Genomic DNA, 72,089 nt, shown 5'->3' with positions numbered 1-72,089 from the left:
GAAATTTTCCATAAGCATGTCCATTTTTTGTTCCATGTGCTGCAAAGTATTTTCTAATGTCTCTTTTGGTGTATTATTTTCAATGTTTGTATGGTCTGTTAAACAAAATATATATATATATATATATATATATATATATATATATATATATATATATATATATATGTTAAGTACACATAAAATAATGGTTATTAATTTGCTTACATAGAGAAGAGAGAAGTGTAAACCATTATTATCACTGTCTTCAGACATTTCCTCACGTGGGAAATTTTCCTCAACCATTCTAAAGTACTCGACATTTCTGTGTAAAAAAAAAATATAATACTTTTACTGTACCAAATACAGAAAGTTTAGAAATATATAAGAACAATGAAGTTTACTTACTAGTTTCTGGGAAGTTGTGTTCTTACTGTTGTGTAGGTCTGCTGTTGCTCTTAGCTGTGCAGTTTCTGTCACGTAAATGTTGGAGGCATATCTTTTTTGTTGTGGTATATTCCATTTTAGTACATATGGTATTGAAATGGATGGTTGATGTGCTACATATATAGGTTACATTTCTTATTTATTATTACATATAATGTGTTTATGTGCTGCTTTTTGAACTTGTTCAGTGTTTATATAGCATGATAGAACAATCTAAGATACCCCTGAGTTTTTGGGTAGTGTTGATGTTGTTCGCGTCCGTCCGTGGACATTCGCACAGTCCGCGGACATCAAAATCACTAGCAGGGGGTTCAGCATGTTATATGTATATAAAGTAAGGGAATCCTAGTAAACATCTATCAAATTCACACTATGTATATGTGTATTCAGGAAAAAAAAACTTTGATAAAGGGACGTTATGGTTAAGTTGCGTTACTAAAAACCTATGAAATTCTGTAAAAACACGTTGTTAAAAGGACTTTATGGTCAAGTTGCGCTACTAAAAACCTATGAAATTCAGTAAAAGAACTTTGTTAAAGGGATGTTATGATTCCAAATCAAACAGAAAAACCCCTGAAATTCGCCAGCTATGGTAAGCTATGTACCCATAACTCGCGCCACCGTCTATTGCTAAGACTAACAGCCAGGACATCACTGATGACATCACATGTATATTTACTTTTTATAAAAACTCTGTACAAGGGATTTTTATTATAATGTTGACAGAAAAAGTGTTAACGATCATTGAAATAGACATCTTGAGCTATGTAGTGCATTAGACAATGCATTGATATAAATAGGATTCTATTATGAAGTTCTTAAGAATATACTAAGCTACTCATGTATAAATATGAGGATTGTGTGCAGCATACATGATGGAAGTGCAATATTCATAATGTTCCCGTGTTGAATAGTGAAATAATAAATGCTTTCTTATTAGAGTTTTCTGTACTGTGCAACATGTAATAAGTAGCTAATAAAACCCCTGACTACATAATTTCATTACTACATCCAAAACAGAATGACACAACAACACATACAAATACAAATATGTATAGAGAAAGTAAAGTGCGGAAAAAAGCAGCAGTCGAAGCAGAAAGTGTTCACAACCTAACTGATTATCTTTATGCACAGAAAAGATTGCTCTGCTTCAAACCTAGTACTTCCCTATGTACAAATATCACATGATGTGACTGCACCCTAAAAAAGTAGTACAAATATGAATATGAACACACCCAGAGAAAGTACAGTAATAAAAAACAACAGAACAATAAGAAAGTGTTGATAACCTTACTGATTATCTTCATACACAGAAAACATTGCTATCTTTTAAGTGTGTATTTTTCTTATATATATATTTCACATGTTGTGAGTGGACCCTAAGTGAATTATTGTAAGGAAACATTTGAAATATAAGTCTACAAATATAGTACTTTTTGATTTATTTGTTCCTAACTATTACTGTCTAAGATATATCACTGAAAGAAATAACAGCGAGTTAGACATGTGATGCCATCAGTGATGTCATCAATGAAATTTGTGATGTCATCTTTGATGTCCTGGGTGTTAGTCTTAGCAATACATGGTGGCATCGCGAGTTATGGTTGCATAGCTTACCATAACTGGCGAATTTCAGGGGGTTTTCGGTTTTACTTGCAACCAGCTCCAAGCTGTTTTGGTAAGCAGCACTCCCAGTTCGTGGATTTTACAAAAAAGCATTCTGTTGAAAAACAGCCAAAAACTTGCCAAGGTTGAATTTTTCATCATGGAAAGTTTAAAAGAAGAAAAAATCCCAGTTTCACAGAAGTCTATGTGCGGTAGCAGCCCTGTAGTTATGGTTAAGTTGCTCAAATCATAGAAAGAGCACTGTTTGTGCAGTTTATAACTTTGCCACCCTCGAGGAATCCTCACCAAGCTTTGCAAAACAAATATATGCCCCCCTCGTAATGGTGCTGGTAGGTTTTGTGCAGTTTTTTCAAGGGGGGAGTAAAGTTATAGGGGGATCCCAAACTTTTTAAAATCCTCATAGACACAATGAAAAATAAATTTTGCTCACGCATACAGACTAAACAGCTGGATGGATTTTCACCAAACTTGCACCAGGAGTGGTGGCATGATCCCGAAAGCGTGGTTTTGTAAATTTAGTGTAAATCTCTCCAGTAGTAAAAATGTATGCAGACACCAAAAATGCACGCTGATTGGATGTTGAAAAATGTGTTGAAAAATTTGAGGTACATCAGAATTTTTGAAACGGTTGCTGTGTTGGATCCACAGACATCACCGCTGACCGCGAACAGTGGAGTGAGAAAAAAATTGGGAAAATGCATTTGGAGTTTTTTCTGGCAAAAGGTGACCTGGAAATTGTGGGGAAGTGGTAAAAAGTTACAGGGAGCTGTTTTTATAGGTGAAAAAAGGAGTGTAGGTGCTGCCAAATCTGTGTTAATTTTTACTGTCCATGGACGTCATTGGAGGTTCAGGGTGAATGTTGTTATCTGTAGGTGTATTGTACATACTTGTTATATGGCTTGGTGCTATTGTGGTGGTTGTGGCCAGTGCCAGATTCTTGGGGGCATGGCCATAGGCAATGCGCCCAAGAATCTGGGCACTGGCCACAGCTATAGTTATATGTGTACAGTAATTATAGGTACTTTAGGGGGAGTGTATAGTATTTGTAGTGTGATAGACTGATATAATGAAGTATATATTGTGTTTATGATCATAGCACATTTGAGGATAGTGGTTATAGAATCTGTAATTGTTTCTTTGTGAAGAACAAAATAGGATAATAGTGTGTATGGTTATTAAGTTGCATATGGTAATAAAGCTGGAATCTGTGGTTCTTTTTCTATGAAAATAATACAGTACAATTTGTTAAACAAGATAGTTGAAAACCTTTAATTGTTTACAATTGTACATATAGATTTACTTTTTGACCCTCAAAAGTAGTGCATTCTATATACTGTGTTTGTTACAATGTTAATGGCTGATACACTGTTGTTGTATTGACGTGAAATAATCATTCAGTCATTGGGAATATAAATCCATAGTGGATTTAAAAAAGCCTAGTGTAAATATATACAGTTTTTTGCATTTATATAGTTTTAAAGAATGTACATGTTACAGAATACTTGTGTGTGGTAGCATGGATATATTATTTGAGTGTAATTGTTATAGGATGCTTGTTTGAAGTGAGTTGTAATCAAGGGTATGGTTAAAGTAGTTGGATACCAATTGATGTATTCTAACTATATTGGAGTTAAGAAGAAGTTGTGTAGTAACAATAACTGTGATGGCATATTTGAAGTATATTATAATGAAAGGTATTATTGATGTAGTTAGATGCCCATTGGTATATTCTAACTGTCTTGGATTTTAAAATTACTATTGTAGTATTATGGATGTAGTTAGATGCCCGTTGGCATATTCTAACTGTCTTGGATTTTAAAATTATTATTGTAGTATTGTGGATGTAGTTAGATACCCATTGGTGTCTTCTTACTGTCTTGGATTTTAAAATGACTATTGTAGTACTATGGATGTAGTTTGATACACGTTGGCATATTCTAATTTTGTATTGTACTATACGTTAGTGAGTACATTTGGGTTGAAGGAATATTAAGTAGGCAATTCTTAGATTTGCTGGTAACCTATGTTTTGGAGTAACGGAAGTGTTGTTACATTCAAACTAACCACCTATTTTCTTGATATACGCAGTATAGTGGCCTAAAGTGGTTGTGGCACCAGTGCAGTATTATGCCTGCTGTTGTGAAGGTTTTCTTGCCAATAGATACTTGCCTGTGTGTAAAGCTAGTGAGCTTACAGTAATTCATGGTACCATCTGCATTGTACCTTAGAAGGATTAATATCACCTATTGGCTATGTGAGTTTATTTGTATGCATTAACAATGGTCTGAATTGCAAAAAGGGCATAATATGCTATGATTTGCATTCTGCACAAGCTGTTGAAATTGAATGCATTCACAATTTGGTATGGATACATACACAAATCATTCTTTAGGGATGTGCACTTCTGAAACATGGTTGCAGAGAGTGCACATGTATGAAATCTGGAAGATTTAATTAATAGGGATGTTTTTGTTTCCAAGTACTTGTAGTAAGTACACTAGACATTCTTGTGGATCTCCCTGTATGTTTATTGTGAATTGTACCATTCCTGTACAGTATTCCAATTCTTGCCTTATACCTGAGACACTGTAAGTGCTGTCAGGATTATTTGTGGCATTTCTAGGAAGGACAAGCATTTGCAAACACAACTCCTCTGAGCCGCTTAAGTAAATGCTGTGAACAATTGATAGTATTTGGAAGAGAATATTGATTGCTACATTTGCACAGCAATTTACTCCAGTTGTGTTGCTGAATATAAATGGACCCGACAGTTGTGCCTCTGCATGCTTTGATGGGCCTGCAGCAGTTTTTTTATAAGAGCCATTTGTCTCTCTGTCTTCTGATGCATGTGCAGTTGTTTTTGGACTAGAGAGTTTGGTGGGTGCATTATTTGATGGAGTAGCAGTTGTTCTTTGTTTTTGTTTTTTTGCCGGTATTGCTAGGAGATCTGCTATAGGTTGTGTTTGTATTATTTTTCTTTTTATGTTCTCTTTGTGAGGTACAGGGTACATATCTAGATGAAGGTGTACAGTACATGTAGCCTGTTGTATTCTAGGATGCAACGATTGTCAGCATTGACTTTGTTTGCATCAAAGTAACTAGGAAGAGATTATTGAGTGTACGGAGACCTGATAATGCTACATTACTCATAGCTTCTTTGAAGACTATGCTGCCAATGTCAATCAATGCATGATCTAGGGTCAGACCTTGCGATTTGTGAATAGTGACAGAATATGAAAGAGATAGAGAGAATTGTTCTCTGTGCACGTACATGTCTTTGAAAAGAAGGAAAGTTGCTATTTTAAGGCATATTTCTTTAACTTCTGAAAGTTTGTCAAAGTAGACGTTGACAAACTGAATGTTGTTGTCATGTGGATATGTTTTGAAGCCAACAACTGTACCAATTGCTCCATTGACTAAACCTTGATCTAGGTCAAGGTTACTTTTTAGGATTAATCTGCAGTTTAGACACCGAGTTAATATGTTTTCTAATCCAGCTGTGTTGGAGGTACATTTTTCTCTGCTATTTATTCGTGCTGTTACTTGTTGACACAAAGAAAGTGTCATGCTGTGTACTTCTAGTTTGTCTGTGGAGCTGAAATGCACAATGGGTTGCATTTATTTTTTCAACATTGTATCATTGAATTGAGTACAGCTTGAAAGGGTTGGCATTAAGGACATGCATTTTATATTTTGTTGAGTTCATGTTTCCATGACATCAGGGGCAGATGTGTTTTGCCCATATAGCTAATGAATTAGTCTAGTTTTTAAGATGGATTTTGCATGTTTAGTAAGCCAACTAGTTCTAAATGTATTTTTATATTTTTAGCATAGGTGAGATCTGCAGACTGATTCGTTTTTTGAGTAGTTATCTGTAACAAAAATGTTGCCTGCGATTTAGATTTCCAATGCTGCTGAATGTTTTACTGCATTGTTCGTGTCCTAATGTTAACTGTAGGAGGTCTTCAATAACAATAACATTGTTTTCCTCCAAACAGTTCTTCGTAGTCGGTTTTTAAGACTTCTTGCAATCTCCCATGAATTAAAGCCAACATGAGGTTGGGAATCATGCTTACTTCATCTATGAGGAGCACTTTAATTTGATTCAGCATACTGAGTACTTCAGTAGCAGCTTCTGCTGATAATTTGTAGTTTTCTAATCTGTTTTGGTGTTCTACTCTAAAGTTACACCTACTATGTTGTAGGCAGCTAAACCTGTGGGGGCTGTTTCAACAGGTGAAATGTTGATGTTTGTTAAGTCTTATAGAAATGTGATTATTCTAATTGTGAAGGTTTTGTCAGAAACAGCTTCACCACTTACACAGAGGAGCAGAGGTTTATAATTTTTATGGCTACAAGTTTTTGTTTCATGTTTAAAACCATGTTCAATTTCTTCAGTGACGTCTAGATAAATGGTGAGTTGTTCATCATTTAGCTGTGATTTGAGCATTTACAAGTCTTCTTTAGATTGTTTACATTGATACATGGTATGTTCTACCTCAGTCATTGTTATTTCTGCTTCTTTTAGAATGAGTGGTTCTCCAAGTGGTTCTTGGCTTCCTGTAAGAGAAGGGTGACTGCCTTCAGGAGTGTCTTTATTTATTGGAGCTCCAATTTTGGTCTCTTGTTGGCATTCATTGTCCAACATTTGCTTGTATTGTTTAAAATTACCATTTGTTATACTGCTTCCATTTGCATTAAATGCAGCTTCAAATGAGTCATGGTCACCTAATAATTCTCCTTCTTTTCTCCAAGGTTTAAAAAGTTGCATTAGGGCCATGCAGTAAAGTTCTCTATGTTGTGGAGATTTAAACAATAACTCTATATGATTAAATAGACTGGGCTTGTTAATTTTCACTGGGCTTCCTTCACAAGTTCAGACTGAATATTTGCCAGTAGTATCATCTGGTGTGACATTGTTTTTGTAGGAGTAGTTTTGGGATATGTTGTACAGGCATATGTTTTACTTCTATTTGAGTAGTAGGTGTCAATTAAATGTTTTTTCTTTAATGGCCTGGCTGCTGAGATCATTGGTGGCTATTGTTTCTATCTCTTGGTAGGATTTTAACACTCTTTTACGTGATGAAGCTGGACTGAGGTCTAGCCAGACAGTGTTTTCAGCTTTCCCATATAAGGGTACACCTGTTAAACGGTGTGCAGCTTTGTAACATCTGCATTCTCTATGAAAGAGAGCATTTTTATAGCAAAGCAGTACAATGTTTGTGACAGTCTTTTTTCAGCTGATATGTCATCCCAGAGATCATTTAGCTCTGTTTTCGCAGTGTAAGTGAGATAAGCTGTGACATATCTTGCTACTACATTGGAATTGTCTGCAATGTATTGTTTGTCTATATTTGCATTCTACAAGAGGGCAATGATTGATATACTTGGATTTGTCGTCCCTTTTAATGTTGTATGTGTTTCTAGGGGATTTCTATTGTACACTGTGTCTAACAGGAGACATCAAGCTATTTACTTGTCCTTTTATGAAAACTGGTCTAGGGAAGAAAAGGCGACATTTGGTATAGTAGTAGTCTTTGTTTTTATATCAACGTTGGCAGTATTTACCACACTTATGTTTTTGGAAACAAGTGATTTGTGTACATAGGTCACTATGTGTGGTTTCTGAAGGGATGTCACAGGCAATGTACTTTTGAATACATTGTAAAACAGTTTCATGGCCAAATGTGAGAACATCTTTTATCCACAAGAGCAGGTGGATGTGTGGTGCTCCTCTCTATTGATATTCTTTTCCCCAAAAGAAGTGTTCCACTTCTCCAAATTGAGGGGTATTTTTCATGGCAATGCTGCAATGGTGAAAATACCTTAATATATAAACAGGGTCAAGTAAACAGAAATCTCCTAGTGTTTTATATCTATTCCCTCTTTATTTTGGTTTGCAGTGTGAAAGGGGTCATGCAAGTCATCACATGCATATTCTGCACAAATTAAAGTAACAAAGCATGTGGGTGGGTTAGGTTCCTTAGCATACAGCATACAACAGCATGACGTCGGAACCAGTATTCTTTTGTACCACGCATGTTTGCCAAGAGATTTGTGATACTTGACTGCAAAACACTTCACCTTTGTCTTTCATCTTATAAAGCATTTGGGTAGCGGATATGTTTGAAAAATTAGAGCCTGTTTGTAATGTGTGTGCACAAAAAACAATCAGGGAATTTCTTTTTGTTAAATACACCTTCAAAGAGTATACGCCCTACTGTTAAGTATTCAGGATATCATATCACACTAACAGGTATAGAGCATGCATCAAAAAAAGACAATAAATGACTCCACTAGCACTATCCCTAGTCAGAAGCACACCCTATCCCTGTATGGCAATGCTGTCCGTAGGTTAAAGCTGGTGCGCTACCTATTTAATAGAAAAGACAAGAGGGAAACTGTCCCTATTTCAACAATATGTCTATCATAGAGCATTTAAAAAGAGTAAAATCTAATCCCAACCTAATCACAGTCCGGACATTTCACAGAGGACTATTTCCTTTTTGGCTATGAGCCATTTCTTTATTCACCCCTAATGAAGTGTATGCACAGAGTGCCAGGAAAGGGACATAGTGTAACTCAATAAGTTAAAAATATTTTTATCATCAGAATTTAAATTAATGAGATAGATTAGCTGCTTCACTGGCTGCTCATAACTTAGGCTCCAGTCTACTTTCAATATGACAAAATTGATAGTTAGTTCACATATACCGTACCCCAAGATCCATTTAGAACCATTTAGGGATATCGTACAAAAACAGGGTCCACCGGTTTCGATGACACATCAGTGCGCTCATCTTCTTCAGGACCAGTATTTGCAAAGGTGCGATCGGTCACAGCATCCATGAAACAGGAAGGGGCATCCAGATCCGAACTAATGAAAAAATTCAACAGATATTCACCTAGGTGCAGTGTGCTGGGTATTATTTATTAGGCAATGCATGCCTAGGCCAATGTTGAAGGACAGGAGTCTAAATTTGTGATGGGGCATGTTCCCCGTGTTGGGCACCCCCGAGGGGATATACCCCATGTGGTGGCCTCCCATGTGACTCCCAGAGGACATATCTATATTTGTTTTAACATTGGTCAATAGTTGATAGATTGAAGCCATTTGGCTTGATCGACATCAGTGATTACTTTGAGCCACAGCTGCACGGCTTGTGTGTGCAGGTATTGCTCTCATTTGTAAAGAGTGATATTCTGATGCACTAATTTGTGTGGATCTTTCATCATATCTTCCTCCTTTTCCTGTAGGAAAGAGTAAAGGAAAATAACATGCTTCTACACTTTTCTACCATATGTTCATTGGGGAGCTTTTGGCTTGACGCATTTGATAAGTTTCTAATGCATCTTTTATAGTGTTTTTAGAGTGTAGTGGGTGAATTGTATACTGGTCTAAAATGTTGGCTGCAGTAACAGGATCTACACGCTCAATTGCGTGGCACACGTATTCATGGATGCTCCGAGGCATCAGTAGCCGTGGTGCAATGAACATAAAGCATTGCAGTAATGCCCTCAACATGCCCCGTGCACAGGACAAAGCCAGTGAAATGCCTACTACGAAGCAAGGTCCCGCGCCATCTGTGGGACAGCACACAGTCCCCCATTGTAATTGCATGAAAAATCAAAGCTTTGCCACGTCGCACCAGCCAAATCGCATGGAAAGGGCAGTGCATACCCCGTCCGCACCCCAGCATAATCGCGTACCCCACTCACATCAGCCAATTCGCATGGGAAGACCCACGCATACCCCGTACACATCTCATCATAATCGCGTACTTCGCTCGCACCAGCTAAATCACGTAGGAAGGCCTGCGCATACCCCGTCTGCACCCGAGCATAATCGCGTACCCCGCTCACACCAACCAAATCACGTGGGAAGGCCCACGCGTACCCTGTCCACACCCCCGCATAATCGCGTACCCCACTCGCACCAGCCAAATCATGTGGGAAGGCCCACACATACCCCTGTCCACACCCCAGAGAAATCGCGTACCCCGGTCGCACCAGCCAAATCGCGTGGAAAGGGAAGAGCGTACCCTGTCTGCACCCCAGCGAAATACTGTACCCCAGTAGCCCCAGCCAAATCGTGAGGGAAGACCCGCGTGTACCACGTCCGCACCCCAGCGTAATCGCATACCCCTATCTCACCAGCCAAATCTCATGGGAAGGCCTGCGCGTACCCCATCCGCACCCAAGCAAAATAGCTTAACCGGGTCGCACCAGCCAAATCGCGTGGAAAGGACCGTGCGTACCCCGTCTACACCCCAAAATAATTGCGTACCCCGCCCGCACCAGCCAAATCGCGTGGGATGGCCCGCGAATACCCCATCCGCACCCAAGCATAATCGCCTTCCCCCGCTCGCACCAGCCAAATCGCGTGGAAAGGACCGCATGTACCCTGCAATACACCCACATCTCCCCTGGAAGCAGATGCCTCCTTATGGGACAGCCAGGCCCCAGCAATGGACCATACCCACAGGCAGCCCACAGCACACGGGACCCCCACCATCACCTCTGAACATACCCCACAGGCAGCCCACACCACATGGGACCCACACCATCACCTGTGAACATACCCTGCTGGCAGCCCACACCACATGCCCCCCATCAACCATGACCATACCCCGCAGGCAGCACACACCACATGAGACCCCCACCATCACCTGTGAACATACCCTGCAGGCAGCCCACACCACATGGCCCCCCCATCAACCATGACCATAGCCTGCAGGCAGCCCACACCACATGGGACCAACACCATCACCTGTGAACATACCCCGCAGGCAGCCCACACCACATGGCCCCATCACCTCTGAACATACCCCGCAAACAGCCCACACCAAATGGCCCCCCATCACCCGTGACCATACCCCACAGGAAGCCCACACCACATGGGACCCACACCATCACCTGTGAACATACCCCGCAGGCAGCCCACACCACATGGTCCCCATCAACCGTGACCATACCCTGCAGGCAGCCCACACAACATGGCCCCCCATCACCTGTGACCATACCCCACAGGCTGCCCACACCACATGGGACCCACATCATCACCTGTGAACATACCCCACAGGCAGCCCACACCACATGGTCCCCCATCAACTGTGACCATACCTTGCAGGCAGCCCACACCACATGCCCCTCCATCACCCGTGAAATACCCTGCAGGCAGTGCACATCACATGGGACCCACACAATCACCTGTGAACATACCCCGCAGGCAGCCCACACCACATGGCCCTCCCATCACCTGTGAACATACCCCGCAGGCAGCCCACACCACATGCCCCCCCCATCAACCGTAACCATACCTTGCAGGCATCCCACACCACATGGCTCCCCATCACACGTGACCATACTCCGCAGGCAGCCCACACCACATGGCCGCCCATCACCCATGATGGCAACCCACACCACATGGTACCCACACCATCACCTGTGAACATACGCCTGAGGCAGCGCAAACCACATGGCCACCCCATCACCTGTATCACACCCCACAGGCAGGTCCCGCCTCATGTCCCCACCCTCCCACCTGAGATGGCAACCTGCAGGCAGGCCCCGCCACATGTCCCACCCCCACCTGTGACGGCAACCTGCAGGCAGGTCGCGCCTCATATCCCCACCCCCCACCTGTGACAGCAACCTGCAGGTTGGCCCCACCACATGTCCCCACAACCCACCTGTGATGCATCCTGCAGGCAGGCCCCGCCTCATGTCCCCACCCCCACCCCAAAACACACTGGACCAACATACAAACATACAATCATGCAGCACATGCCAACTAATATGCCACCACATACTGCACCCCCCTGGTGTGCCTCAACACCCATCCATTGGTCATGCTCCATAGTACATGCCCTATGGCATGTGAATCCTAATATCATACATGCATGCATGTGTGCACACACATGAACAACATTGGTGAAGAGCAGGGACACGCAAATGAGTCATGGAGGAGTGAAACATGCACTAAACCATTGAGACCAGACACCACTTAGATTTCAATGTCAAAAAATATATTGAAAAACATATATCTAAGTCACACAAAATAAAAACATCAAATTAAACCTGCATGAACCAAATCAAAAACCAAAAGAAAGTGAAAACCAAAATCAATGTGATGTAAATAATGAAAGACTCAAAAATGTGGTCCATGTCCATTAACGTATGTACAAATGAAATCACATATCATAAGAAAACCATTCCTTCATGGTGAAAAAAACTGTTCAAATTAAAATACAAATATTTACAAAGGTCCAGGTTCCATGGTACCAAAACATGTAGAAACATCCTAAAAATACAATCCAAAAATAATGATATACAAGATGCGGAGCAAAGTCCAGGAACTCCAAAGAAAATGAAAAAAACGAATGAAACCTCCTAAAGAACTATATACAAAGGCAGCGGGCTAGTCCATCTCCTCACCATGCTCTCTCATAGTCCCTGCCAGTCCACTAGGTGGGTCTCGCTTCCCCCTCGAGGGCTTGCAGGGACTCCTCCATGCTCCTCTCGAACTCCCTGCAAGTCTCCTCGAGGACCTCTGCCCGCCTCTCTGCCCGATGCAGTGAATTCTCCACACTGGCCATGGTGAGTAGCACCTCCTGTCCCCGCTGCTGCTCTGCCCCAATTTGCTGGCCCAAAGGCTCCAACACAGAAGACATCCTTGTTGTAAGGTCCACGTTTGCCTCCTGCCTGATGGCCGACACCTGCCCCTCTGATGATGAACGCCCTGAGTCCTGTTGCCTCCTACCCAGAGCCTGCTGCTGCAAAAATGCCTGGTGCCTGCGCCACAAGGACAGCCTCCGGGATGATGACAAGACCCTGGGCCGTCATGAACGTGCCCTGCTGCTTGGTGCCTGCACTTCCTCCATTGCCATAGCTCCTGTTGCTGCAGTGACCACCTCTGCTGATCCTCCTTCAACTCACGACTGTGGCAGGGATGTGATCTCCCCAGACTGGCCGCCGGGGTTGGGACAGGTACACAGGGGGCCCTGGTGGTATCTGGGCCAGAAGACAGCAGGGAGGACAACTGGCGCACAGAGGAGGAAGAGGAGGAGGGGGTTGCAGCAGTGGCCAGCACACATTACCACATTTGTGACCAGGAACTGAGGTAGCCAGTTCATGAAGCGACAGACCTCAATGTGATGATGTGCAACCCCCCGATTGGAAGCCTGCACATCATCATGAATGGTGCATATGCCCCTCCACGGTGATCTGCACTGCCTTCCGGACACTGACCCTGAACTGCACCAGTCACACCTACCTCATCACCCCCGCCGGGCCCCATGTGCTGGGCTGATGTGGCCTCCTCCACCAACCTGGATGCCTCCCCACTGTCTTCCGCATCGGATTGCTGCTGTGTGGGCTCACCTGTCGATGAGCCCGCAACCAACTTTACTCTCTTGGGCCTCCCCTCAGCAGCTGTGGCCATTGTCGTGGATGTGGCACCAGTGTTCTCGCTCCCAGAAGATGACGGTACCTGGGAGGATGACTGGGCCCTGCGTCTGTGCCTGGTGGAGGCATACCTGCTGCTGTGCTCCACAGCGCCTTCTCCGCCCTCTTCTTCCATCGTCCCTGTGTATAGGGAAACATAGAATACAATCATCTGGCTACTGAACATATGTGTGTATGTGTGTTTGTCACAATGCAAATGTACATCAGTGGCACTGTCAAAGGTCACAACCATCATCACCCTCCACTACAATCAGGGAAGAGCCATTCACACACATTCACAAACATGCCTGTCATTTACAACAGACATTCACATCTTTGGACAAGGCACTGATACAAGATCATAATTGTGCATTCAGCTCACACACATCAAGGGACAACACCTGACAGTCATGAGGCAAGCCATGGAGCCATGGAGCTATCACGTCACAGTGCACTTGAGGGCAAATTGGCAGCGTGAGGCAATCACAAATCAAAAACTCAAGTAACATACATCCCGGAGTGTTAGCCAGTCACACACTCAATACTCAGACACACGCACATGTACACCATGCATGTCCATGATGGTGACATAAGCACCCATGTGTCACACCTCTTGCATGCCCCAGTCCAGACACAGGTATGCAAACATGTGTGAATCATTACAGGTCGGTGCGCATCATGCATTGCAACACAGACACCATTGATGTGGGACACGCTTGAATGGACTCACATACAGCACTGTCGGGGACATGAACACAGACATCTGTACAGGAGGCATGCCAGACATAAGGCCAAGGTGCACACTCCAGCCACACGTCAACATGCACATGCACTATGGTGGAAAAAAAACACATGAACACTTACCAGTCCACTCCAGATGGAGCACCAACTCCAAGACCTGGCTGTATAGTGCTGTGTAGAAGGGCTCCAGGACCCTCATCACGTCTGTGGTCAACCACCCATGGCACCTCACTCGATCATCACCAGCATTGTGGAGGCACCGGCCTTGTTGTGGGTCCTGGACTTTAAGTCTTCCCAGCGCTTATAGACATGATGGTAGTCACGGGGTGGCACCCCCTCTGCGTTGATGGCACCCACGATGTCCACCCAGATCTTCTTCCATCCTTCATTGCCAACTTGCGATGGGACATTGAAGAAGGCATCATGATGCCCCAGGACTTGCTCCACCAGGATGCCAACTTCCCTCGATGAGAAGCTGACAGCCCTCTGCCTCTCTGCCAGGGGTTGCCACTTGCCTCTGATGGTGTTGTGTCACACATGGCAACCCCCGAGGCAGGTGTGGGTAGGCAAGGTGGTCCTGGGGCTGGGCTGTGGAGCAGTGGTATGGCAGTCAGGAGTCTTCAGAATCAGCAGAGGTGGTCACAATGACAGTATCTATCACTGGCATGGCTTCAGAGCAGGCACCAAAATGCAGGGCACGTGGGCAGCAGGCACACAGAGTGGGCTGGCAGCAGCAGATAGCTCGTAGGAGGCAGTTTGGGGCAGTTGGAGGCAGGTAAATTGGCTGGTAGGCAGGAGCGTGGGTCTTCCGTGTTACTCGCGTGGCCATCCAGAAACAGAGTGACTCCGCATGTGCGGAAACATCGTGTTAGCATGGAATAGAGGAAAGGCCCTAAGCGCGTATGTTAAGTGACACGCACTGAACGTTGGGCGTTGGCGTTCAGGATCGGGATAAAGATGTGCGTAGCACAGCATTACAATGTACGTGCATTTCGTGGCGGACGGATGCGTGGACTTCAGAGTATTTTGGGGTCCCACGTGAATTGTTCACTACTCTTCGAGTGCATACTTCTTCTTTTGGCAGGGGAGTTGCCTATGTGCACACGCGTGCGTTATTTTTTTTCTTTCAACAAGGCAGACGGTCAGTCGCACACGCATTTTTCATACTATGGTTGCCCCCATGTGTTGCATATACCAATTTTTGAGGTCATAGTACCCTACATGTTCCTCGCGTATGCATTTATTGTGTTGCTGGGTGCCACAGCGTACTGTAGGACATTTTTTCTTCACACATGGGCTACCGAGGGTCACATATAGGTTCATTTTTGTTTTTGGGGTGCCTGAGCGTTACCCGACCTGTTTTATTTTCACCAGGGGTCCCACGTGAATTGTTCACTCTTGTTCGAGAGCGTACTTCTTCTTTTGGCAGGGGAGTTGCCTACATGCTCACGCGTGTGTATTTTTTTTTTCTTTTCTTTCTACAGGGCCGACGGTGAGTCGCACGTGCATTTTTCATACTGTGGTTGCCCCTGTTTGTCGCGTATACCATTTTTGAGGTCTTAGTACCCTACATGTTCCTCGCGTACCCATTTCTTGTGTTGCTGGGTGCCACAGCGTACTGCGGGACATTTTCTCTTCACACGTGGCCTACCGAGGGTCACATACACGTTAATTTTTGTTTTTGGAGTGCCTGAGCGTTACACAACCTTTTCACCAGGGTTTACATAGAGCCTTGCTGGAGCATAGTGGTACGTTTTCCATCACATACCATGCCCCTCACTCCAATTACACAGGACAATTGTTTGCTGCACCTCCCATTGCACTAGTCCATCAGTGACATGACTGGGAGGGCAATAAATGCAAAGCGAGGCAAAGGTGGACGACCAGGCAGAGGTGGCCGAGGTGGCCAAGGTGGCCGAGGTGGAAAATGTGGGAAAGATGTCTGAGGTTTTCAGGCCCATGCAGGGAGAGCTATGCCCCCCACCCAAAAGGGTCGGGGAGATGCAGCTGATGCTCACGTCCCGAGCAGCCGGGGTCACACACCAACAGTGTCATCTGCGGAAGCTGCGGGGCAGATGGGGCTACCACCACCCAAGCTCAGGGTCACCCAGCCCAGACTGTAGTGGTCCTGGCCCAGTGCCAGAGTGACGCAATGGCCAATTTCCATGTCCCAAAGGCCAAGACACGTGTGGTGCAAGGTCCTAGCACCGGCACACAGGGATCCGGAGCAGCAGTGTCATCTGCTGTACACACCAGCCAGGGTCAGGAAGCTGCAGGGGCAGCTGTAGCAACCGCCACCCAGCCTCAGGGTCACCCAGCCAGGACTGTATTGGTCCCGGCCCAGGACCAGAGTGACTCAGGGGCCAATTCCCTTGTCACTAAGGGCAAGACACGTGCGGCGCAGGGTCCTGGCAAAAAGCACCCAGGTACCGATACCTGCAAGCCGATCTTCTGTCGTAACATTAGTGGCTGATACCATAGGCCAGTCCACCAGTACTCCAGCCCCTACTGACCTGAGCAGTACAAGCCACCCAGGGTCTGTTCTACCTCGCAAGAAGCAAAAGCGTGCTGTAGCGGTACAGGCTCAGACCCCAGACAAGGCACAGGAGTCCCACACATCGAGAAAGAGGAGTTTCTGTGATCATCAACTGGACATGCTCGTGGACAATGTGTTGGAACACGACTGTGACATGCTGATGCAGGCCGGGAGCACACAAACACCTGCTCAGCGTATGGACCACTGGCAGTGCCTCGCGGACCGTATTAGTGCCTTGGGCTATGAGAGGCAAACAGCTGGTGATGTTTTGAAGCATTGGAATGACCTCCGACGCTGAGCAAAAGATAAACTGGCTGCCAAGTTCGCCTCTACTCTGGTGACTGGTAGTGGGTCACCACCAGAGGACGATGAACTCACTGGACATGAAGGATCACTAGTGATTTCATTGCAGTGGAGCAGATCCAAGGTGTGGGAGACCTGCCAATGTATGAGGCAATGTCCGGTGAGTGGTGATGCGTGTGTGTCCAGGCCATGTGTATGTTGCTTGGGAGATGTGTTATGATTGTCTACCAGTTCAGACTACATTGACACGACTGCCATTTGTGAACCATGTAATGTTTGACTGAAACGCGCTTGTTGTCATGCAGACTGCATAGAAACTATGTGTTGCACACAGAGACAATCCTCATCACCACACCTGCTCCCTCCTTCCATGACACTCTCTGTCCAGCCTCTCTTGGCCCTATTCCTGCTCCTACCTGTGGCGGCGGATAGCCTGTGATGATCTTCCACTCAACACTCGCTTTCTATCGTCACATGTCTGACGTCTCTGAGAGGTCGCCCTGCCAGCTGCACCACCTCAGAGACATTCTTCCTTTCCTCTCCTTCCCCCAGCAGCTCTCTGTCACCAGAGGACTGGTAATTCCTATGGTGGACTACCGAAACAGGCTTTACCGGGATTTCTGTGATTCTACAATCTTCCCTCTGCAACTCAGCCAGACCTGGACTGTGTGAATAGTCCTTTAGGATTGGTGCCAGGTATCTCCCTAGGACTGTGATGATGGCACAGGCTCACAGTGGCTATGAGTGTTCATTCTTGAACCCTGTGCATTCGCAGCAAGGCCCTATGGGTCCTGGACAAGCAAATCCTTCAACTCCATCTCCAGTATTTACTTACTTTTCATGGTCTTTGATCATCCCTTTCCTACTCCCTCAGGGTTAGTTGCTCCTCATGGCAATTACTTTGTGGTTATCATCCGTGTTGAGCTGGGCCTCCCTCTGGTACAGCCTCCCTGCCTCTATGTAACTGGAGGTGTAGCTTCTCCGGGTCTGGAGGCACTTCTGATGCTTACTCATCTGTTGTGCTTTCTGTCCTCCTCTCCCTTGCTGTAGTCCCGGATGACTGAAAGAATGCACTTGTCACTTGCCCACAATGTGAGCTACAACATAGTCCTCTGAGCCACCATTTTAACCTGTGCACTGCCTCCCAGCCATCCCCTGCACTTGGGGGGTGGGGTTACTATATCCCTGCAACCCACTACCAACACTTTTATGCATGATGACTGCACTTACCCTTACACTGCCATCAGGTCACAACATTGACATTACTGGTTACATGTTTTTATTCATAGTTGAGGCCGTTCCCATGTACTGCACTGCACCCTAACACTTCAAAACCCGGTTCTCCCCTTCAACATGCCTTTGCATGCCTATTCACTTGCGTGATGTCAATGTGACCTAGCATTATGGAATCATTGTGCCTGCCTTCACTGTACTGCCAGTTAGATGCTTGTGTGTGAAGCAGGTGCATCCATGTCTGCTTTCGTGCTACCCTTCACTTTCATTGACACGTGCGTGCCTGAGTTTGTGCCATGTGTTTCAAGGCAGGTTTATGTGTTGGCTGACAACATTGTGATACCTATGTGTGTGGCCTATGCTATTTATATGTGTATTCATGTCTTTTTTTGATTTTGTGCAGGTGATGAGACACTGGATGCAGTGGAGGAGGACGCGGAGAAGGAGGAGATGGTGAAGGAGGAAATTTATTCTGCGCCACAACCAGGCACCAGTGGAAGACGTAGTGTGGTAGCCTATGACAATCCATTGGTGCTACAGACCAAATGGCCAGGGGTGTGTCTGAGTACAGCTCTAAGGAAGCCTATGCCTCTGTTGCTGAATTGGACATGTAACCCTCATTGCTGTCGCAGGTGAGTGATACTACTGTGGGTGCTGCTCTATCCCAAACACCTGCAGGGGGGTAGACCCCTCACAGACCAGTCAGTGTTGGAATGTCCATCTGTGGTGGTTACGGCTTCAGGGTCACGCTCCACAGTATCGGCTCCTGTTCCTGGGGAAGCTTATCAAGGGAGGATTGCAGTCCTGCAGCCACAGGCACTGCCAGTGCAGCAAGGGGCAGGTATCCTTGGGTCCGGCAGGTATGGGGTCCGGCAACGCGGTGGAGGTGTGCCACCCAGGAATACTATGTGGGAGCAATCCATGTATGCTGTTGCACAACAATAGGGGGCATCATGTGAGATGTTGGCTCAGGGCATGGATAGGGTGCCCAATTCCATTCTCCCCCCGAAAGACAGATGGAGCTCCAGCAGCAGGCATTTCAGTCCACATGCCACTCACACAGGCTGGACACTTTGGCCAGCAACAGGAACCGATGGGCTGAACTGGGGGCTCTGCGCACAGCCACAGCTGCAGAGGCTGAGGCCCACAGGGCTGCCCTGATGGAAGAGAATACCTCGGCTCAGATCTACTCTGGGTGCACTCGAGTTATCTCGCAGTAGGCGGGCAGAACAGCAGATGGCGCAGTTGATGCACAACATCTTTGTCAAACTATGTGCAAGGTCTTGCAAGCCGAGATCTATGCTTCCTGTGAGGTCTTGCAAGCGTAACTCTGTGCATCCCGTGAGGTGGTGCATGCGGACCTATCAGGCCTGCATGCTCACTGCCATTGAGGAGAAGACCAGGGCTATACATGGTCAGCCTCTCTTACCACGCACACCTCCTAATGCTACACCAGAGGGTGACAACAGCATCGACACCTCTCCCACTCTATGCTAGCCATGCAGGCCATGAACCCATGGAGGTTTTTTTTTATTCTCAGCATCCAAGCATGTGGGGGTTGAGGTGCACTCTGCACCTCCTCCATCCTGGGTGCCTCCCCACCCCTGTGGTTCACCATTGGCAATTTCATATTTTAAATTCTTTTTTTTGTGTGTCTATTGTGCATTCATGTGACAGTGTGTTGCTTTGTGTGGCATCCGAAGGCATCCACTGTGTGTTCCGGCTGGGCCCATACAGGCTTGTCTCGTGTTGGTATACTCCTTGTTTGTGCCTTAGGGTCCAGAGACATATGCCACTCCTGCTTCCCCTTTCCATGGGTTTGCATGGAGGGCAGCGTGTTAAAGTAACTTACACAGAAGCATTGGGCTCCCATTATTTATGTGTCCAGTCTGAAGTCCAACCTGTGTATACACCCCTAGTGGGGATTCATGATTGTTTGTCCAGGGCATGGTTTGCATACCTTTTTGTCTGGACGTTGATAAATGTCCTTTTCATGTTACATCTTCATGTATTACCTTGCCTGTCTCCATTATTGTTGGCCTTCCTGCTGTATGTGTTTCCCTGCCCCCTTTAGTTAGCAGAGGCACACTCAAGATAGAAGGGGTCCATGTGGTAGTTTAGTCACATTGTGATTGGTCACTGTCTGACATTGTCAATGTTGGGTCCTGTTTTTATTATATGTTATGCTGGACAATGGATGTTCCTGTGTACAATTTTATTTTGATGTGGGAGAGTGAGTTATTTCGGACCTAATTCCGTTTATCGGAGTGCACTTTGTGACAGTAGTGTTATGTGTTGGACATTTATTTGTCACTTTTGTCATTGCATGCCATAGCATGGTGTGGCAACCAGGTGACATGAAGTTTGGGAGGGTTTAGGTGACATACCAGCATTTAGATGTGTACTTTTGCATGGGGTTAGTGGCATACTGCTTCTTCAATATGTGCCTTTTGTTCACACGGGATTGGGTTAGTTTAAGTAGTTAGGGATGTACACATTGTAGCACTTCCAAGGACCCATTCTCAGGGTGGTAAGGTTGGGATAGTTGATTGTCCATTTGTCATCATCGATAGTCACCTGGAATGTGCCAGGCCTGTGTGCACTCCGCAGGGGTTGGATTTTAGGTGAGAAATTGCACCACAAGCTGGGTTCGGGCTGCCTCTCCACGTGACTTTCCCTTCCCATGCGCAGCGGGCGTGAATGTGGTTGGGGATGTGGGGGCACCACCATGTCCATCGGTACGCCACGCTGTGTTGCAACGTTGTGCAGGACACATGCTGCCACAATGATCCTGCACACTACTGGTGGTGCATATAGTAGCTGAGTGGTTGGAGTGGCCAAGGGAGCAGAAGCGTGACTTTAGCACTCTGAATGTGCACTCCACTATGGCCCTAGTTGCAATATGGGCTGTGTTGTATCTTACCTGGGGTGGTGTGGTGGGGTTCCGTATTGGTGTCATCATGTAGGTGCTCAGTGGGTAGGCACTGTCCCCTTAGGAGGTGAGAATGGTTGTCATTAGTTGGCTTTGTCTATTTGTCTGTGTCTAACATGCATGCATGTGCATGGCCATGTGTACTCACCAATGAGCCATGTGTTGTCATGCCTCCCAGCTTCCACGTCCTGGTGTAGGGGTGACATACTGAATATGGAACTATAATGGGTGGACTCTGGATAGTTGGCATATACAGAGGTAATGATTCCCTTGGCATCACATACAAACTTCACGTTGATGGAATGCCAGTGCTTGCAATTGCAATAGATGTACTCTGTGGCCCTAGGTGGATATAGGGCCACATGAGTGCAATCAATGGCACCAAGCACTTTGGGGAAGTGTGCCACCCCATAAAAGTCTGGGACCACAGCCTGCCTTTCTGTGGGTGTTCTGGGCATGTATATGTGCCTGCGGAAAGAGGGGCGTGCTGTCATGAGTGCTGTCATGATTGCCAACCCCTGGCGTAGGCAGCGTGTCTGCGTGGGCTGTGAAATGCCCCCAACTATGACAGTTGTCAGCTGAAATGACATAGTGGCCAAAAATGCAATGCATTTTGCACCTTTTCCAAAGGGCTCAGTGCTTGGGCGCACAGGGTGGGTGATGTGAGTTGATCCTCTCACTCAGTGACCAGGTCTAAGATGATATGAGGTGGAAACCTATACCTGCCATAGACATGGTCATCAGGCATCCCAAAAAGGCTGGTCCTGGGTAAAAGATAAATGTGGGCCCTGGCTATCCTCCACCTCCTCCGGCGCTGTCCCACAATCACTGCTGCGAGAAATGGTACTTTCATCGTAGCTGTATACGCGCGTTTATTTTTCACATGTACTTTTATGCATTGTTTTTGGTGCGCGGTAACGCTTATGCCAGCTTTCGCGTGGCTGAGGTGTTTCTGGGTTTGCACATTTGTGATGTCATCTTTGATGTCCTGGGTGTTAGGCTTAGCAGTGCACGGTGGTGGCACGAGTTATGGTTGCTTAGCTTACCATAACTGGTGAATTTCAAGGGTTTTTCGGTTTTACTTGGAACCATAAAGTCCCTTTAACAAAGTTTTTTCACTGAATTTGAAAGTTTTTAGCAGCGCAACTTAACCATAACGTCCATTTAACAAAGTTTTTTCACTGAATTTCATAGGTTTTTAGTAGTGCAACTTAACAATAATGACTTTGACTTCATATACATGTCATATGGAACTGACTGAATCTCTTCTACTGTACTTGATGTCCGCGAACTCATTTAATGTTCGCGGACATGTTCGAAGAACAGTACCACTACCTAAAAACTCTGGGGGGGTATGTTTGATTGTTATATCATAACATAGGAACATTTAACAAATTCAAAAAGGAGCACACAAACACATTATTTGTACTAATACATAAGAAATGTAACCATATATACAACACACTAACCATTCATTTAAATGCACTACGTTCTAAAATGGAATATACCACAAGAAGATAAATTGGCTTCCAACATAATTACCTCACACACACGACAGAACTGAGAACAAGAGCAGACCTACTGAGTACATAGGACATATCTTACCTGAAATAGTAAGTGTACTTAATTGTATTCACATATTTATAAACTTTCTGTATTAGATAAAAAATATATTATCTTTTTTTTTCTCACAGAAATGTCTAGTACTCTGGAATGGATAGAAGTGCATTTCCCACATGAAGAAATGTCACAAGATAGTGAAACTAATGGTAAACACTTTATAATATAAACCATTTAATCATTATTATTTTGTATACATTTAACATATATATATTTTTTTTGTACAGAGCATACCAAAATAGAAAATACTTCAGAAAAACTGGATAACACTTTTCACAGTAGAGAAGAAAAAATGGATTTATTGTTGACTAATTTTAATAATTTGAAAACTTTTGTGGAAGGTCATTTTAAACCAAAAACCTTGCACCATTGCCACACATGTACTTGTCCCTCCTCACCATATCCCAGTCAATTATCCCCAAACCCTCTCCATAACCCAAAACGTTTTGATGAGACTTCCATCCCTTCTTCACCTAATAACAATCATGTTGAAACCCCTAATTCTCCTGTTTTTGTTTCTGTTTCTGCCTCACCTTCTCTGTCATAAATTATTAATATATGTTAAATAAAGTTTAATTTTTATATTGTGTTGTAAATAGTTTCGTTTTTTTTTTTTTTAAATAACAATGTAGGTGTCCGCGGACAGTGCAGGTGTTCTGAAATGTTCGTAAATAAATGAAAATGGATGTGTCCTGAAGAACACCATACCTGTTTGTACTGTTCGCTAGCAAGTTCAAACTGTTCTAAGAACACACGCGGTGTCCTGAAATGTTCGTAAAAAAAATAAATTAAAGTGTCCTAAAGAACACTATATCTGTCCGTAGTGTTCACCATCAAGTTTAAAATGTTCTAAGAACAAAATTGGTGTCCTGAAATGTTTGTACGTAAACGAAAATGGAGGTGTCCTGAAGAACACTATACCTGTTCGTAGTGTTCGCTAGCAAAATTAAACTATTCTATGAACACACGCGGTGTCCTGAAATGTTCGTAAAAAAAAAAAATTAAAGTGTCCTAAAGAACACTATATCTGTCCGTAATGTTCGCTATCAAGTTTAAACTGTTCTAAGAACACAATTGGTGTCCTGAAATGTTCGTACGTAAACAAAAATGGAGGTGTCCTGAAGAACACTATACCTGTTCGTAGTGTTCGCTAGCAAGTTCAAACTGTTCTAAGAACACACGCGGTGTCCTGAATTGTTTGTAATTAAACGAAAATGGAGGTGTCTTAAAGAACACTATACCTGTCCGTACTGTTCGCTAGCAAGTTGAAACTGTTCTAAGAACAAAATTGGTGTCCTGAAATGTTTGTACATAAACGAAATTAGACGTGTCCTGAAGAACACTATATCTGTCCTTACTGTTCGCTAGCAAGTTTAAACTGTTCTAAGAACACAAGCAGTGTCCTGAAATGTTCGTTTCATGTATGAGGCATTTTTAATTACTTCAGGACCCGAACACTGTCCGTAGAACATCAACGCACATGCGCTAACCAATCTCTGTGCATTTGGTGTCCTGCGGACATGTGCTTCCTTCGCAGACTTGTTCGTGAACGGATCATATGACCGCGCCCATGCTGATCGTGTGTTCTGAATGCGGACACTGTTCGTGTCCCCAAACAATTTAAAAGTACATTTTCAATTAATCCATAATATTTTTCAATAAAATCTCACCATGGCACAAGTCCCACATAGTAATCCTGAGTTTCTACATACCTTTTGAAACTTTTCGAACTTTTTTTGTGTTCGATCTGTCCGCGGACAGCACGCATGTCTGCGGACCGCGCACAAGCACCCCTATAAAAGACCACGCCCTAGAGCTTATTCTCATTGTGTTTCTGGCTATTCTTCAGAACACAGCGATTTTTGCTGCCACCTGAAGATTACACCATCATCGAGATGGCATCCATGGCTGAACTATTGCCACCTGGTGCTGCACCTGCTTCAGCACCACTCCCACCCCCTCCACCACCACCACCTCCCCAAGAGCCTGAAGAGGGGAACAGGAGTGAGGATGCAGAGGAGGAAAAAAAGGATGATGAGAATGAGGTAGCGGAAATCCCTACTACCCGCACTAGCTGGGTGTGGCGGTTATTTATCATTCATGGGAATGGTCCTAAGGCTCGTGCAAACCGTGTTACCTGCAATGAGTGCAAAATGATACTCAGTCGCGGGAAGCACGGTAAGTACAGCTTTGGGACGACTACTAAGAAGCGACACCTGAGGTCATTTCACTCTGGGGCTATTCGCAGGGTTGTACCTTGCGAAGAACATAGCAGGTTGATTTCCTCTACTTCATCCTCTGTTTCTGATCCTGTCACCACAAGGACCACCTCTGTGGGACAGCGTCTTCCTCAAGCTGCCTCACAGGCCATAGAGAATGCTGATGACCCTTACCTTTCGAGGGTCACAGTTGTATGTATGTACTGTGACACAGTACTCTGCAGGGGGGAGCGACTTCGTAGTGCTTTTGAGACTATCATCTCATAGCACGAGAAGATCTGCTCACTACCCAAATAAAACCCATTCTACATCTTCCTCTCTCAGCTCGCCCTTTCTTATCCCTGTGGTTGGTGTCCCCCCTTTACCTTCCTTTCCTTTCCTCTCCTAGTGTGTGGTGTATAAAAAACCAAAAAAATACAAAATATCAAAAATCTGACAAAAAAAATAAGGCTCTTTTCGGAGCCGCCTTTGACAGTTAAAAAATAGAAGTGAAAATAAATGAAGCAGGGCCCTTTGTATTTTTTAGAAGTCCGCGGACATTTCATGAATATTTAAATAATTGGGTTGCTACCCTATCACAAACATTGCAATTTTCTCTGGGAGGAAGTGGTGGCTCTGAAAAGAGCCTTTGGGAGGTGTTTGTAAGTCAAAAATTATAAATGCTTAACACCTACTTCAAAATGGATGTTGTAATTCCAAAAAAGGTTGCAATGCATTTTGTACATTTCTCAGAAAAATCTGATTGCCACCATAAGTAAGATGGACTCCATCTCTGCGAAAAATGTTTGTACTATGAAACAGAATATTTTCATTGTGAAAAGAAGACATGCCAAAATCTTTTAGAAAGGCACAAACAGCTTTATTAACATTGTGCCTTGCTTTTTCCATTTGTGGTCCAAATGAAGAAGAACGAAGCCACACTTGTCTTTGCGCAATCCGTGAAAATATCACTTGAGAATTAGGAAACATGTCCATAACCTTCCCAAGTCCTTCTTTCATAGCAAATTGCAAAGCAAAGCAATTCCAGTCACATGTCCTAAACTGTTCCCTCCACAATGAATTACAATTATGTCTGGATGTTGCTCTGTCTCCAAAGTAGCACAGAGAGGTAGCAAGTCCAACCACTTCATTCCACGGACTCCATGCCAGTGTACTTCCACATGTGGGAATCCAAGATCTACAGCTACTCCAGAGCTTTCTGCATTCACCTTCAACCAATATATCCATGAATCTCCCAAAATCCATGCAATCTTTTTCCTAAAACACACAGACATAGCTATCTGTTGTTCTCTCAGCAAAAACAGTATATGAGAAACTCTCTTCTGGCACAACACACCCACTAAACTTTCCTGACCAATCCCTTTCAGTACTCATTCTCATTTGCATGACTTCTGAACCCAAAAATCTCCGGATGTAACTCCCGATGGTGCGAACTACCGCCATGTCTGCGGACATATCGTAACATGAACAGCCCTTCTATCATTTCCACTTCACTCTCTCTGCCATTCCCTCATTGGATGTAGCTAAGAAGTCACATGGCCATGCACAAATCACATTCAAGACCTCTACATCTACCTGCATCATCATAGATCAGCACTGCAAATGTACTGTGAATCTCTCTGAGTACAAGTGTCATATCATTGGCAAGCACCATCTACCAGAAATACTGTACAAGTCTCCAAGATTTCTACTTGCAGCTCCATGCATATCCATATGCATGAACACAAACTTCAGGTATGCATATTTTCTGTACAGTAGATGAACACATTTTCAAACAGACTTTTAGCTTGTGTAATCTGTAAAATGAATTTACTGTATTTTTTTCAATTTCCTAAAATCAACTATCACTTATAAACCTTTATACTATTTACTTTCTTTGTACACACACACTCAAATCATGTTAAACTAACATTTTTAAATGAAATATATAGACTACATATATTCAAACAAAATTGCATGCAAGCACAATCTATGTTTAAATCTTTAAAAAAAACATATAATTTCATATTGTTTTGTTTTTATTTATTTATTTACTTAATTACTTTAATTTAGACATGACATTGAGGCGCTATTACCTAGAACAGCTTAGTTAGGGAAATAGTGGTATTCACTGGTATATTATAAATTTCACAAGACATAGTAAAGATATTTTTTTTGCTACAGTTAGTCATTCAATACAATTTGTTCATTAAGAACATATCATATGTACTGAACTGATGCAATGTATCTTATGTAAATAAATTAGTTTAATGGTTTTGAAGAAGGCGCTGAGGATTTCAATTAAAAAATTCAATATCTAAATTAAAAACAGCGCTATATACAAACAAAGTTACTAATTTGAATCTTTTACAATTGCAGTGAAGTCCAGTCTTCTGAAAAGAAGCAGCCGAATTCGAAGAAGAAAGAAGAACTAAGAAGTTACCTGTTAATTTAAGAATAAAAGTAAGTAGAATATCACCATAATATTTGTATTATTACTCAAACATACCGTAAAGTTAATACAAGCTATTTCTGTGCCTAAAAATAGAGATTGTTTACCATTTTGTCCAAAAATCTCCATGTCTTAAGCAGCGATTTACAGCCAGAATGGCCCACAAATTCCTATTTTTGGACACACAAATTACCCAACTGAACCGCTACAATTTTCATATTATAGAACAAACAACTGTTTTAATAGTATGCATTAGATTTACTATTTGTACTTTTCCACACCACTAGCTTACTTTTTTTTGTCATCTGAACCCCAGTTTAGTAACACATAAATTCAAGAATACCTATCCCTACTAGTTGTAGTTCCCAATGCACAATCACACACCATTACATACATCTTTATCATCTTACTCAAACACTCATGCACACAGCACACATACATTGCAGAACACCCAACCCAAACCTTCTTTATTTTTTTCAACAGACCCTAAAGAATGCCTACCAAAAGTCAAGTCCGTAGAAAGCAACGCAGAAGTAGAGCAAATGAAAATAAAAGTGTCCAACATAAGCATCCATCTCTAGCAGAATTTGTAAACAAAGTTGAAACAAAACAACTAATACAGTAATTTAGTGAAACACAAGAAGTTGCAAGTACAAAAGCTTTGCCTCCTCTATCAAAATGTAAAACAAACCAAAACAATTAACAGAAAATCAGCTATCACTACAGATAAAACTACTTCTTTAAATTTTAATATAGTGCAAAGTAAGCAGACCAAGAAAAGTATTTTAGCCAAAATGTACCGTCACAAAGTCCTTCAAAATCCTATAAAAACAGGAGAGAAATCAGGTTCAATGCTTAAAACCTATCTTAGGAAATTAATCTTAGAAGCGTTGATGGACAGTGCAATTCTTCTCAAAAGAAAGTTATTTATTTTACTGTTAAACAAAATGAAACCACTAACAAAACTAATAACTAAATTACAAAAAAGACTTCTCAATAAGCGAAATGTCAACAGAAAGAACTTCTTAAGTATCTGCGGAGGTGAATGGAATCACACTACGAGCATAGAACCATATTTTAATGAAGAAGCGTACAAACAAAAGCAAACAAATACAATTTCCATACATAGCAGTGGTCGAGGTTATGAAAAAGTGAATAATACCATAATGGAACAAGAAGTACCCCTTACAGAAATATGCCCTGAAAACTTAGAATTACCCCTCCATTCAACTGAATCAGAACGTCTAGTGTACAAATGGCCATGCACGTCAATGTGTAACATTCCCAAACAATGTTTCAAATCTTTACGCCAATTCCTCAATAAATATGTAAAAAGCAAAGACAAAATCAAAATTAAATTACTGCAAAATATGGATACCTGTCCAGTGCGCAAGTACACAGGACTACAAGGACATTCATTGGCCTGCATTACAGGACCTACTTGTAAAACCACTTTCCATGATATCAAAAGGATATCAACACATCATTCAACTATAAGAAATCTAGTCTATAAACGGTACTATGCTAAAAGTCATGCTTTAGCACTAGCAAATTAAAATAACATCCTTCTACATGGTACAGCAAAAGACCTACTTGAAGAAATTGACTATATCCAGAAAAAATATTTTGGAAGTGAAAGCCATTTACAGAATGAAATAGCTTTAAACCAATTAAGCAACAATTCTACACATGGCAACCTTTTGCTAAACACATACAAAAAAGAAATACTAAAATTTAAAAGTACATCAGCTGAAGTACCAAACCATGTATGTGTATGTTGCCGTAGAACTTTTTATAAAAGTAACACAAAAACTGTAGAACTATCATACAAAATAGAAGACAATGAAGATTCTAAATGGTTTGAATTGGCTCTCTACCTTGTAGCAGAAAACAAATACGAAATAACTGAGCCCTTAATACTTTGCAGTTACTACACTACAAAACTTGACAACAACCAAACTCCTTCACGTGCTATCACAAATAATTTGGAATTATACCCAGTACCAAAACCCCTACAACAACTTAATTTATATGAGAGCATCATAATTCAAACAGTACACCCATTTCAAGCAATAATATGCCTTCAACCAAAAACAGCAAAATTACCTCCCTCTGAATTGGAAAAAGGCATTTGTGGAAAAGTAGTGTATTTACCATTAGATCTAAAAGAAAATGTGCATACTCTAGGAGTGCAATGTCCAAAGCAGCAATCTTTAATTATCTTAGTAAATGGAGTACCTACAAAAGACAAAAAAATATGGCAACAGCTGGTAGATTTACATAAAGTTAGACAAGCCTTCCAATATCTTAAAGAGAATAATGAATATTACAAAGAAATTAATATTGAAGAAAACTTGAAAGATACAACTGAAATAATTCAAGAAACACAAGAAGCTGGTCAATTTGAGCTACTAGATCCTGCTACAATATCAAATACTTTAGACCATTATACAATTCATCCTTTGCACTCTAATGACACCATAGAAGATGTACTGGAAACATACCAAATGCGTCAAACAAAAGAATTGCCAATCAGCATATGGGAAAAAAGTATAGAAGCACATGCTTTTCCTCTACTTTTTCCTACTGGCAAAGGAGGCAGGTATGATGATAGATCTATTCAAATATCAGCTTCAGAATACCGCTCATTACGGATGTATTCTGAAGATCCCAGATTTAGACAAAATGTGGAATACATATTCCACCTACTCTTTGAAAGTGAACTAGCAACTTTATGTTACGGAGTTGCACACATATTAAAATCAGGATCACTCTTTCAAAATATGACAGCTGCACAATTATTAGAAAAAGTGCAACAAAAGGATGAGGTTTTACAATCAAATATTACAAATCTATTAGCAAATATGCGTGGTACTAAAGAGTACTGGTTTCAACGTCATGGAGATGTACGTTGTATGATCAGAAACCTTGGCCCACCCACTTGGTTTGTTACATTAAGTTGTGCAGAATATGCATGGGAAGATTTACATGATTTCCTACGCATATCAAATAAAAACAAAACAAACATAGATATACTAACACCTGGAGAACTTTGTTCTTTGGATCCTGTTAATGTTTCAAGATATTTTCACCATCGCTTCATTGCTATGCTACATTTTATTTGTAATGAAACTGTTCCTCCCCTTGGAGAAGTGCAACACTTCATTTGGAGAAAAGAATACCAAACCAGAGGAGCACCACATATCCACATGCTTTTATGGATTAAAGATGCTCCTAAATTTGGTCAAGACAGTGATGCCACTGTTTTACAGTTTATTGAAAAATATGTCACTTTTGAAATTCCATCAGAAGCCACAGATAGTGATCTTCATGCACAAATGTTACAATTTCAAAGACACAAATGTGGAAAATATTGTCATCGCAAATACAAAAACAAAAGGAAATACTACACCAAATGCTGATTTGGTTTCCCTAGACCAGTTACAAATACAGGTCAAGTGAACAACCTCATGTCGTCAGTTAGACATAGTATTAAAGGTAAGTCAACTAAAAATACATATTACATAAAAAGAAAAGAAGAAGAAAAATATATCAATGATTATAATGCAATCATTGCCCACTTATGGAATGCAAACATAGATGTGCAGTACATTGCAGACAATTCTACTGCAGTTGCACGATATGTCACAGCATACTTAACTAAAGCAGAAAAGACAGAGCTCCAAGACCTCTGGAATGACCTGTCATCAGATAAAACAGTGTCTCAGAAATTATACAGCTTGAGCATAAAAATGCTCACCCATAGAGAATGTGGATCATATGAAGCAGCTGATCGTTTAACTGGTACTGCATTGTATGGTAAATCTCAAAATATAGTATGGCTAAGTCTTGGTCCAGCTAAATCTAGAAAAAGAGTTCTAAAATCATATGAAGATATAGAAACAATAGCCAAACGTGATCCCAACAGCCAAGACATTTTAAAAAACAATTTATTGGACACATACTACCCAAACAGAAGTAATACTTTGGAAAACATGTGTCTATACCACATAGCCCAAAACTACACATACAAAAATAATATGAAACCTGATGAAAAAAAGGTAAATATAGAGTGACAAACTGTGAAGGCAGCTTAGTTAAACTCACTAAACCAAATTTAATTAATCATATCAAATTGTCATTAAAGGCTCCTCAACATAAAGAAGTATATTACATGTCCCTGCTACAACTCTTCAAACCATGGAGAAAAGAAGAACACATACTAGATAACTATGACTCATATGAGGATGCTTTCAGAGCAAATGAAAGCACTATAACTGATGTAAACTTTACACAGTACAAAACAATGTTGCACAATGAACAGCAACACGAAGAAGAACTCCAAGCCCAACTAGATAAGGACACTCCTGACAGTAGTCAACCTTCTGTAACAGGAAGCCAAGAACCACTGGGAGAACCACTAATAATAAATGAGGCAGAATTAGCTATGATAGAAGTAGAAAACACCATGTGTCAGTATGAAGATAAAGAAGAATTAACTATACTACAATCAAAACTAAACAATGAGCAACATAGCATTTTTCAAGAAGTAACAAAACAAATTGCACATGGTGTAAAACATGAAAATAAAGAATGTTCCTGCCATAATTATAAACCTATACTACTGTACGTCAGTGGTTAAGCTGGTTCTGGCAAAACATTCCTAATCAAAATCATTAGTAAGTTCCTTCAACAATTGACAAACAACAAACTGTCAGCTGTTGTCACTGCCCCCACAGGTTTAGCTGCCTACAACATAGGTGGTGTTACATTACACTGATTACTACTATTACCAGTAGAACACCAGAACAAATTAGACTATTACAAACTTTCTGCAGAAGCTGCAATGGAACTATGCAGAGTATTGAAACAAATGAAAATGCTACTAATAGATGAAGTGGGCATGGTCTCCAACCTGATGTTAGCTTTGATTCACCTCAGATTACAAGAAGTACTCAAAACAGAGTATGAAGAGCTCTTTGCAGGAAAACACATTATTGTTTTTGGAGATCTGCTTCAATTAACACCAGTAAAAGGTGACCCTATTTTTAAAACAATAGGACACAAACTCTGCCGTAAAACTGTTGGCAGCATTGAAAATGTCAACCTTTGGCAACATTTCCAATACAGAGAATTAACAGAAAACATGCGGCAATCTGCAGATCTCACTTATGCCAACATTTTAAAAAGTATCAGAGTTGGTATACTTTCTAAAGAAGCAGAAGCAATATTGAAAACCAGGCACATTAATGCACTTTATGGCGATAATGTATGTGCTACAGATGTTATGGAACAATTAGCCCACAAAAATGTCAATTGTATGGCCTTAATGCCAACTCTTGCAAGCTGTTTCAAATTCAATTAAATCATGCTAAGAAAAGAAATGAAACCAATCATGGAAATTAGCGCCACAGACAAACTAGATGTACATGGTATGACACTACCCATGTGTGACCAAGCCACAACAAGACTAAATAGTTTAGAAAAATCAATCTCAAACACAGCAGGCTTAGAAAAGATATTAAAATGATCCTTAAATTGCAGAGTAATGCTTAAACGTAACCTTGACGTGGACCAAGGACTAGTTAATGGAGCACTGGGTACAGTTGTTGGCTTTCAAACATACCCACGCGACAACAAAATTCAGTTTGTCAATATACTCTTTGACAAACTTTCAGAAGTAAAAAGGATAGGATGCTCAACAGCTAGATTCCTTCTCTTCAAAGATATGTATGTACGCAGAGAACAATTTTCTCTAACTCTTGAATACGCAGTCACGATTCATAAATCACAAGGTCTTACCCTAGACAAAGCAAGGATAGATATTGGTAACACAGTCTTTAAAGAAGGCATGAGCTACGTAGCACTATCACGCTTACGTACACTTGACGGTCTATTTCTAATCAACTTTGATGCAAGTACAATAAACGCTGATATTCCTTGCATTTTAGAATACAATAGACTTCGCTCCCTATACACCCCCGCCTAAACACATATTCTGTTCCACAAAAAATAAAACATTATAAAAGAAAAATAAATCAAAAAGAAATGCAACAGTATTTCACTGCAGATCCTTCAAAGAGAGAAAGAAACTAATACTTCATCAAGTACCACAAGCAAAAAAGAATCAATTAGGGAAAGTAAACCAGGTACTTATTTAAAGAAGGAAGACAAACTCCAAAAAAAGCAGTTAGATACAGAACTACCTGGATCATTTAAATTCTCAAATATAGTTGGTGTAAGTTGCTACGCAAATGTAGCAATGAATATTCTATTTCAATTACCACCAATTGTTGACAGCATTTACTTACACAGTACAGACCCATTGTGTTTGCAAATGTTAGTACTTCACAGAAATGCAGCAAACAATCCTGACAACACGTATAGTGTTTATGGAATAAGACAACAATTGGACTACTGTGCTGGAATGATGAAATTCACTATAAACTCACAGGAAGATCCACAAGAATTTCTAATGTACTTACTAGAAGTACTGGAAAACAAAAACATACCTATAAATGAAATCTTTCAGATTTCATACAAGTGGAAACATACATGCACTCTCTGCAACAATGTGACACAAGAGGAAACCCCCAATGAACGCTTCATATATATATATCTCAATACCAAATTGTGAATCCATTCCATTTCAGCGACTTGTACAAAATGCAAACAATGGTAGATTATGCTCTACCTGCAATTCAGATAATCGCTCCACGTTAGTAATACAAACACATAGTAAATACATAATACTAATGCTTCTACGTTACAATGCAGATGGTACCAAAAACAACTGCAAGCTGACTGGATTCACACATGGTCAAATATCACTTGGTAAGAAAACCATCACAAAAATAGGTGTAATCTACCACGCAGGAGCCACAACCAATTCAGGGCACTACACTGCATATATAAAAAAGAAATGTGGATGGTTTGAATGTAATGATAGTACCAATACTCTAAAGCAGAGATTACAAGCAAATCTTACAAATGCTTATTTGATGTTCTTAAAACCAAAGTTTGATAGCTAAACTGTATTTAAACCCTAAGTAAACTTGTGTTAAAAAAAATACAAACTGTTAGAATACTCCAAAAGCTATCTAATTGCTCAAAGATTCTACAACAACTAATCAGATAAATGAATACCACTAAATTAGACCAAAAAATACACAGTTAGAATACGCCAATTGGTATCTAACTGTCCCAAATTTTAACAATATCCAAATAGATAAATCAATACCACCAAGCCAAAGTATAAAGCATTAGCCAGAAACAACAAGTGAACACTGAAAACAAACAAACAAATAAACTGTAGCATAACAGAAAAAGTTTTTTTTTTTATCCAACATGGATTTTTTTTTTCCCACAGACCCAATGATTTTAGCATCAAATACAGAAACTGAGCAAATTGCACAGTACTCTGATTTGTAATCTACTTAATATGAGGGTCCAAAAAAAACTACTCGGGTTACTAGACCAAACAGTAAGTATACAATAATAAGGAGAACCATCGCAGCTTATCACATCCATAGTATCTAATACCTTTGTTCCTTATACATTTGTTTTTCACCCAAAGTTATAAGCAAATATGAATGTGATATGCTGCGGTGGTTGTGGCCAGGGCATAGAGTCTTGGGTGCCTGGCCAAATGGCCAGGCACCCAAGACTCTATGCCCTAGCCACAACCACCGCAGCATATCACATCCATAGAGTCAAACATTTCAACTATGGTCTGTGGAAACCTTTAATGTCCGCGGACATTATGAGTGTTCTTAGAACACTTTCAACTTGCCAGCGAACAATACGGACAGCGTTTTCAGGACACCCCCTACGAACATTTCAGAACAACGCGATAGTTCTTAGAACACTTTAAACTTGACAACGAACAATACAGACAGTGTCCTCAGAACACCCCCATTTTGTTTATTTGCGAACATTTCAGGACCCCGTGAGTGTTCTAAGAACACATTCAACTTGCCATCGAACAATACGAACAGCATCTTCAGGACACTCCCTACGAACATTTCAGAACAACACGAGAGTTCTTAGAACACATTCAACTTGACAGAGAACAATACGGACAGCGTCCTCAGGACACACCCATTTTGTTTATTTGCGAACATTTTAGGACATTGCGATTGTTCTTAGAACACATTCAACTTGACAGAGAACAATACGGACAGTGTCCTCAGGACACCCCCATTTTGTTTATTTGCAAACATTTCAGGACACCGTGAGTGTTCTTAGAAGCATCTTCAGAACACCACCATCTTGTTTATTTGCGAACATTTCAGGACACCGCAAGTGTTCTTAGAACACATTCAACTTGACAGAGAACAATACAGACACGTCCTCAGGACACCCCCATTTTGTTTATTTGCGAACATTTCAGGACACCGCAAGTGTTCTTAGAACACATTCAACTTGCCAGCCACAACTCCCATTCCTATTTGCGAACATTTCAGGACACAGCGAGTGTTCGACAACGTCTTCAGAACACCCCAATTTTGTGTATTTGCGAACATTTAAGGACACTGTGAGTTTTCTTAGAACACATTCAACTTGACAGAGAACAATACGGACAGCGTCCTCAGGACACCCCCTACGAACATTCCCCGGACACCCCCGAGTGTTCTTAGAAATGTCTTCAGAACACCCCCATTTTATTTGCAAACATTTCAGGACACCGCAAGTGTTCTTAGAACACATTCAACTTGCCAGCCACAACTCCCCATTCATATTTGCGAACATTTCAGAACACAGCAAGTGTTCGACATCGTCTTTAGAACACCCCCATTTTGTGTATTTGCGAAAATTTCAATACACCGCGAGTGTTCTTAGAACATTCAACTTGACCGAGAACAATACGGAAAGCGTCCTCAGGACACCCCCTACAAACATTCCCCGGACACCGCGAGTGTTCTTAGAAACGTCTTCAGAAAACCCCCATTTTGTTTATTTGCAAACATTTCAGGACACCGCAAGTGTTCTTAGAACACATTCAACTTGCCAGCCACAACCCCCCATTCATATTTGCGAACATTTCAGGACACCGCAAGTGTTCGACAACGTCTTCAGAACACCCCCATTTTGTGTATTTGCGAACATTTCAGGACACCGCAAGTGTTCTTAGAACACATTCAACTTGACAGAGAACAATACGGACAGCATCCTCAGGACACCCCCTACGAACATTCCCCAGACACCACGAGTGTTCTTAGAAACGTCTTCAGAACACCCCCATTTTGTTTCTTTGCGAACATTTCAGGACACCGCGAGTGTTCTTAGAACACATTCAACTTGACAGAGAACAATACGGACAGCGTCCTCAGAACACCCCCATTTTGTTTATTTGCAAACATTTCAGGGCACCGCAAGTGTTCTTAGAAGCGTCTTCAGAACACTACCATCTTGTTTATTTGCGAACATTTCAGGACACCGTGAGTGCTCTTAGAACACATTCAACTTGACAGAGAACAATACGCACAGCGTCCTCAGGACACCCCCATTTTGTTTATTTGCAAACATTTCAGGACACCGCAAGTGTTCTTAGAAGCGTCTTCAGAACACCCCCATTTTCTTTATTTGCGAACATTTCAGGACACTGCGAGTGTTCTTAGAACACATTCAACTTGCCAGCCACAAACCCCCATTCATATTTGCGAACATTTCAGGACACAGCGAGTGTTCGACAACGTCTTCAGAACACCCCCATTTTGTGTATTTGTGAACATTTCAGGACACCGCGAGTGTTCTTAGAACACATTCAACTTGACAACGAACGATACGGACAGCGTCCTCAGGACACCCCCATTTTGTTTATTTGCAATCATTTCAGGACACTGTGAGTGTTCTTAGAACAGTTTCAGCTTGCTTGCGAACAAAACGGACACATATTGAGTCCTCAGAACACCCCCCATTCAGTTTGTTTAGAATATTTCAGAACACCCGTGATGTCCGTAGACAAATCGAACACAAAAAGAACGTCTAACACATAAAAACACAACTTTCATCCTATCTCATACACTCCCATCCTCCCCAAACACTCCTACACACCAACACACTCTACTAAATACAAGTTTTGAACAAAGTTTCACCACGCTGTCCGCAGACGTCTGCGAATCCAAGATGGCGGGCGCTACCGAATATCTGACACGCTACACGCTCCACACAGTCCAATCAGCGAACACGTTGCATGTCCGCAGACATCACGCAAGCTGATTGGCCAATCAGGACACTGTCCACGGAGCGAACAGGGAAGTGTGTCCGTGGACCGAACACAGATATCCCAAAAATTTTTTTACCTACTTTTTGGTCATTTAAAAAAAACTACTGGACGGATTTTCACAAAATTTGCAAAAGCACACTTTCAGGACCAAGCCACTGCTCCTGGTCTAAATTTGGTGAAAATCCGTCCAGCGGTTTGGGCTGTAGACGCGAGCAATTTTTTTTTCCCATTTAGTCTATGGGAAAAAAAAAGTTTTGGGACCCCCCCTATAACTTTGCCCCCCCTAGACGAATCCTCACCAAACTTTGCAAACGAATTCAGAGTGACCCAAATACTATTTTTGCAAAGTTTGGTGAGGATTCGTCCAGGGAGAGCGAAGTTATAAGCCGCCCAAAAAGTGTTCTTCCTATGGAAACACCAACTTAACCATAACTACATGGCCACTGCCGTGGCCATTTAATTATGTTTGTTGTAATATTAATAACATTCAAGCATCAGTGGTAATAGGCAAGGACCATGCCTGGAATTGCTCATATATTGTGTTAGGACAATGGATAATCAGGCAGCTAGAATGCCTTTCACACAATCTGCATCCTTTCAATGTTTTCAGAGTTCCCTTGGGCATGGACCTTAAAAAATTATACGAAAACTCTCTGCTATTAAAAAGACAAGGTTTCGCTGAGCACTTGCATAATCCTACCCAATAATAATATGGTGAGGCATGTTGCAAACAATCTTGTTTGCACTGCAAAATAATTGTGTACATGCAGATTCATGCCATTTTCTTAAACTGCCCATACAATCACAGTGAGGCTTTAAAAATGTTTTGTTTGCTAAGTATTGTGGATATGCAAATATCCCAGTGAATGTTTTACTGCTGTGATACCTCACTTTTTACAGAGCCCTTACAACTAGAACTGGAGGCTAGTACAGGAGCTGTGAATGGCCTTGGGGGACAGACCCAAGAGAACACTCCTTGGGGATGAAGAAAAAATTTGCAACCTTCAATAACCATGTCAGATGTTTCAGCAGGTTACAGCTGGTTAGAGTTATCTGGGTCGGGACACCCAGTCTACCGCGCACCTTGTTTATGGAGTAATTGTATGTTAGCCAACTCCGGGGTTCCCAATTGGCTGAATGAGTAGGTGGGATGGCAAACCTGTGGATGATATTGGGCGCTGGGAGGATTCAATAATCCACAGATTTAGCTGATTTGCTAGAGGTTTAGATCAGGTCAGAAGAGTCATGGTGGTGTTAGTCATTTGTTGTTTAATTATAGTTATCAACAAAAACACCAGAGCAATCTCAAAACATTAAGTTGGCAAAAAATGCCAGTTTGTTCAACGTAGGTGAGTGCACACAGCCGACGTGCGTTTTTTTTCAGGGCCAAATGAGTAGAGATATAGCTTTGGATGGAGCTGATGGGGGGTCCTCCCGAGTCAGGGTGCCACTGAGGCTGGATAACCAGATCTGGTGCCGTGTCGGCGTGGCAGACACGAGAAAACTGGGTCTCCGCCGGGTGATTCTTCTATTACCACAACAGACACATGAATGTACTTTTCTTCCATAGGCTCCATGAGAAACCTCAGTCAGGCTCTTTTTGAATTTGTATCTAGGCTTTGGCGAGGAATGGATGGCAAAACCCTAGGCTGCAATATGTGCCCTGTCATTTCACCTTCTATGTCAGGGTTGCAAGTTTGGATCTGATGAGATTTTAATCCCTACAAGGAATCCAATGGTTTTTTAGGGAGTAAAAAAAGTTATTTGTGATTTAAAGATGGCGGTAGGTGGAGGCGGACATGTGTGAATGTCTCTGTCCCCAGAGGGCCACAATCACATCTAAACAATAAAGCGACATGCTCAATCGCTGCTAATATATTGCCAGCATACCGTCTTGGTGTGGAACAAGCCATCACCGCCACAATGTAGGTATGCCACAGGGATGCCAGCCGGGAGCGAAAGTGTTGGATGCTTCGGTGCTTCAGAAATGCTGGCCCAGTGATGACCGAGGAGAGGCTGGCACCATGGTAAGCATGAGTGACTGAGCACACCACCGCTGGCCCCCGAACAGCACAAGGATTGGAGCTACAACGGTAATTGAAAGATATGACCTGGCATGAGAGAGCAGCCAGGTACGCAATGCTACAGCACCTATGAGCAGCGCAGACAGAGTGGGGGCAGCCCCTGAGTACTATGGGAGGCTGAGAACCAGTAACTCAGAACAGGCACTCCCAGGGAACAAACCAGGATAACGCACACAGTGTGGATGGCCTAGGAAGAGTGCATGTCGGCAGAGGGATAGGAACCACCAGCATGGAAAAGGTCTCTGGAGAGTTAATGGAGGCGCAACAGTCATCCGGGTGAAACAGGCAACAGCGCCCACCCCTCCCAGACTTGTGGGCCAGGAGACCAGCAAAATGGTCATGTAAAAGTAAATGAGGGAAGGCCTCAATATTGCAGCAATTTCCGCACCTACCAAAACATGCTTAGAATGAACATGCCGCCCACATTAAATAAGAGGACAGAGGTGGGCCGATGCAAGTGTAGCCTTGATTACTGGGCAGAGGGGATGGATGGCCGCAATACTCTAGGAGAACCTTGGGACCACTGGCAAACAAAGCCAGCAAAAGAGCAAAGAATGTTCCATTTTTCCCCCATGTGCAAAAGTGAGATGAAAGCAGCGACAGCAGGTCAGAAAACCCCCAGGTCTGTCAAGAGGGCACTATTAGGAACTTGTGGAGGTTTGAGACTTTGCCACAGGCACCAGGTGGGAGAGTAAGACAAGAAGTACTACTGCAGGGAACCCGAAAAGAGCGGGCGATGGTGATGCAGAAAGAGGATCTACAGAGCTGGTTCAAGGAGTTCCAGGACCAGTTTTTATTGTCCTTCCAATCTCAGTTCGAGGTACTGAAAGAGGAGATGAAACAGTTGGTGCAGGTACTAAAATTAGATGTTGCCAAACTGGAAGAAAGGCCAGATACTATGGAAAGGGCAATCCAGAATATGGAGGACGATACACACGAAAATGATGAAACTTTGGAACGCCTCTCACACCTTTCACATAACTTAGAGCTCCAGTGTGAGGACTTGGAGAACTGCTCACGGAGATCCAATATCAGAATTACAAATCTTTCAGGGGCGGTATTGGACAAGGATCTGAAAAGTACCGTGCAACAAATGTTTTCAGATATACTGTCAAGTGTCTCGGAAGAACCGGTCCAGATCGACCGCATTCACAGAGTGGACCCACGGAGGGTGTAACCAGGCTCGCGACCTAGGGATTTTCTGGCAGAAAAAACGGTGTATACCCAAAAAGAGCAAATCTTGACGGCGGCAAGGTCTTCTGGCCCGACGAGAATCAATGCAGTGGAAGTAAAATTGTATCCGGATCCTGCTCAATCCACACTTCAGAAATGAAGGTTGATGGGCCCGGTGGTGAAATTCTTAGCACAAAAGCAACTCAGGTACAAATGGACATTTTCCTTCAGCCTCCTGTTCTCGTGGGAAGGACGCCAACATAGGATCACTGCCTGCAATGAATTTTGGGAACGTTTAATGTAGTTGGAAGTTGGGAATGCTGGGGAATGTTTGGGAAGGGGAGGGAGAGGTGGAGGGGCAACGTCACCAGAGTGGACTATTACAGAGTTGGTGAGTCAGTTGATATTGCGAGCATCCTGGGTTAATGGTTCTGATGAAAACCCTCAAGGTATTGACGTTTAATGTACAGGGTTTGAATACCCCCATTAAGAGGAAGAAATTAGAAGGGCTCTTGAGGGTAACAAAAACAGATATCGCTATGCATCAGGAAAACCACATAAGGAAATGGGATAAAGGGAAGCTGAGGATCCGGGGTTTTTCACAACTTTACCAGGCAAATACAAGTTATAAAACATTGGGGATGCTTATTACACTACATGACAAGCTGGGGGAGCAGGTCCTGGAGTCCCGTTCAGACCCGGTAGGGAGGTTTCTCTTTTTGAATCTTATCATAGACTCCTACAATTATACACTAGCCACATTATATGCTCCTAACATAGGCCGGGACGGGTTTCTGAGGGGCGTGATGTCGAGATTGGAAGGCTTCACAAGAGGGGAGATAATCCTGGTGGGAGATTTCAACATGGGCTTGGTCCCCCAGCTAGATAGGTGCTCACAGGTGACACAACAAGTAAATGCTCTGTCTAAGGCTTTAAAATGAAAATGACCACATTGGCCCTCCATGATGTCTAGCGAGTACTAAAGGGGCAGGCGCAGGGATATACCTATTATCCACATATGTACTCATCCCTCTCTAGGATTGACTACGTCTGGGTCTCTACTCGCTTGCTTGGGAAATTTAACAACGTTGAACAGGGTTCCATCTCCTTATCAGATACCATGCCTGTTGTCGATGTCTTTATCATTGGTAAAAGCCCAGGGCGAGGCAGTGTCTGCAAGTGGAAGTTTCCATCAGAAGTACTAAAGGAACAGTTTCTGGTTGAGTCAATTAGAGATAAAATGTATCTGTATTTTGCGGAGAATGAGACTCCAGGCACAACACCAGAAACGGTTTGGAATGCATTTAATGTGGTGCTCAGGGGCCAGCTAATGGCCATTAAAGCAGCAAAAGATAAATAAAGGTGGATGTTGGAGGTGGAATTAGACGGAAAACTAATAAGCATACAAGGGGAACTCTCTAAGGGCCAGAATAAAAAGCTGCAGAGGGCGTTGAAACATACCCAGTGCCAGTTAGAGGCACTACGTACGAAACTGGCACAGAAAGCCTTATTATACACTAAGCAATAATACTATGTGAAGGCCAACAAAGCGGATATTCTGCTGTCCAGACAATTGAAGGACAAAGTACGCCCTCAAGGTGATCATGAAACTCCAAAATAAAATGGGGGAGATGCAGACAACAAATTAGGCCATATTTCAGGAGTACTATCAGACTTTGCATACTACGGATAACCTCCTTAGCGATAAGCAGGAAGAGTTCCTGGTGAAGGTCCTGCTATCATTAATCTCAGAGGCAGAAAGAGAATATCTAGGGAAGGGCATACAGTAGTAAGAGGTGCAAATGGTGATCCAATCGTTGCCAAGGAACAAGGCCCCAGCCCCGGACGGGTACCTAGCGTGGTTCTATAAACACAGGATTTTACAGACGGATATCTAATTTCATAAGCTACCACCTTCCCGACTCTGTAACTTTTTCTGGAACGCTAGAATCACATTTTAGCTTCTAACTCTTGGTCCTGAGGGTTATGTCATTGGATAGGCATTTTCATAAGCATGTCGGAAATATTTGCACAATTTTGATGGAAAGTATGGTTCCAGAGATAATCAACAAGTAAGATTTCCCCATAGCACCTATGGCAATCTCAAGTCATATGCATAATCTCAAGTCATATGCATAATGTTAGCTTCAATTACACATCGCATGTCTTTTCTCCACCACTTAGATGTAGGTCCAGCCATCTGTTCCATTGTTTTTTTTTAATACAACATTTTATTGGTTTTTGGAAACACAAAACATACAGCCCCATACAGCGGGGTAAACAAAACTTCCCATACCCACCCGCCAACAACTCCCCGCTGTGGTCCCTTACCAACGAGCTTCAAAACATGCCACAACATTTTGTCCCTTTCGTATTACACCCACCAGTTCATTTGGAAGTCCCTGGATAGCATAACGGTACAGTATTATAAGTTACTTTTAGTGCGCCTCTTCCCAGCTTTGCCATATTTTTTGCGCTTTTTCTGGGCACCCCCTGGCAGTATAAACTCTTTTTTCCATCGTGATGCAGATATCCACATCCGTGATCCATTGTTCAAGGCTCGGTGGCCTCTCGGAGCCCCAAAGTTGCACTATGTTCCTTTTAAGTATCGCTGTGTTGGTAGAATGCCCTCTCATATCTCGTTAGATCAGTGTCTCCTTCTATCCCCAGCAGTAATTGCTTTGGTTTTACAAGTATCCTCTTGCCCATTACCCTTGACAGTTGATCACAGCACTGTTGCCAGTATTGTTGAATGATGGCACAGTCCCACAGAATATGATAATAGGAGCCTTCCTCCCTCTTACATCGCAAACAGTATGGATTCGTAGCCTTTCCCCACTTGAACAATGCCACCCTTGGGTAATAAATCCTATGTAGCATCTTCAGTTGAATTAATCTAAGCCTGGAGGAGATAGCTGATTCTCTGGGGTACATCAACACAGTCATCCATTCCTCTGGGAGTATATCACCTACCTCCCTCTCCCACTTGGCTTTCAGGCTCGACAGCTCTTTCGTAGCAAAGGAGTTAATAGCACTGTACATGGTCGATGTGACTTTCTGTTTAAGCAGTTCTGGGAATACATTACTTTCTAGTGGAGAGTAATCAGGTATGTCACTCAGTTCAGGGAGATGAGCCTGCAACGCATGTTTGAGCTGGATATAATGGTATTGTTCGTTGGGTGGGAGTGCGAAGGTGGCAGCTAGATCCGCAAATGCTATTATTACATTTTCTTTCATCACATCGCCAATTTTCATAATACCTAGTTGGGCCCATGCTTGCCATTTAGGGAGTTTGTTCACCACCGGGAGATGTCTGTTGTTCCAGAGTGGTTGTGCTAGAGTTAGTTTTTTATCCCAACCTAGGTACTTATGTGTATCTGCCCAGACTAATGTTATATGCGACAACATTGATGGGTCAGCGGGTCGCTCTTTTTTCCGGTAGAGGAGGCTCATGATGGGTCTTTCCTATGCGTCGGTGTCCTGTATTATGTTATGTGGTAGAGTGGTATCCCCATGCAATTTATCATTCACTATTGCCATTTGACTGGCCCAGTAGTAGGTCTGTGGCCGGGGGAGTCCAATCCCGCCCTCCCATATGGATCTTTGTAGGGTAGTAAGTGCCATTCGTGGGTTCCCCCCTTTCCATAACAACCTCCTAAGTGTTTGATTTATCTTATGGAACTCACTGGGTGCTATTGGTAGTGGTGCATTTTGTAGTACGTAGAGAAAACGGGGAAGGGCCATCATTTTGAAGAGTGCCGCGCGTCCCAGCAATGTGAGTGGTAGGGACATCCAGTGGCGAACATCATCCTTGAACCTGGTCGCCACTCGATGTATGTTTTTCCCCACATACTCTGTTAGTTTGTGTGTGATTTGTTTACCGAGGTATCTAAATTGTTCCCTTCCAATACGGTAGGGGCACACGTCTGGAATTGCAATATCTAAATACTTCACCGGGAATAGTATGGACTTTGACCACTTGACGCAGAGTCCGCTGAACACGCCATATCTCTCTAGTAAATGCGACACAACGGGACAGGAAACTCGCGGGTCCACCAGATAAATTAACAGATCATCTGCGTATAAAGACACTCTGTCTTCCCAGCCGCCTGCCCACCTGAAGCCGCTCTATGTTTGCGTGGATTTTAACAGGATTGCTAAAGGTTCGATTGCTAACGCAAAAATCAAAGCTGACAGGGGGCAGCCTTGTCGCGTGCCTTTACCTAGCTGGAAGGGTTCGGAAGGATACCCATTCACTCTTGTTACTGCTACTGGAAGGTGGTATAGTAGTTTAACCCAACTCTTGAAGTAAGGGCCTATGCCCATTCGTCACATGATTTCCCAAATTGCCTCGCAGTGCACCGAGTCGAAAGCCTTTTCGAAATCTATGGACAGCAGGGCTACGGAGTATGGTAGTTGAGGTGTTTTTTCTATTGTTGTGTGTAATATATATATATTTTGCCTGGTGGATCTTTGTGGCATAAATCCACATTGGTCCTGGTGCACTAGTGTGTGTATGACTCGCTGCAGCCGATTGTCCAGTACTTTCACCAGTATTTTGGCCTTGCAGTTTATAAGAGAGATGGGTCTGTAGGAACTACACTTATCAGGTGGCTTATCTGTTTTTGGCAAAACTATTATTGTAGCTTTACTGAGGTCTGGGGGAAGGCAACGCTGTGAGCGTGAGTGTTGAAAGAGGGGCAGTAGTTGTGGAGAGATTATGTTTACACCTTTTTTTTCCATATTTCGACAGGAAAACCGTTCAAGCCTGGGGTCTTCCCTGACTGGAGTTCTGACATTGCACAGGTTACTTCTTCCTCTGTAATTTCTTGTTCTAGTAGGACCGCCTGTTGCTCATCTACGGTAGGAAGGGTAATTTCTTCTAATATATCGGTCGGTGGCGGTGCAGGTGGTGCACTATACAGTTCAGCGTAATATTTAGCAAATCCCTCTGCTATGTCCTGGTCTGTTACTAGTGGGTCTGGTTCTTCTGTTGTTAGTTTCCTAACTTGTGTGAGGCCTAAGTCCCTGCGCTCCAACCATGCCAGAATTTTCCCCGCCGTGTCCCCAGTTTCATATATTTTCGCTTGCATTGCTGCATGCGCTTGTTTTGCATTGTCTAAGGCTATGTGCTGTAGCTGTTTCTGTACTAACTGCAGTGCACGTTGTGTCTCGGGTAGGTCATGGGCCAGGTGAGCAGATTCTGCATTCCGTACCTTGGCTTCAGCTGCACGTATCGCTTCAAGGTGTTTTTTCTTGTGGGCTGCAGTCCAGGCTATGCTTTCACCCCTTAATACTGCTTTTCATGCTTCCCATAGCGTTGTTGGGCTGTCCACAGAATCAGTATTTATTTCAAAGTATATTTCGGTAACCTTTTGTATGTGTTCCACCAATCCGGGAAATCCCAGGTAGAAACCATTCAGTCTCCAACTGGGTGGGGGTAGTGGCCTGCTGGTCTTAATCGTTAACATGAGTGGGGAATGATCTGAAATACCTCTGGGGAGCAGTTGTGCGTCACACACCTCATGTATGTTACACATTGGTAGGAAGAAGTAATCCAACCTGGATAGCGAAGCATGTGTACCGAAGTGGTACGAATATTCTCTTGTGTTGGGATCTAAGGATCTCCATGCATCATGTAACCCCAGTGCATTTTTAAATGTGGCGAGTTTAGTGCATATGTCTGGATTTCTGGATCGTACATGTGTCCTATCCAATTGTGTGTTCATGACTTCGTTGAAGTCTCCTCCAATCAACGTGAGGCCTTCAGTGTTTTCAACAATTAGGGGTGTAATATCGTTAGTCAGGGGGGTTAGGAGGTTAGGTGGTGCATATACAGCGATCATAGAGATAGTGTGTTCACAAAGGGTTCCTATCATGTGTACATATCTGCCTCCCTGGTCCCGGGTGACTGCAGTGGGGCTATAGGGGAGCCTTTTGTGTACTAGGATCAATACCCCACATGATCCCATGGTGAATCCGGCATGAAAGGCTTGTCGGTAGTTTGTGCGTCTAAACAGTGTGCATCTTGTGCCCGCCAGATGTGTCTCTGTTAAGATGGCCACATCTGGTGAGTGACGGTTCAGTGCTTGTAGGACTAGACGTCTTTTAATACTATTTCCGAGCCCGTTAACATTCCATGTCATCACCCGGATGGCTCTGCTTTTATCTACGTTGGTGCTCTGCGCCATGTAACTTGTGCATGTGTGGTGTCAGTATATTGTATATCTAAGAGTGTTCCATGATCCACCAACCCGCGCAGGGATTGAGCTGGATCGTACATCTGTTGGTTCAATGACGGGACTCGTTTGCTTTTTCGTTCCATGCGGGTAATACGCGAGGGGGCTATTGCTATGTGCTTCTTGGACTTGGTGCAACTTTTAACATAACAACTCTCACCCTCCCACCCCCACCCTATACTCCACCCAACCTGAAGCATCTGTCGCCCAATACAACAATCAAACACCTTGTCAAACGGACAGGTAACTCATTAACTAATAACCATTACCCAAGTCTCTGTGCTTCTGCTTTAACCAATCTCCAACTGTCTTACTTTGGTTGTTCCATTGCCAAACTGACTGTTCGTGGTCATAGTCTAAATTTAAGTTCAAGTTCCTGAGAGGTGGCCTCTGGGCGGCACCGTTGCTATGTTGTTTTCGTGATGTTATTTGTGGCTCGGGGGGAGAGTGCATCATCCTAGCTGGTGCTCGGCGGGCTCCACTGCTTGTTCTAGAGCCACTGGTTCCATGTCTGCCAGGGGTCTCCCCCAGGGGACCCGGTCCGGGCGGGGCCAGGGTCTACCTTCCAGTCTCCTTGGTCGCGCAGACCAGTCGCCCTCAATGTGGGTCTCCGCCCATTTCCAGGCCTCCTGAGGGTCAATGAAGTGTGTGGTCGTACCTTTATGATAAATCTTGAGCTGAGCTGGAAATAGCAGTCTGAATTTTACTTTCATGAGGGATAGCTGCCGCTTCAGTGGTTCAAATGATTGTCTTGTGTGTTGCACTTCTTACATGTAATCGGGGAAGAAGGCTATCCGGGAGCCATTATAAGTGACTGTTCCCTTCGCACGGGCCATCTGGAGCAGTGCATCCATATCACGATAATTAAGGAGCTTAGCAATTACAGTCCTGGGCGGCATTCCTGGGATGGGCTTGCCAGAAGGTATCCTGTGGGCACGTTCTACTGAGAAGAATTTGGAAAAGGAATGTGGGTCATAAATGTCCGCTAGCCACTGTTCCAGGAACAGTTCCATGCTCGGTCCCTCCGTCCCCTCCGGGATTCTGAGGATACGCACATTGTTGCGGCGAGACCTGCCCTCTTCCTCATCCACTCTAGCCTCCAGGGTCTTCAACTGGTGCAATGTCTGTGACAATTGTTGGTTAATGTTGCTAATGTTGTCCTCTGTACCTGAGATGCGTTGTTCCGCTTCCCCCATGCAGGAAGTGAGTTTTTGCAGGTCATGGCGGAGGAAGGACACATCCGCCGCTATACTGTCTATTTTCATTTCCATGGAGGTGCGGGAACTCGCAATGGCCGCCATTACATCTTTCAGAGAGAGGGCGTCCTCCGCGTCTGGAGAGTTTGACAGCGGTGCTTGATCTGTCGGTTGAGATGTCGTGGTGAAAGCATATTGGTCCATTCTGCTTTGTATGCTCGATTTCCGCGGTTTGTGTTTCCCCATTCTGTAGCGTGGGAGGTGGTGGTATAGTGTGTTGGAGCTTGCTCTTTTAAACTCTTTAACTGATTTCACAGGTATTACTTAGATATGCGATTGCTATGCTGGCTGAAATGTGCCGCCGCGGCCCCGCAAGGGGCCTCCTGTGAGTCCGCCTTGGCAGTGTCTGGTCCAGGCGCTGTGTTACCACCTCTCCCTAATGGGGGTGTCACCCGCACTACCCCTGTGCCTGCACACCCTGACTGGGGTGAAGTGGGTTTAACGCTTCGTGCTTTCTGGTGCGATTCCGTGCCTGTTTCGCTTCTCGGTAGCTGCCGAGGTAGGAGTTGTGTTTGAGTACTTTCAGGAGTGTCCCTGTAGACGCCGGTTCCGGATCTATTGTTGCCTCTCTGCCCAGTCCGCGGGATGCAGATTTTCTCCAGAGTTCCCCGCGGGGGCGGGGGGCGAGGATAGGATCGGCCGTGGGCTGCAAAACCAGTGCCACTCACGGAGAGAGGCTGCTTCGCGCTGACTTGGGTCTCTTGCTTCGTCCCCAGAGCTGAGTCGAAAGGATGTTCTCCGGTCCGGGGGATTGCACACTCCAGCTGGGGGGAGGGGGATCCATCTGCTCCCTCTCGGAACAGCGTCCCTTCCTACCTTCTTTCCGGGAGGCACACGCAGCGCTGTGCCATCCGCTCCGCGTATCACCCGCCACTCCTGCTGCTCCTAGCGTCCCTCCCTCCATCCTGCACCGCAGCTCTGCGCACGTTGCCTGCCTCCTCGGTGTTGGGCACACTAACCGGGCGACAACACAGCCACGTTTCCACCCCCTTCGTGGACGCCGCAGTTCTCTTCTGCAGCTCCACTAAGTCGCGGCGGCAATCTTGGTTTCACTCTTTCGCACCCGATCGGGTTTCGTTGTCATCGAATATCTCGGTGAGAGGCTGGTTTTCTGCTTTCCAGATACGTGTATCTGTGCTGCACCTTGTCCTCTTCGCCACAGATGTGTTTGAAGCCAAATATGTTCCACCGAAAAGGATGTTTAAACAGGATTTTGTCGGCGGCCGCTGGAGCTCCACGGACTCACGTCCTGCCTGCTCGCATGCTGGCCACGCCCCCCCATCTGTTCCACTGTTGAACCTGCCTGCTATAAAGTTGTTTACACTATTTCAAAGTTAATGGCTCGACCCTGGTTGTCCTTACCTCCCGATTTAAATGGGATAACTCTAGCCCCTCGGCTCACAAAACTATTTAGCACATTTAAATCAAGGCGATCCATCACACCATCTATGAACAAAGCCAAAATGGTGGTGTTCCTCAAGCAGGGTAAGGACTCTTTACCCCCGGGTTCATACAGACCCATAGGGCTGATTAATCTCGATGCTAAACTATATACTAAAATTCTGGCAAGTAGACTGTCGCTGCTGTTGCCAAAATTACTACATCAAGACCTATCAGGGTTTATACCTATGAGACAGACACACGATAATACTCGCCGAATATGCCATCTGATAGAGAAAACAACCAAGACGCAGAAACAGGCATTGCTGATTTCCTTCGATGCTAAAAAAACATTTGATAGAGTCGAATGGACCTTTTTATTTCATACTATGGAGCACATGGGGTTTGGTACAGAGTGTCTCCAGATGGTTTGGGCCAACTACAGGTCTCCTACGATTCGGCTAGGAGTTAAATGGACCCTGTCCAACAAAATAACAATTGGGCGGGGCACCAAGCAAGGATGCCCTTTGTCCCCCTTATTGTACGCTATTTATTTAGAACCACTACTTGCTAGGATCCGCGACACAGATCAAATAAAGGGGATCAAAATGGCATGGGAGGAACACAAGGCAATAGCATTAGCAGACGACATGCTGATAGCGTTATCCGACTTGGGAAACTCTGTGCCGGCCCTGATCGAAGAACTAGAGTGGTTTGGGGAAGCCCTGTAGTTATGGTTAAGTTGCTCAACTCATAGAAAGAGCACTTTTTGGGTGGCTTATAACTTTGGCGTTGTTTGACAAATCCTCACCAAACTTAGTTTAAAAAGTATATGGTCACCCCGGAAAGATTTTGCAAAGATTGGTATGGTTCTGTCCACGGGGGGGGCAAAGTTTTAGGGGGCGTCCAAACATTTTTTAAATCCTCAGAGATGCAATGGAAAATAAATTGTGCTTGCACCTACAGCCCAAACCACTGGACGGATTTGCACCACACTTGCGGTAGGAGCAGCGGTTTCATCCCAAAAGCATGCTTTTGATATTTGGTGTAAATCCGTCCAGTATTTTTTTTTTTAAATGGACAAAAAGTAGGTAAAACAAAAATAGTGATGCCTGGGTCAAGTACGCTGACTCATTATCTGATTCGGAGTCCGCAGATGCCTCTATACCAATCAGAGAGCAGTGTGATGTTTGCAGACATCATATGCACCCACTGATTGTTCAATTAAAAACGTGAGGTGCGTTAAAACTTTTCAAATGAATGCCATGTTGGATTTGCAAACTGCGCCCATAGTTCAGAGACATCACAGTAAAGACATAACATTGCACTTTTCAAAACAAATAAAACAATCTCTGAGGAGTTGAGGGATGATGAGGATGGGATCGGATATGGCCATAAAAGCCAGAAATCAGTGTCTTTTCTTCGTTGAAGTCTGCGAACATCTCAGATGTCCGGGGACATCCATGCATATTTCTACAGTGCAGGGTCAGTGAAAAGCTGTTTCAGACATCACTACCTATTTCCTCTTGTGTCTCCTTTTAAATCCCTAAAATCCCACACCCCAATGATCATTTGCCAGCTTAATGGCTCATAATTCAGATTGGACCTGTAGCGTCCATCCCCATTACAATGATTGGTTCCTTTAATTATTAGGCTCCAATTATGGGAGGTGTAACTCCACCCATCTGCATTAGCATTTCTAAACACTACAACATGACAACTGTTTCCGAATTTACAAATAAGGGTCACAAACTATTCATTTTTGAATTTCTCTGATCATGCTGGTAGTAACGCACTGTGTCTCATTTCGGCAGGTGGTTACAAGTGTGAATGGTGTTTTTTTTTTGTTTCTTCATGCGGTTTAACAATTATCATCCCAGGATTTTACAGACGGATATCTAATTTCATAAGCTACCACCTTCCCGACTCTGTAACTTTTTCTGGAACGCTAGAATCACATTTTAGCTTCTAACTCTGGGTCCTGAGGTCAAATTTTCATGAGGGTTATATCATTGGATAGGCATTTTCATATGCATGTGGGAAATATGTGCACAATTTTGATAGAAAGTATGGTTCCCGAGATAATCAACAAGTAATATTTCCCCATAGCACCTATGGAAATCTCAAGTCATATGCATAATGTTAGCTTCAATTACACATTACATGTCTTTTTCTCCACCACTTAGATGTAGGTCCAGCCATCTGTTCCATTGTTGAACCTGCCTGCTATAAAGTTACCCTGGTTGTCCTTACCTTCCAATTTAAATGGGATAACTCTACCTCGTGGCATCATATGGTGGTCTTCTGTTGCATGTCATCTGTCAGTCAGCACAGGGAGGGACCACAAACTGATTTGCATTTTCAGGGGATTATTCTGAGTAGACATCTGTTAGCTGGGCCTTTGGTTATTCTGTGCTGTTATTCCATCACCCCAATAAACTTTGGTCAGACACAAGCCATGCCCATTTCATGGCTGGCAGAAAGTTCAAAGGGATCTTACAGATAGGGGGGAGACATAGCTAGGTAAAGGTGGGGGAAAGGAGAACAGCTCTTGGCCTTTGAATCTCATGGTAAGGTCCAGGTTTTAGCTCAATCCCTAGGAACATCAAAATACAGGATGCTTTTACATTCTGCATTTTATACATTAAATCTGCTTTACATCTTAGAGTAAATACAGGACATTGCTTCATTTTTCTGCGTGCTTCTTGTGTCAATATTGTCTATTGTTCCATAGATTAAAAAGGCAACACCTTAATTAAAATGGGCACTCAAATTAATTCTGTCTTTGGAGGTTCCTAATAAAAATGTGCATTGCTTCGAAGCTGCAGAATGCACACATTTCAATGGTAGCTCTCTTTGTTTGCAAAGCTGCACTTTAGGTATCAGACACATGTAATAGAAAGTAGTTTCAGACCTATTACCTAGTCTCTTGAATACAGGGCTGATTTTGCATGTGTGTTTTTCATTCTCTGAAAACAACATTTTTATGTTTGTCAGTTCTGAGTAAAATGCTGCCTTGTCTGTCAGCCAACAGTGCGTCTTCAATGTTCTGCACTTTTAGACCTCAGTCAGCCAGACACAGTTTTCTTTCATCTTGAAGCTGAACTGACCCCACAAGAGAATACTCCATGGCTGCTGCTCACTTTCTACTTTTAAGCATAAACAAACACAGCACCGCCTTCATCCGCCTTTCAAGGTATCAATGTTTTACATTGGGTTACTCTACTGTCAGCAAATGCTGGCTGGTTCTAGTAAACAGGGGGATATAATGGGCCTCATCATGAGTTGGGCGGTAACACCGCACGCCGGCGTTAATAGCCCTACCACCAAACCCCCGGCGCTAATAGCACCGGATCACGGGTTTGGCGGAACCCATTCGGGAATTCCCCACTGAGCCCATTCGGGAATTCCCCATTCCCCACTGGGCTCAATGGGGAATTTTCATGCTCTTACCGCCGGTGGATTTCCCGCCGGCCGTAGAAGCGCATAATTTTGGCCAATGTGTTAAGGAAAGGAAATGGAGTACAAAGGGGATGCTAAGAATGTCCCTCTGACATGTGAAATACTGACAATAACTGACACTTTGGATTACAGGTCTGAGTGGTGCTCTGCATGCACATCTCCAGAAAATGAGGGGAGAATAATTATGAACTGGCACTTAACACATTCCATATATTATTTCAATTTAAAAATACTTTAATGGCTTGCTGTGCATTTGGGAAATAGTTTTCCTAATCCAAATGCCCTTGATTAGCATTCCCAGTTATGCAATATCTGCCAATCTAATACCATTATAAACTAGAGAACATCCTATGTCTGATCATGCACCCCACACTTCTGAAGAGTAGTCCTAATTTTGTGTTTGCAAGCACTGTCAAATACCAGACCTACTTACAGACAGAAGGACAGAGAGTGATAAATAGAGTGAGTCAGAGGGAGAAAGAGAGAGAGTGGATAAGTATGTTGGGTACACCAAATATATATACATATATATGTATAATACAAAACTCATATACATACATTTGAAAATCTAGGGCAGAACTGGTACTGGTACTTTATCCAGATTATGTTCTTTGTGGATAAACGTAGAGGTTCTGTCTACTTCTTTCCACACTCCATCCATTTGCATATGTTCACCCTCTACACACAATCATAAAGAGAGAAAGAGGACAAAATGAAAAGGATGTCTTACCTCGGGGTGGACAGGGTGATTAGAGGAGATACGAGTAAAGAGACATCCATCCCCTTGTTTGTGGGCATTTAATGCAACCCCAGGAATGCAAGGACAATAAAAGATGGGAAGAGAAAAAGAAAGGCAGGGGAAGGGGTTTAGTAAGTATCAGTCCTACAACATGATGGAAGGTCAATAGAAAATGCTGGACCAGATGGTTAAAATGAGGAGCATGACATGGGGTGTGCGAGGAAAACAGTTCAAAAGGTAGACCAAGGAAAGCATTGAAAAGGGGGAAGTGGCCTTGATGTGCGTGGAGAGAAAGGGTGTAAGGATGAGTAGGGCAAAGAGGTAAGAATGGTGGACTAGTGAAGCAATTACGTAATACCGGTAGTTGGGGAGATGGATACCATTGTCTTTTGGGTAAAAAAGATGAATCGGGCAAAAGGATCCGATGTGTTGGTGAGGGAGGGGATTGGATTTAGAGGCAAATAGGGTAACACTTAAAAAAGGGTGACCTAGGGAGACAAATGGATGGAAAGATGAGTATGGGTGAAATTCAAAAGATGCATTCTGGGGGGGGCGTGCAGGGCTAGCTGGGGTTATGAGCGTGTAAAGTGATTGTTTGCTCATTCCACATGACAGATCATTCTTCGAATGTCAGAAGAGTAAACTCATCATTGGTGGCACTTAAACCACTCAATATTATCTAGGTATTGGTGACTGGGCATGCACATGGCTCCATACACACATACATCTTACCCTGAGACCCATTTGTTTCTCTCAGACCCTCCTTTTCTAATGTATTTGGTTTTCTAGGTTTTGGCTGTGTGCTTTGCTCATGAGACAAGTGTACATTTCTTATTATGACTGCAATATATATTGAAATTGATCATTAGAAATAAGCATAAAGCTTTAAAAATAACCAGCTTACATTGATAGAGCAATAACATCATTTCCTTTTATTTTAAGATTATTTTGCCAAGAATACTCACCATTGTGTCCCTAGAAATGTGCTTCATTATTTGAAAGGCTCACACTTAGATTGAATTATCTATTTTCTGTGGGTCACTAAGGCATGGTTTAATTTTTGCATTTCCACTGTCACCATTGCTTCTGATTCTGTGCATTTGTTACAATATGAACAAACAGTCATATTAAAAAACCCAAAAGAAAACAAAATAAGAAATGTAGTTGAAGACCCTGCAGCGTGGCCCTTTTTTTCTTTACATGTCTGTCGGAAGTGCAGCACCACCTGCATAGCCAGCAATATGATGGTGACATTCCTGCAGGACACACGCAATGACACTTCTAAATTACAAAATTCGCAGTTGGTCTCGACCATAGGAGATGCCTCTGTCACTTGACTGTCAATCTGACCTTGTCAAGAGGGGATGCAAACGCCTCTCAGGGTGGGTTTGGATCCCTACCTGGGTGGACTCTATAGCTAAGCCTCCCCCAGAGAGGGGAAGGTGGCAGTTGAGAGGCCCCCAGTTCCTGTTCTCTCGCCACGTGGCTGAACAGTACCACTGTGGATCACCCAATACCTTTAAAGAAAATGCTGGCCAGTTTCTTTCTTTTGAGGCAACAACAACATACAGGAAAGGTACAGGCAAACCACCCAAAAGATAAAACTCCACCAAAATCATCAGACACGCTACTCCAGTCATCAGATCACTCTGAAAAGAAGGAAGGGAGAAAACCGCTAAGTGGAGCAACAGAGAGCCCATGGGACCAGAAGGAATGCCGTGTGCTGCCAATGTATCTGTAAAGTGCACACCATGCTCCAGCAACTGCAACAAAGCTTCTCTACAGCACTTAGTGTGGAGCAGCTACATGACAAATTCTGAGACATTGCAATACTTACCATAACTACGTAACTAAGCCATGATGCAGCCCCTTGGCATGAATTGGAATGCTTTCAAATGCAGGCCGTCATTATCCAGGCATGGCTGACCATTGTGACAAAAAGGGGTGGAGCTTACCTCACTTTTTATGTGTTCTGGCAATTGTAACACATTATGGACGCGTAAGACAGAGATAGCTTGGCCAGGGGAAGGAGTCCAATGTGAAAAACAGGGAGAGGATAATAAGGGCAACAGGAAACTGGAAGGTGTGAGTTGCTCATGTGAGATCATAGGATGAGGAGGTGGCAAACCAAAAGACCAAAAGGAGGAAGGATGGTGGACTGTAGTGTGGAGGCGATTTGCAGAAAAGGTGAGGTTTGATTGGTGAGAAACAGTAGCACTGTGCTGTGAGTGTGTGTACAAGATGGGTTAGTGAAAGTGTTAATTAAGAGTAGAGAGTGAGTGGAAGGTTGCTAAGAGAGTGACAGAAGGGTGACTGAGTAGAAGGTAGGGATGTAGCGGTAGTGGAGTAGAGGGGGGACCATAGTAGAGGAGAGATGAGGGGAGAGGAGTAGTGAGGGGAGAAATAGTGGAGAGGGAAGAGTAGCAGTGAGTAGTGACACCAGAGGGTGCAGGCAGAGGGTAGAGATAGAGAAAGAGAGAGATCAAAGGGAGAGAAGAGGAAGAAGCAGGAGAGAAGGTGGGTGGAGTTTGAAGGAGGAGAGTCACAGAAGGAGGGTAGATAACCAATGAAATATAGGGAGAGGAACATCAGAGCATGAAAGGAAGGAGACAGATTTGGGCTCAAGTGTGTGAGAGACACACGCCTGCCACACCCACAACCTCTTAAATGTAACCATTGGATACTATTGGTCCAACCTATGAAGTCCCAAAGGGAGACTGGATAGATAAGGCAATTGCATTTAGTCCCTCACTGACAGCCAGACAGAACTTTGATACTTTGAGTTAGTTACTAGTTTCTAATCTCGGGAGTAGGAGTTACGGAGGATATTCCTTCCTCTACACTGAAGATCGATGGATGCCCTTCGATCTCTTCCAAGACGTTTTAATAATGAGCCTAATGTTTCTGGGAGATGGGGTTTTCTTAACTACATTTTTGACACGTGATTTTATTTTGGGATCCATCAAGCCCCAATACAGAGGCTGCCAAGGGACATGGAACACAGCTAGAATTCAGAAACACAGCTAACTCCTGGGTGACTACAATCTCGGAACCTTATACCAAGTGGTTTGGGATATTGGAAGTGAATTGGAGGTCCTCAGCCTGGATCTGCTGTCAGAGGAATTAGAAGACTTTAGAGAGTCACTAGATCTAGAAGGAGGAGGGACAGTGGACTGGAGTGTGGAGGCCTTTTGCAGAAAAGGTGAGATATTGGTTGGTGACAGCAATTGATACTCTGTTGTGACTGTGAATGCAAGGGGGGTGAGTGAGATTGTTAATGAAAGAGCGGAGGGGATGGAAGGTGTCTGAGAGAGTGAAAGAATGGCGACTGAGTAGAAGGTATGGGTGGAGTGGTAGAGGAGCAGAGAGCACAGAGTTGTAGTTTAGTAGAGAGGGGAGAGTAGTAGTGGAGTATAGAGGGGAGAGGAGAAATGGGCATGGGAGAGTAGTAGTGAAGAGGGTGAGTAGTAGTGGAGTAGAGAGAGTAGGAGGGGAGAGAATAGTTACATCAGAGGGTGGAGGTGGAGTGTAGAGGGAGAGAGAGAGAGCCATTGGTGGGACAGACGAGAAAGAACCATGAGAAAAGGTGGGTAGAGTTGGACGTAGGGGAGTAGAAGGAGGGGGTGAAACAGCGGTGGGAAATAAGGTAAGTAACATTATGGTGTGAAAGGAAGGTGAGAAATTGGCGCTTGAGTGTCTGGTAGGCGCAACTCCCACCCCACAATCCTTTACAACAAACCATTGGATAGTGTAGGTCCAACCAAAGAAGTCCCAGACGAAAGCTAGGTAGATAGGGCGATTGCCTTTAGGCCCTCACAAACAGAGAGACTGAACGTATATTGTAGGAGTCAACAGCACTAGTTACTAACCTGGGGAATAGGGACACCTGAGTTGCAGAGGTTACTGCTTTTTCTAGACAAGGGAGCGAGGGACGGCCCTTAGATCCCTTCATAAACGTATATGATAGAAACACTTGAACTGTCTCTTGGAGTGGTGGGTTCTTAAAGCCATCTGTGACACATTGCAACTCTTATTCTACTTTCAACCATTAAAAAAATAAATCACCTTCCCCTGCACCTCTTCTCTGGCCACGCTCCCTATTGTCATGCTACTGTCAGCAGTGGCAAGGGGGGTTCATGTAAATGAGGAGTGGACAATGCGTTTAATGTGTTAGGGGAGCAGGTTGGCTGGAGTGGACAGGTTGCAGGAGGCCATCGGATCTCTCCCCTTCCCCACATGGAACCCCAATATTAATGCCCCCGATTAACAGGGTGGAAGAATCATGCACTGCCACATTTTAATGTTCAATTCAATTCCAATTTATGTGATCACTCGCCAAAGCTATGATATTGCAAAGTAAAGAACATCCAATGCCTGACCCTGCCTCCATGCTATTGAAGTTTAGTACCATTTTTTCTATTGGCAGCCACTGTCAAATTGTACTCCTACTTTTCATTTGTTGGTCTGTATCAGTTTCTCATTTAAACAATCTGGCCATCCTTGAAATACAGCTATCGGTCCGTCCTTCCTAAACGTCTGCAAGACCTCGCATCCTACAGCACAACCAATTAATAATTGTAGTGAGTCTCTCAAGACAGCTGCAGCCCGCTCCCCTGCTCAGTATCTCCTTACCTCACATTGCAGCATGCCTTGAGGTGTGGTGGGAGAGTTCAGTGAGGATCTCGCAGTAAAGCAAAGACAGCCGGAGTGGAAGAAATTAGGAGAGTGAGTGTAAGAGAGCATGTGATCAGCATTTGATACCTTGGATGGCTTCATTGGTTTCTCTACCTGATTGATATTAAAGTTGTTGGCCTTGCTCAAAGGGCTTTTTCCATTCAACTACCAAATAATTTCTTCAAAATATCTATATATAAAAATGTGAAAATGTGAGGGTTTGTGTGTGTGTGTGTGTGTGTGTGTGTGTGGCTTTGTGTATGTTCTCTATAAAATTCCACACAGTATCACCAATCTGCACCATATGTTGCACAGTCACCTGTTAGGACCCTCCAGACATTACTGGCTACATAACATCTGGAAACCCCACCCCTTTCCCCAGATTTCAGCTAAAGGGCAAATTTGAGTGTGGGTTTGTGGCTTTTGCGTATGTTCCCTATGCAATTCCACACTGTTTGACCAATCTGCACCAAATTTTTCACAGTCACCTGTTAGGACCCTCCGGACATTACTGGCTACATGACATTTGGACACCCACCCCTTTCCCCAGCTTTCAGCAAAAGTCAACATTTGTTTGTGAGTTTGTGGGTTTGTGGCTTGGCAAAAAGTTGTTCATTTGCACCGTCACCTGCACCTATGAGGAGTAAAATCCTGGGCAATGCCGGGTATATCAGCTAGTTTTGGGCAATGCCGCAGGGCCGCCCAAGGCGAGGCAGACCTGATGTTACCATTCAGCAGGCCAGGAGAGGGGCAGCCCCCAACCCCATGCCTGCTCCTCTCCCCCACAGGGTCAGAGACACACAGTCTTGCTCTGACAAAGCCAAGGAAGGGTGAGGTGTGAACAATCACCTCACCCTTCCTCTAAGCAACAAGGTGCTAAGCACCTAAGAGAAACCAACAGTCAGGCAGTGCACAGGTTCAAAGACCTGCTCCCCCTCAGGGGGCCAGACAGTCGGCTACACCGGCCTGGGGGCTGGGACACAGCCCCCACCACTATGCACTTCAAAGACCCAGGGCTCCCCTGGGTCTTATAAATAAGAGCAGCATGCTCTAAGAAAACACAATCTGTTTGTGGACCCTGAACGGGGACCCAAAAAAACAGGAGGTTCGCTGTTCACTCAGCATCTTCCATTCTTTGCTTCTTTACCACAAAACCCTCCCACCCTACACAAAAGGGAGAATAACAAAGGAAAAGAGGTTCAGGGCACTGTACGGTGTCCACAACAAGTCGTGTGACAAGAAAGGCGGCACAGGCCTGAGGGGGTAACCCCAGGACCCGGTGCCCAAAAGTATGATACTATTATTGATATGTGATTATTGTTATTCCCATAACCATATCTGCACAATAAAATCCTACGGCCTTTTATTGCCAACACTTGACAAAATTTGTGTGAGCCAAATTATTTACTGGTGAGGGTAAGGGGTCGGCCAACACAAGTTGCATGCATATGGGTTCAGCAGTTATTTATAAATGGGATGGGTAGCAAGGAGAAAACTTTATTCCCCAGACCTTTGACTTCTAACTGTGTCCCATTCCCTCAAAACAATTTTTAAAGTACGGCTCTTTATTTTGAAACATATCTGTCTTATGGTAGTGCCAAGATTTGTATGGGCATATATTGTGCTTTATGAACATAATAAAGTCCAGCTCTTGTTATTGGCATGGTCCTGTCTCTTTCCACCAGCATACTGTCCTTCCCAATTGTTAACCATTGTATCCTCCTGCTGACCTTCAGTCTATCTTAAAGTCCATGTCTCTGAAAAATGTTTTCTCCTCTCTGTGTATCCAGGCACACCTTTTTGGGGGCACTCTTTTCTGCTCAGGTATTCCTTGTGCAGACTGAGTGGCTGCATGAAAATGGAGGCTGTTTCCCTTCCTGTGCATTTCAAACAGCAGCTCCCATGTAGGGGGCTATTCTCTGACTGTAGACTGTTTTAGGCTCTTCGCCTTCTCCTCAGATCTATAAGACTCATGGATGCCCACATGTTCTATGAATTTACGCTGCAATGTATAATTAAGCTAATTGCATAATGACCAAATATGTTTGTATGTGCCTTCATTATTGACACTGAGTAGAACTTTTCTTTGAGCCTTGGAGGCAACATCATAAATGTCTTTCATCTCGAGAACAAATCATTCTACTGGTGATATCCTGGCAATGTGTGCTTCTGGGTTCACGGGCTCTTATGTGTGCCCCTGCCATTAATAACGTGTGGATACCATTCCCCCTGCACGTGCATCCAATGATGCTAACTGCTATTTCCCAATTTAATTGCCCCAATTTACTGACCATGAAAGGCTGAACGGCAGAGACAGCCACCAAGGATGTGATCTTGCAAAGAGCAGGCATGCCTAATGTCAGATGCTCCAGGGCTGCAAGTGGGTCAGGGCAAGATGGAAATTGACACCGACAAGCTCGAAAAATTGCCCTTCACGAGATGCTCTGTTAAGGCTCCTGGACCTGATTGCAATGCGTGTGAAGTCAATGAACAGAAGATGAGTGGCAATACTGCCCTTCCCAGTAAATGCCACCATCCTCAATGTTTAGAATCACATAATCTGTTTCAGACAATTGGGGTCACAGTTTTTGTTATGAAGGACAATTAGCACCCTGGGAGGCCCCCAGCGCCAATGAAAATGCTCGGGAGCGCAGGCTGTATTCACAAAGGTAAGGCTGCATTCCGAGCACTTTCATTAAGTGTTGAGCACTTCCCTCCCCCGCACTCACTTCCCACTAAACCTTACCATCCATGAAGTTTCCTACACGGGTGTCTTGTTTTTCGCTCAAACAAAAGAAAAAGAAACGTACCTTTTCTTCGTGGCACCGGGCCTCGCAGTGTTGTTGTTCCACAATCAACAATGAAAACGGACTGCGGCTTTCAGTAGAACTCTGCTGTGGGGCAGCAGCAAAGGTACGTTTCTTTTTTTTTTAAAAGAAATACTTTAGCACCCGTGTAGAAAACTACACAGGTGCTAATGGCAATATGCCTCTCGGCAGCGGGCTGATCCTTTCGGTAACGGCACTGCCGCCCTCGTTAAGGGACCATCACTGCGCTCAGGCACTTAACTTGGCTGGTGGTCCGTTACATACAGGGGCGTCCCGCTACCTGGGGGCATATTGCCTCATTATAAGATAGAGAACACATTGTTTGATTTTTGGTACATAATTTGCATTGAATGCTTATCATTAAATGATTAGATTAAATTAATACATGCATAAGAAGAATTGATTTCCTTCAAAATAATTGAGGAATTGGAACCTCTTTTGACCTTCTGAGGTTCGATTTTGTTTTTGGTTTGAATAGTTTTATTTTAGTCTATTTTTGTCTGCTGAGTAATTATATTTTCTTTAGCACATCTTTTATTATTATTATTATTATTACTATTATCATTATTATTATCATTATTATTATTATTATTATTATTATTAGTAATAATATTAGTATTATATTCAAATATCACAAACCTACTTTGGAAGCACCATAGCACTGAGCACTAAAAATGAGGTTAACATTAACAAGCAAGAATGTTAAGGGGCACAGAGTGACACAGTACTGTGTGTGTACACACGACAAAACAGTTAACATGGTAGCACGGTGTTGAGTTACAGACAGACAATTCATGGGTGGTGAGCAGCCTTTGAGTCTAGTTAATGTCAGGGTGAGACTGAAATAGTTCGATTTACGGCTCATTCCAGAACCAGCGGGAGAGAGGGAGCTGTTTGGATTGCTACTAGGATGGAATTCCATATGGCCAGAGTGATAATGACTGTTTCCTTGTTTTCTACTTACAGGCCTGTCTAGTCTCACCTTTGCCTCTGGTCATACTGTGAGTGTGTCACAACCCACCTGAGGTGTTCTAACATGCCCTCCAGGCAAGGTGGTGTGCTGGCTGAGGCAGCCTTGTAGGGGATGAGGATTCTAGCTGTTACAGGTATTGATATTGATATTGATATTTTATTTCAATCGCACTCGTACACAGAGCGCGAAAAGGCAAGGGAGGGGAACAGGGGAGAACAAACAGTGATCTTACTAGGCCCAGTGACATTGAGAACGTGCAAGTGCATGGGTGAGGGGGAGGGGAAAAGTGCATGGAAGGGGGGAGAAGTGGAAAGTGCGCAGCAGAGGGGAAACAGATAAATAACAATAAATAAGTAATAAAGGCAACAAACAGTGGTAGTACAGCCAGCAATTTGCATGTGATAGGTTTAAGGCAGCAGAGAGGGTAGGTCTGATAAGTACAGGAAGAAAAAGGGGGGCTGGTTGGGTACAGATACAGACCCCAGTGCAAGGGGTGGCCTGGAGGCAGTGCAGGTGGGTGGCAGGGTGAGCAGGTACCTGGGCCCAGAGGACAGGGGGTGGCTAGGTACACTGTGCCAAGAGAGAACAGATCAGCAGGGGAGAGGGGGAGTGAAGGCAGAAGAAAAGAGGAAGGTGTAAGTGATTTCAACCCGGCACTTCACCTAAGTCAATGCCTAGCGTGGGATGCACAATTGAAACCCTTAATTATTTATATATGTCTATAAATTCTTTTATTTCTGAATGATGTACCCTTATATCACCCCCCTCTCTTTGAATCCCCCACCGGTCACCATGAACCAGGAAGCAGGCTGTTTTGCAAAGTTAAACATATTTATTTTATGTATTCACAATATTTATATCACACTACTTGAATGGTTGTACAATGATCACCAATGGGGTGATGTCACAATAAATCTCTTTAATCAGAAGGAGTAATGATAGGAAAAATAATGCAGCATAGAACAATATTTTGTGTGGGTTAAATCAAAATGCAATGTGATTACTTTTTCCCCCTGCACACTACTCAATACTCCCAATATGCAATATAAAGAGATGGAAGGAGAGAAAACAGGTTTCAGGAATACAGAATTCAGTATCAGTCCCAATTTCCCCCCAGCAAACACAGAAAGAGAGAGACAGGATGGTTGCAAACTGATCAAAAATGGTTTTAAAGTGGCTCTGCACGAATGGTAAAAACAATGAAAATGGATTTAATTCACTGAAATGGTTTCAATACTAGTGGGAGCCGCTTTGTATGGTATCAGACAAACACTAGCAATGATTATAGAGTAACTAGCAAGTAGAAAACTTAATTTTGAGGTTGGGTGCAATGAACAGCTATTTCACACGTTATAGATTTGAGCCAAACGAAACATTTGCGGCAAACTTTTCCATGTGTGGTAAGCGCGATTGAGGAAATATATATAGGTTCCTTGAAAGCTTGGGATGTTAGCTTCAAATAGACACTTCAATTTTGTTTCTAGCATAAACGGTGAAGAAGTTATGAAGGTTTTTGTGGAGGTTGTTTTTTTAGAAAGAGTCAAAATTGCAAAACAAGAATGCGCTTTTAAAATTACAAACAAGGTTCTTTACACTAAGGGTAGACTATGAAGATGCAAACTACACGACAGCACAGCCACCAGCCGAGGATATCTCTGGTTGGTTTCGCCTGCCGAGACGCTCGCCTTTCTTCAGAAAATATATCAGCGCAAAGATGATTTTAACACTACTATTACAAAGGACTATAGGATAAGAGGAAGAGTTCAGGCACGACAAAAGGATTTCTAGCAATACAGTTCTGGATATAAGAGAATGGGTTTGGATAGGGTGACTTATGGACAATACATATGCTAGTGACAATCCTATGCTATGGATACTCACTACCACTGTTTGAAATGGACCTGTCAGGAATCTGGTCAGGGATATTTCTGGACAGGAATTCAGCTAGCACACCAGACTGGAATCAAGGCGCTCTGGTCTGCAATCAGCAAGGCACTCTGGACACCGCATGGTGGGACTGGACTGGATCTCACGAGCTCTGGTTCTGGTTCACAGCTATCTGGTCACCACTGCTGTACTGGGTTGGATCTTTGGATTCTGGCAATAATTCTTAGCAGGAAAGCAGCTACAGCACAGCCAGGCTGTTCTCTGGTTCCCCTTAGAGATCTGGGGTAAAATCTGGTTTCTGGATTTTTAAAGGCTAAGCTGAGAATGGTTCAGCTTTGGAAATGGGCCTTTCTGCTTTCAAAGTTCTGGAGTCTGGAATATGGATTTCTCTTGCAAAGTGCTCCGCCAGCAATCGGTTGGTGGGTGAATGTGTGTGTCTAGGTCCTAAACTGTCTCTATTTATGTGTTTCATAAGGGGTGGGTATGCTGAATTATCCTATCCACACCCCCTAGTTAGTCCATTGGTTAGGGTCTTGCCTCTACCTTGATTGCAGAAGAAAACAGAGTGTCATCATGACGATGTGTTTTATGATCCAGGGAAAAACCTCCCCTTTGTTTTTGCACATGAAATCTACTTTTCATATAATACAGATTTTCAATTCTACAAACGTGATAGCAATAGCATATTTATATCATATATTTTGTGGAGCAAGTATTCATCCAAACCCCTCGCTGTGAGAGCTTGGGTCAGGATTTGGCAACTTTTTGCACTTTTTGTCCAGGACCCAATTGTATGATTTGTCCACAATTTCATACATATGTGCACATGATATCTGGGCATAATCATATGAAGTTTCATGCTCCTGACATCAATACAATTGCTACAAAACCAGATTTTTCACTGTGCCTTCTTAGAACATCACACAGAGTTCGAGTCCTTTTAAAACGTACACCAAGAATTCAAACAATACTCTAATTTTACAATTTTTACAAATTCGCACAGTCCTTTGTCAGTCCTTTTCAAAAATATGCTTTTCTGTGCTTTGAGAATCAACAAAACTGTCTGTTCTGCCCCCAAAGTTTCTGGTGGCTCAAGAGTAATCCCCGCCCACCTTTTTCCTCTGGCAGGAGCTACTGTTGACACCTTAATCTGCATACCCTTTCAGCCAAGCAGCAGCCCAAATCTCCTCCCCTCTTCATCAACACCTGAATGTGATTTCCTGGCCTTTTGGTGGGAAGCAGAAGGGAGTTGTCTTTCTCAGTGGGGGTAGCTTGTTTGTAGTTTTGCTGAATCTGGCTTACTCTAAAGTCAATTGTTACATTTTTCTTTGTTGAAATTAAACTTACAATTTTAAACTCTAATTCCAGTCTTTAAAACAGGCAGATTTAATAGTTGCAACCTACATTACTTTTGATAGCAAGTCACTTAATTCCAATCATTTGATTTTAACTGCACAAGTTTAAGTTTCTAATGCAATTCCTGACAGCTGTCATACAGGAGACCGGCGGTACTGCGACCATATCTTGACAGATTTTCACAGGCAAGCACACTTTTTAATGTGGATATTCTAATGATAGATTCTGCTTTTCCTGGCATTGTGTGCTCCTGTTGATTCCTTAAATACAGTGTCGGGTAACACCCAGCAAGGATGTTGGATGTTTTCTGATGTTTGGAGCCATTATTTTGTATTTTCAGGAACCAAGAAAAAGGATTTCAGAGCAATTTCTGGGTTTCCTTGCAATAAAGCACTGCCTTTCATGCAGTTTCCATGTTCACTCGATGGGCAACCCAGTGACAGGTTTCAGCAGTGTGGTCTGCTTCCACTACTACCACATGCAAAGTAGATTGGTGGCCATCTTTTCTGGTTTCAAAGCTCAATTTTCATAGGTTTAGCGCGCATAGGGCTTTTGTGGCCATTTTGCTGATTCTGGTGCCACCAGCACACAGGGATGTCGCGGGGCAGAGCCTAGTGGGTTAAAACATCCCACAAAGGTCTTGAGGTGCTTCCGAAACCGGATATGGTTCTCATCAAGTTTTAGAGTGGCAGGGAGGCTGTTCCAGAGGGAGGCCCCAACCGAAGACAGAGATCTACCCCCAGCTTGTTTCTTTGAAAAACTACTGACCCTGAGGGAGTTATATGTAGAGGAGCGAAGAGTTTGAGAGGGGAACTATTTGCGGAGGGATAGCTCAAGGTATTTTGGACCCAGGCCCCAGAAATCCTTGTGGACAATGCAGAGGGTTTTGAATTTGATCCTTACATCCACTGGGAGCCAATGGAGAGATTTCAGAGCTGGAGAGATACGATCCCATGGCTTGAGGCCAATGAAAAGTCTTGCAGTCCTGTTCTGGATTAGTTGCAGAGGGCGGAGAGTAGATGCAGGTAGATTTAGACAGAGGCTGTTACAATAGTCCAAGCTAGAGAGAACCAGTAACCTAGGTAACAAGCATATGATGTGCTGTTTAAAGTATATGTGGCTGTCACACAGTGGATCGGGGTGATTTTACTAAGTGGGTGAGTTGTGGGGTAAATCCGTCGAATTGCATACCGTGCATCCACCTTTGAGTGGGAGACTGCATGGCTGGGGGTTGGGGGGGTGATTGTCTTGCAAATGGGCTCTTGACAGCCATCTTTGAATGATAGCATGGCCTGTGCGAGGGTGGGTGATGCTGAGTTTTGTCCGCATATTGGTGTACATTAAAAATAGGCTTTCCCCTCTTTAGTGCCAGGTACAAAATCTCAACCATATCTGTTAGTTTTCTCCTTAAGTGACACTGGCCACACGTCTTTTAAAGGTTCCGTAGCTACTTGGGATTCTTAACCCGTGGCAGATAGCTGGTAGGCCATGTCTCCAAATATGGTTTCTGACTTATTATCCCATTTACAGCACTGGGAACCACTCTACCCATGAGCTTTCTCAAAAATGGGTGTTCTTGTCACCAGGTGACAAAGCAGTTCGGGTTCCCTGCTGAAGATTGGACTGGGGTGCACATGAAGGGTACTCCAGGGTTCAGCAATAACTTTCAAACTGCAACCTTATGTACCCCTTGGAGGGATCAATACAGCTGATAATCATACACATATGTACGATTCTCCCTTTACCACAGACAGTGGCCTGGCCAGTTTACATGTGTATTGTGGTTCCTCTATGTTCCAGCTCATCCTGTCACAGAATCCGACTAGCGTACTGTTTGCACCCGAATGAGCACGCACTGCGTTTTCTACGCCCACCCCGGAGGTCCATTTATAGTGTTTAGGACCCGAGCTCCTCCCGGGCCTTCAGAGTAGCTGCGCTTCTCCAGCACAGATGGATTTAAGGGCAGATTAGCTTCAGAATATTCTGCTCTGCTCCCTGTCTCAAGTTATTGATTACTCGCTGTATATTCTGGGACAAGCACGAAAAAAGGGAGAACGAGCACAGGAGGGGAGGCGGAGGCGAGGGGCGTCGAAGGAAGAAAGGAAATTGGAATTGATAGTCTAGTTTCCAGAGAGATCCCAGAGTCGGTGTGTGTTTTTGCACACACTGGGCCCTGGTTGATAAATCAAGATGACAGGCCTCCTCAAGGTTCCCAGTCTTTCTTCCTCGGCGGCTGACAGTAGTTTTGTACCTGCTGCAAGCACAGCTCCGAGAGCACGCCGGCCGCAAACACATCCTTCTGCATCTGTGTGACAGCCGTCCGGAGCCTACCGTGGCCTGCTTCGGCCTGCACTCACGCTGGCGGCCGCCCAGGAAGAAGTACTTCTGTGGTCACTGGTCAACAGTGTGGAGATTTGAGGGGAGGGGCTGTGGGGGGGGGCGATAAAAAGACATGTTAATTGATAATCCCCTGTTATGAGACACCATTAAACTTAATGACAGCATTGTGCGTGTTCAGTAAAAACTGCGCGCAAACTAAGGTGTGAGGTTCACGCGTAGTGGGCGGGTATGCAATAAACCCGAACATTGCTTCAGCAGTTTCTAGAGCACACGTACCAAATCACACGGTCAACTGCACAAGTAAGCTATGCATCTGATTCTGGCTGATGTTGGGTGAAACAGTCCTTTTACTCTCGGCTGCTCAGCCGATCACATCACAGTGACGGGCAGTGCTGTGTGATATATGTTCCTCGCCACTCACTGCACTGGGCTGACTGGTGTGCCCGCTTTTGTTTTTCATTGTACTTAATCTATCCTGCCTCCAACGAGGCGGCGTGGTGGACACAAAGCTGCCACACACGACCCAGTTCTCTCATTAATGTTTATGAAAGCGCCCAGATGCCCTGGGTCTTGGCGCGCTATAAAAGCAACAGAAATAAATAAATAAGGCAAGCAAGTAAGCCTCATGTGTTATTGAATAGACATGGTGCTGGGGGTATTGTGCATTACAGGCGCTATCGGCAAAAGTGTACTTTTATTTTCAGCCTTAATGGTGGGAGCTGGTGGACCGTAGGACCGTGGAGACGACACAGTGCGATGTACTTTGAATAATGCGCCATTTCTGTGCATCTTTATACATGCGAGTACTGTATGCATTGTGTGCATTATATACATGAGATGTACTATATTCCATTCATGTGATGTAACATTGTTTTATATACTGTGCTCCGTGAGTTGTTCAAATAAAGGACTTGAATATTCAAAAGAGTGTATATATAGTGTTATGCAAAATGTGCAGTCCAGATTCAGATACTTGAGCAGTTTCAACATGCAATTGCTTCTGCACAATCGCCTGCACTGTGGCGGTACACTTTGTTGTCAGCCGTTGAAATGATGTGGGTTTGAGACTTAGTTTGTGTCGAGTTGCTGTTGTTTGTTTTTGTTAATATGTTGATATATATTACCCTACACAGACAGGCACCACCTTTAAATTGACCCTAACGAAGGCAGCCTGAAACAGTGGGCACAGCCGAAACTAGTTGGTCTTCTAAACTGTTTTATTTCAGCACAGCATCAAAGTCTGAATGTCAAGAGGCCTGAATGTGTGTAGGGCAAATTGTTGAGAACTATGATATAGCTTTGCTTTACTGTATAGTTTTTAAAGGCTTTTCTCCAAGTTTTTTTTTTTTGTATTCAGTGATGGTTTCTTTGAATTTTCACACATTGGTGACATGCAGTATATGAGATGATTGGTTTTCTATGTATATGTTGTATTAGACTTTGACAGCTACTCTTACTTGTATTGAGTGTCCTACAGTCTGTGTCCCACAGTGGTGTTGTTTAATATATATTCTGATGTATTCAGTCATAGGACATTTGTGAGCCAACCATATATATATATATATATATATGGTTGGCTCACCCAGATACCACTTCTTTGTGTTACCAGTTACTGACCCTGGATACTAGGTGTAAAGTGGATTCCTCCTGTCTATAGTTGGGCCGGCCGGCAAGAAGCACTTCTGTGGTCAAGAGGTCGCGAACGAAGCTGGACTGCAGAGTTCTCAGGGCTGCAATGTGGAGTGGGGGGAGGGTGGTTAAAACATGTTAGTTGTTGCACAGAAATAATCTACTGTCATGAGACGCCATTAAACGTAATGACACCATTGTGCGCGTTCAAGAAAAACTGAGCTTCAAGGTGTGAAGTTCCCACGCACTGGGTCTATGCAATACACCCGAGCTTTTCTTCAGGAGTTTACCAAATGGCACAGTTAGCTGCACAAGTAAGCTTTGCATCTGATTCTGGCTGCTGTTGGGCGAAACACTCCTTATACTCTCGGCTGCTCCTCGGATCACGTCACGGTTGCGGGCAATGCTACGAGATATGTTCCTCGCCGCACACTGCATGTGTGACCCCATAGCCAAAGAAAAACACAAGAAGAGATTCAAAATAACACTTTAAAGAAAATAGTGCAAGAATAGTGATAAGAAAACTGAAAGAGTTGGAAAAGATGACGCTACACTGTGTAAAACCGAGTTAGCTAAATGTGAGCAATGCAACTTCCTAGTAACGCATTCGTCGCAAGGAAATCAGCATGCATGAGTTCAGGCTATAAAAAAGGAGATCAAAAAGGAGAAAAAAATCAACACACACAGTTTCACTTCTCTGTGTAACATCTGGTTAACAAGGAATGCTTAGGATTGCATGACTTACCCTGATTATGGTAAGCAATGGTGGAGAGCAGGCAGTCACAAGCATTCGATCTGGTAATAGTGGTGGGCAAATCGGTACTCACACGGGCAAAAGGTGTCCACATGTGCAGAATTTCACCTTGCTCTGCCACGTGGCGGAATGGTTTGGCATGGCTGCCGAAATGTGGCATACGAAATTCCATCCATTGTGTAAGCGTACTTCCGGTACTTCCGTTCCTGCGAAGCATGTGTTGCGTTCCGCTCTTGCGCCTCGCTTTGGGCAAAACACAGAATCGGATGTGTCCCTTCAGGGCACATGCTGCGCCGGTCTCTTTTCCAACAGCGCAACGTGCAACACGCTTTACTTCAACGCAGTTGACACAGGGTGTCAGATTCCATTCCGTGTGCAAGCGCATTATGCCATGCTTCCTTTCAGGTGACGTCGGTTGTAGGTTTCTCTTATGCACACAACGTCAAATGCGTATCCAGGGAGGGGCTTTGTGTTGCACGTGCTACCCCTGGAATCTGATTGGCCACCCCAGGTGCCACCTCATTATAATAAACCATGATAATTATGGATGTGTGTGCTTGTACTTCATGCCACACCTGCATAAATGAGTGCCCCACTTGGTCCACACCGGTCAAAAGAGTCTGGACATGCCACACGTGCGCCTTACAAATCCGCATCGAGGCAGATGGCTCAAAGCATTCACTTTCGCCCTCTTCTCACTCCTTCCCCCTCTTCATTCCTTCTCATCTTCCCCCGCTGTCCTCTCCTCTCTCTTTCCTCCTTCCTTTCAGTCTTCTTCCCTCAGCCCGCCTTATCAAACTAATCAAATAATGTTTTCATTAATTTGCTAGGATTCGAGATGTTGATAAGAGGTGATTCCCTACTGCATGCAGCTAGGAGTGGGAGCAGCACACCACCTGAAGAGGCACATGGCCTCCATGGAGTGTGCCTTCAGCAACAGATACAATTCTGTTTCCAGCTCTCCAATGTTATATTTATGGAGAGCATGTTCAACATCAGCCCAGCAGCAGCCTCCACCACAGCCAGAAAAGCAGCCGTTGGTGTCACCACTTCCAGACCAGCAGTGCCGGCATTCAACCTGCCACCAAATCAGACTGAGAAAGCTATGTAAGCTTCTAGCCAACTTCAAGAGTTGAATGAAACCCTTAATACCACCTTACCCCCGCTCTGCTACCATGCCAGCGTCAGTCATGAAGCTATCAGACCAACAATAACACACAGGTGAATCGTAAAGCTGCAAAGAACTTTCTTTAAAAAAGGGCTTCAAAAATTAAACAGGCCTCAATGTAAATGACTTGGTCACAAGGGCCACTTCACAGGGTGGTTCTCTTGGCATGCAAGAAGGGCAAGTCAGTGGCTGACGACCTTGGGCGTGGCATTGCTTTGCCCGAAAATAAAAACACAAAAACATAAATGGTTCATATTGCATTCAACTCCAGTGTACAATATTTACCCTTCTTTGGTTTCAAAGGGTTCTGTAGTAGCTTGAGTTGCTGCCAAGTCCACCTCATCACGACGGACAATAAAAACCCCATTGACGTGATGATTCAAAGCACTGTATGGGCTCCAAACTATCCG

Source organism: Ambystoma mexicanum, chromosome 3q, assembly GCF_040938575.1.
Source record: "Ambystoma mexicanum isolate Mex_15411 chromosome 3q, UKY_AmexF1_1, whole genome shotgun sequence".
NCBI classification, from domain to species: domain Eukaryota; kingdom Metazoa; phylum Chordata; class Amphibia; order Caudata; family Ambystomatidae; genus Ambystoma; species Ambystoma mexicanum.
The sequence above is the reverse complement of the archived record's forward strand: the minus strand, read 5'-3'. Positions refer to the sequence as shown.